The sequence below is a fragment of the Gossypium hirsutum genome, chromosome A10 (assembly GCF_007990345.1).
Source record: "Gossypium hirsutum isolate 1008001.06 chromosome A10, Gossypium_hirsutum_v2.1, whole genome shotgun sequence".
NCBI classification, from domain to species: Eukaryota; Viridiplantae; Streptophyta; class Magnoliopsida; order Malvales; family Malvaceae; genus Gossypium; species Gossypium hirsutum.
The window spans coordinates 80,237,386-80,309,474 of record NC_053433.1 but is presented as its reverse complement, the minus strand read 5'-3'; the positions used below and the strand labels follow the sequence as shown (position 1 = coordinate 80,309,474).

General features: G+C 30.8%; 4 protein-coding genes across 12 annotated transcripts; all 4 read left to right on the top strand.

The window, feature by feature from the left end:
- The first annotated feature begins 38,104 nt into the window (after nucleotides 1-38,104).
- On the top strand, nucleotides 38,105-47,107 carry LOC107896909 (rab GTPase-activating protein 22). 7 transcript variants are annotated; one of them, XM_041078868.1, is made up of 11 exons: nucleotides 38,105-38,732; nucleotides 39,586-39,684; nucleotides 40,654-40,757; nucleotides 41,712-42,508; nucleotides 42,617-42,739; nucleotides 42,887-42,975; nucleotides 43,055-43,255; nucleotides 44,071-44,457; nucleotides 45,192-45,275; nucleotides 45,948-46,192; nucleotides 46,738-47,107. In XM_041078868.1, exons 1-10 carry the CDS (start codon nucleotides 38,595-38,597, stop codon nucleotides 45,987-45,989), a joined length of 2,064 nt encoding a protein of 687 aa, XP_040934802.1. In that variant the 5' UTR covers nucleotides 38,105-38,594; the 3' UTR covers nucleotides 45,990-46,192; nucleotides 46,738-47,107. The 7 variants fall into 7 exon arrangements, with proteins under 7 accessions (XP_040934802.1, XP_040934801.1, XP_040934803.1 ...); XM_041078867.1 differs by having other exon boundaries at nucleotides 38,145-38,745; nucleotides 39,590-39,684; XM_041078869.1 differs by having other exon boundaries at nucleotides 38,146-38,732; nucleotides 39,590-39,684.
- A 3,965-nt stretch (nucleotides 47,108-51,072) lies between these two features.
- Nucleotides 51,073-56,543, top strand: LOC107896910 (uncharacterized). The gene is made up of 7 exons (XM_016822211.2): nucleotides 51,073-51,721; nucleotides 52,145-52,244; nucleotides 52,521-52,586; nucleotides 53,148-53,262; nucleotides 53,898-53,980; nucleotides 55,504-55,565; nucleotides 55,959-56,543. Exons 1-7 carry the CDS (start codon nucleotides 51,540-51,542, stop codon nucleotides 56,068-56,070), a joined length of 720 nt encoding a protein of 239 aa, XP_016677700.1. The 5' UTR covers nucleotides 51,073-51,539; the 3' UTR covers nucleotides 56,071-56,543.
- Nucleotides 56,544-61,193: 4,650 nt separating this feature from the next.
- LOC107896911 (uncharacterized) lies at nucleotides 61,194-65,994 on the top strand. Of its 3 annotated transcripts, none has more exons than XM_016822212.2 (11): nucleotides 61,194-61,699; nucleotides 62,481-62,590; nucleotides 63,357-63,460; nucleotides 63,536-63,732; nucleotides 63,862-64,143; nucleotides 64,243-64,301; nucleotides 64,386-64,422; nucleotides 64,509-64,580; nucleotides 64,696-64,846; nucleotides 64,977-65,120; nucleotides 65,240-65,994. In XM_016822212.2, the coding sequence occupies exons 2-11, from the start codon at nucleotides 62,488-62,490 to the stop codon at nucleotides 65,645-65,647; spliced, it is 1,557 nt and encodes a 518-aa protein (XP_016677701.1). In that variant the 5' UTR covers nucleotides 61,194-61,699; nucleotides 62,481-62,487; the 3' UTR covers nucleotides 65,648-65,994. The 3 variants fall into 3 exon arrangements, with proteins under 3 accessions (XP_016677701.1, XP_016677702.1, XP_040934800.1); XM_016822213.2 differs by lacking the exon at nucleotides 61,194-61,699 and adding an exon at nucleotides 61,974-62,131; XM_041078866.1 differs by lacking the exon at nucleotides 61,194-61,699 and adding an exon at nucleotides 62,150-62,195.
- Nucleotides 65,995-68,422: 2,428 nt separating this feature from the next.
- LOC107896012 (probable plastidic glucose transporter 2) lies at nucleotides 68,423-69,975 on the top strand. Its single transcript, XM_016821178.2, has 3 exons — nucleotides 68,423-68,816; nucleotides 69,340-69,454; nucleotides 69,637-69,975. Coding segments are annotated over exons 1-3 (315 nt in total). The 5' UTR covers nucleotides 68,423-68,814; the 3' UTR covers nucleotides 69,835-69,975.
- Nucleotides 69,976-72,089: the final 2,114 nt, after the last annotated feature.

Below are 72,089 nucleotides of genomic sequence, written 5' to 3'. Positions count from 1 at the left end.
ATCAAATTAAGCACTCAAACAATAAAATCTCTTAACGAAATTTTCACACAATCATATTATCATGCTGTAGACATTAAAATAATAATAAAATAATTATTTTTACTTTATATTTGTGGTCCCAAAACCATTATTTCGATTTGACTAAAAACGGGTTGTTACAACTTATACATGCCTAAGGCTATGAGAATTCAAGAACATGTACAAGTATAATCTTTGGTCTATATGATAGAATAAGTATGTAGAGTACTTCATAATATAGTGGTACTGATTGTAATGATGTGTATATTATGCCTGACTATTAAATGGGAGTACGGAGGGAAAAAAATGGCGAGGTATTTTAAGATAGGAAATCGAGCGTAATGGAGGAATGGCCGGAGTGAAAGGGGAATTTGATAAAGTTGGCGGCATTATGGAAATGGTTATCTACAAGCTCTACGGAGCAATACATTGGAAGAGGTTTGTTGAATCATCAAAGTCAAAAGTCCATGGTTATTCATGACACGATCCAGTAGTGATCAGGGACACCCTATGGCGAATTAAGTCTACCAAGATGGCATACAAGGAAGCCGTCAGGGCATATAGATGAAAGTTGAAGTACGAATAACATGGTGATGAGTCTAACATATCGATTATGGGTGTGTAGAAGTGTTTAAAAACATGTTGATAAGAAGCCTAGCCAAAACGCGATGGCATGAGAAATTATGATAGCATCTTGCACGAGGGTATACGTGGAATCAGGGAATTTCTTTTAAAACTTTTATTAATAAACATCCGTAAATAAGGGTCTATTAGAGGAGATAGACATGCCAATATAGATTATAAGACGATCTTTAGATCTTATCCCTAAGTGTGTATTAACAACGAGGTCACCAATGAAAAAGAAAATTACACCACGGACTATCATGTGGACCACCAAGGAATATCTCTGGTGGAATATCCACTAGGGAATTACAAAAGGAAGAGGATGCCTATAGGACCACCTAGTGTTGGGATGTCCATAAAGGACTATCTAATATGAAAGTTAGCCGAGGATAATATAAGGAAGAAATATCCCGATGGGGGACCATCTGTCGCTAGGAACAAATAGTCAAGCGATTCAAAGTGGAAAACCAGTGAGACTATCCTACAAGTACCACATCGTAAGAGAAAAGTAGATCTACCAATAAAGTATTATATTCATGAGCCACATCGAGGATGGGACTCACTTCAAAGGAGGGTAAGTACACAAGTTGAGCTATAAAAGAAAAAATACAGGGTTAATATGGTAAGTAGAATATGGTTTTAATGAAAGATGAATGAAGCAATGTAAGAATCCGTCATTTGATGAAACATCAGAAAGTCTGCCAAAACCAATTGAAGATCTGCGCATTTGTTTACATGACTATCTTGGGATAAATCAAACCAGTAAGTTAAAATAGAAGCCTAAGCAAAGCTTGACAGGACAGGCTTAAAAATGGGGCTTTTGTGTTATACAAGGAGATTAATTATGAACATAAATTCTCATCTACCCAAAAATTTTGGGAGTCTTTAATGAATACTATTGCACAGGATCTCACTAAGTTCAAATGGGACTTACGAGTGATTTACCTTGAATGCAGGGTCAAAGAATGACTCTAGAATGGTATAAAAGGACCAAGCCAAACACCGCTAAGCCTACGCGGATGGCATTGTAACTGTACTAGCAATAGAGGGGCGCCCTTCAAGGCTACGCCTTAGAGGTTGGATTGGCTAAATTATACCAAATTTTTCTTAGTTTCATGGCAGAGTGAGTACAGATGTATATAGGTCAAACTGTTGGAAGATCTTTTATACTTGTATTATAGAGAATTTATTTGATGTTTAAATTTTGAATCATATTTTCAATTTAGATAAAGTTGTATGTTAAATGAAGGTTTAAAATTTTGGCATGGATTAGATTCATAAATAAATTAAGTTAGAAAGGTTGTTAAGTTATGCAGTTTAATTGTGACATTCGGTACCTGGACCCGGCAGTCGAGTCAAGTATAGGGTGTTACAAAATCACATACCAAGACCAACATCCAAATATCATAAACCAAGTTCAATACCATTTTCAACTCATAAAGACTTATATACATCAACGATTACATCAAAACACTTATATACATGCCATAATCCTTGACTCAAGATGACCAAATAGCTACCGAATTGAGGATAGTGTGAGCTTTGAGACGATCTGAATTGACATATTTCATAAGGTGACAATCTACAAGGTAAGGCAAAACAAACTAGGTAAACATATAGAATTTTTAGTAAGTTCATATGAAATTTACATTACTTACCTTAATCAATTCAACAAGCTAAATTATCAATCACAGTGGCCTTCAATATGGCTTTCCTTGACATACATCGATGCAACTAATACATATCATTATATACAACCAAATAGGTAAGTCAATTTGCATATCAAGAAAATTAAGCAAAATCTCTTATAACACATCTCAAATTGAATGCATATGCAATCTATTTTTAAATCATTTCAAGTTTCCACTTCCATTAGATTAAAATTTCACCCAAGGAAACTATAGTAAAATGAACTCGGATACCCAGGGAATATTTTGCTCACACAAGCTAACATATATCAAGGTTGCTCACACAAGCTGATATTTTAATGAAATTGCCTACACAAGTTAACATTGTATCGAGGTTACCCATCTGCGTTGGAAAAAATCTGGTTTGAAAACGGTTCTTGCATAGTGAAAAATTAAAAATTTGGAAACTGACCTAGTTTGTAATATTTATAGTAATAAACCTTCAATCGAAATCATAGTGTTTTCAAATAAACAAATCCTTGACATTTTTCGACTTTAAACCAAATAATCTTCTCTACTATTTTCGTGCCACGAACTACTTCAAGTGTGAGCTTGAACCAATAGAATCAAAACACCGAACTAGAAAAAGTTTTCTTTACTTTTGGGGTGAAAACAAAAATTCTCTCTTCTTTAATAGAAACCGGTAGAATTTTTATTCTGGAAATTCTTTCTATTTTTTAGCAGAGTAACAATCTCTCAAAGTTGTGTCAATAGCTCTATCGGTGCCATCTATTTATAAGAAGAGAAGGTAGAACCCTTGTTGAGTTGTAGTGGTTTATTTCAAATAGAAAAACAACTTCCTACTTAGAGTGAAAGTATGGTAGACAGCACACCCCAGTATTCCTACTAGGGTTGTGGCGCCTACTTCATGTTACATGAGGGGATTTTTGGCCTCTCTCATATCGGGTCCAATTATGAGTACTTCTCGAACTTTTCGACCCAATACTTTGTAATTTGATCCAACCCGATTTTTTTATATATTTCCCAAAATAAACTTCAATATTTTATAATAAATAATTTTCTCATCCCAATTTTACTCGCTAGTAAAATTATGACGATTTTACCTTTGGTAAGATTTCGATAAAATATGTTTAAATTTCACTACTCAACATGTTCATTATGACCGAATGATTTTTATTTTATTTTTAGGATTTAAAATTGCACAAAAATATAGACTCGTTTTTCCGATCATTTCTAAGTAATCCATGTACATTTGCAAATATATCACTTCTCATTTTCATTTCCATTTTGAAAAACCTACATTCATTTCCAAATGATTCCATTTCTCCATTTCGAGAAAAACATAATCATTCCTAAATGTTTCCTATTTCTCTATTTCTATTCATTTCGTTCATTTCAATTCAAACACACAATTCATTTCTAGTTTCAACGAGCTAGTAGAAGGACTGATTGAACATATGCAATTAGGGCTCAAATGATTTATAATTAAGCTTTGACTTTTTACTTATTAATTATAAACTCATTTAGCCACGAATTCATCCCACTATAGTGTTGGAAAAAAATTCGGTTTGAAGACAGTTTTCTTGCACAGCGAAAAATTAAAATTTTGAAAATCGACCCGATTTGTGATATTTATAACAATAAACCTTAATCGAAATTGTATCTGTGTTTTTGGATAAGCGGGTCCTTAATGTTTTTCGAATTTCAACCAAACGATCTTCTCCGCTATTCTCGTACCACGAACTGCTTCGAGTGTGTGCTCGAACCAATTAAATCTAAACATAGAACTAGAAAAAGTTTTCCTCTTAGGGTGAGAACAAAATTCTCCCTTTTTTAATAGAAACAAATAAAATTTTTATTCTGAAAAATATGTTTATAAGTTGAGAATAAATTCTCTCTATTTTTCAATAGAATACAATCTCTCAAAAGTTATGTTAATAACTCTACCGGTGCCATCTATTTATAAAAAGAGAAGGTAGAACCCTTGTAGAGTTGTAGAGTCTTATTTTAAATAGAAAAACAACATCCTAGTTAAAATAGGAGAGGGGTGAATGGCTCACCCTTGTATTTCTACTAGGCTTGTCGCCTCCTTCATATTATATGAGGGGTTTTGGGCCTCTATCACATCGGGTCCAGTTATGAGTACTTCCCAGGCCTTTTTTACCAAGTACTTTGTAATATGATCCAACCCGATTCAGTTTTTCTATTTCGCAAAATAAACTTCAATATTTACATATTTAATAATTTTCTCATCCTAGTTTTACCAGTAAAATTTTAACAATTTTATCCTAGTAAATTTTCGAGAAAATTTGTTCAATATGTCACAACTCAACATGTTCACTATGACCGAATGGTTTGTTTTCATTATCAGGCTTTAAAACAGTCCAAAAACATAAACTTATTCTTCCATCATTTTTAAGTAGTCCTATATAGGATTGCAAGTTTACATTTTCATTTCCATTTTTGTAAACCTACATTTATTTCCAAATGACCATTTCTCTATTCTGGAGAAAACCATAATCATTCTTAAGTTTTTCTCATTTCTCTTTTCCTATTCACCCCGTTCATTTCTATTCAAAACACGCAATTCATTTATGGTTTCAACGAGCTAGTGGAGAGACTGATTGGACATATGTAGTTTAGGCTCAAATGATTTATAATTATTTTTCGACTTTTCGCCTATTAATTATAAATTTATTTAGTAATGAAGTCATTCCACTATAGTATCGTGACTGATTTTTCCCCAATGACATACCATTACGAAAGTAACTATTCAATGCTCATCAATGACCTTGTCATAAGTGTGTTACCCTCATAGGATATCCTTGATCTCTTTGGGATAATATCCGTTCTCCTAATATGATCCTATTTTATCTTATGGTAATGTTACATATTCCTTCATGAAAAGTCATTTACTATCAAATAGTGATCGAGTTATCTATCATAAAGACGAATGATCCATGGCCACGTATACTTTTTATCAACCATGTAATGCCAATGAGAGGATATCATTTACCCATGTTTTGGGCTATGAATTCCATTATTATGAATGATGCTACATACTACAAAAGTCGTACATCCAATACACCAATTTTTGGTTCCTTATCTATTTGAACTCAAGTTTTTACTTACATCAAAGTGTACAAGTCACGCATACAGAGTCTACTATCCACTCAAGATTTAAGTATGCCACACTATGAACGTCACAAATGAATGAATCCATAAATAGATCCAAGATCTATTCTGCTTAGGTTTTATTTGATGTACTGTCAGTCTAGTCAGTCACATCTATATCTCTATCTTCTGAGAGTCACCCGCTTTGATGCCCAAGATAAGGCATCTTCCCAATTGGACTTGATAGATGACATATTAGTCTTTCAATCAGTTTGCTCATTTTCGATTAGACTAAGGACATATTTAGGTTCATCTACTAATATAAGTTGTCTTTTTGTATTACGATTTGACCACGTAATACTACTTAGTATTAGTTAAATATTAGACAACCAATAAGCAACATTTACTTCCTTTTTGCTTTATGTGCCAAAATCATGTGAGGACAATATACAAAATAATAATGGAATTCATGAATAATTTTATTAGCCAATATGTTCAAAAAATTACAAGTGTGCTTAGACAAAAATACTACACTTAGGGTACCAGATCTAATAGTCTGGGCTAAACCAATAATACATATAACTTGAGAATCTGGAAAAAAAATGCTAGATCTTCTAACATGTAAATCTCTGATCAAGTATGTATATAACTCTAATAGCATATCATACGTATCTTAATCTTTTATTAAGTTCACACGGACACCGTTGTCATATACATATCATTAACAAACCCTGTACCAATTTAAATATTTCATTACAAATCTTGTAAACATTCAACATTCATATTGGTACTCTGTAGATTTTCGTAATAGCCAATATTTTCATGATTTTCAATTCAATCCATTTTAAGCCAAATATGTCAAATTCACTTCAATCTAAACACATAAATGAAATAAAACACAATTCAACATAACATTAAATAAAGTAGTAAGATCCATATGAACTTACCTGACCAAAACACCAAACAAGCAGAACCTTTAGGGACTAATTAACAATTTTGGTTTTTTTATTATATCCAATTTGATCCAATTCTTGATCCATTCAATTATTTCATTCAATCCATCAATATTAGACATTTATTCATTATATCATGATATGAATGAACCTATGAAACTTTATTTTTTGATACCAAGTTTTACATTTTATTCAATTTAATCCCTAAAACCAAAATAGCCAAACTTTCAATTTTGAGCTTTAGCTTGAAAATCGACCTCAATTAGATTCATTATAGACCCTCTGTTATATATTATTACAAAAATTTCACATCAATTTCACACTTTATTCACTTTAGTTCTTATGTACAAAACTAACAACCAAACATTACAATTTATTCCTTTTTCATAATCTAAACTTAAAAATCTATCAATTTAACACTAATTTTTTCAAGAAATCAACAATAAAAACTTTCAAAAACTTCAACAATTTTGAAAATATCTAAATGGGCTAGCTAAATCAATCTCCTATAATCTCAAAAACATAAAAATTACAAGAAAATGACTTGAAATCACATACCAACCAAGGGTCGAATGTTAAGGTTTTGAAAGTTTTCTTTAAGCTACAACAATTGTGGTAGAAGGTTCTTTGTGGAAGAAAAAGAGAAATATTCTCTTTCATTCCACCAACTTTAATTTATACCAAAATTAAGGTAATTAATTTAATTAAATAAACATAAGATTAATATTAATCATACTTAAGAAATATAAACACTACCGCCCACTTTAAATTATCCAAAATGGTTTATTTGCAATTTTAGATCCTTAGTTAATTGTAATTTAAATCTCTAAACCTTTGGCAAATTAAAAACCTATAGCGATAAGACTTTTACAATTTAATCCATGTACCCTAATTAAGCAATTAATAGAAACAATTGGAGGACCAAACATTTATATTTTTTATACTAACTCTGTAAATATTCATATTTAATATTTATAGACCAGGTTTGCGAAACTGGGGTTCCGAAACCGCCTTTTCTGACACAACTAAAAATCGAGTTGTTACAAGCCCACCACTTTTACTTGTCCACATTGTGACTTGCCTCGATTGGGATCTCCTTGACCAACACAACTGGGCTTCGACATGCCCACATTGAAAATCAAGTTAAACTTGGGTAGTCTCGCCAATTCAAATCTGTAAGCTACTCAGCTTACTCGCTTCAAAACTCCAAAATGGCCTTGTGTCCTTGCCAAGCCAACAATAAGTCAAAATGAAAAACACTAGACAAGTGTTTAAGATGTACCTCGCTCATTGCATTTACTCGTTTTAACTACTCAGCTTACATCACTACTTTACCCACAAAGTTTAATGCACAACCCACCTCTTTCATAGGTAGTAGCGCCACTAATGACTCAACAGACTTCATATAGGTTTTTTGTGCCTCTATCATTTTTAAGGGGGTCTTTGTAGCACACAAATCCATCAAGTCAATATTCCTACCACACAAAAGATCCTTGGCTAGTTGGATCGCTGACAATACCTTGGTTCCACCCTTCTTATCACAACTTACCGACACCACACATTGTTGTTGACGAGTATCCAAAATGCATATGCAATCAAAAAAAGGAACCAACAGAGTATTAATCCGACCAACAAAATTCAAGCCAAGAACAAAGTCGTAATCATTTAAATGAATTACCTCAAAGTCTTCATTGCCTTGCCACCTTTATTGCCTTTCCACTCGCCTATTTGTAGCTCAACTCTTTATGTCACTCCTACAGTTGGGACCTCTTTGGAATTTATTATCTTGGTCTTCTTGGTCAATTTGCTAACTGAGAGACCAAGTTTACCCATGGCTTTCTCTGATATAAATAAATCAGATGCCCCCATATCAACAAAAGCACTCCTCATTTGGTTTGCGATGTTGATGTCCAAAAATATCAATCCTTTCTACTTGTGATCCTTCTTCGCCTTGGAAGAATTGAGTATCATTGATCCAAGCTTCAATACCTTATTCTCAATAAGCTCCGCATCTTTTTTATTACTTGTGGATATATTGGATCGCTCTAGGCTGTGATAGAATGCACTCTCCCTGATCTTCTTGGCTTCGAAAAAATGCTATATATGTCTCATCATCCCCTTTTATGACAGAAAACACAAATAATTTCAAACAATTTCTCACAATATGCGAACTTTCACAAAAGAAGCATCTTACTGGCTCATTTAGTTTGTTTTTGGCTTCCACGTCCCATTGTGTAGTTTTCCATTACCACTACTGTCGTTGCCATTTTTAACTTGTCCTTCTTCATCTCTCCCACCATTTCCCTCCTCCTTAGGATCTAACAGCTCGAACCTGTTTTTCCTCAAAACAAGCTCAAATAAAGATTCCACTACAGTCATTACTTTAGAAAGTTCCTTGACTCCTTGACGTTGCAACTCTTGCTTTGCCCAAGGCTTTAGCTTATCCATGAATGAGAAAAATGTCCCATTCTCACCTAAATTGGAAATCTAAAGCATGAGTTTTTTGAACTCCTTCACATACTCCCTAACTATATGTTGTTGTGTAAGTCGGTGCAACTTAGCTCGAACCTTATCATCGGCATACTCTGGGTAAAATTGCCCCTCAAATTCTCTATGGAACTCCTCTTAAGTCCCAATAGCTGTGCCACCTCATCTTTCATCTGTGGACTTACGACACCACTATAACAAAGTGACATCAGTAAAATACATGACATCAATATTTACTTTGGTAGCATCATTCATGATGCCTTTGACATGAAAGTATTACTTTATTCCCCACAAGAAATTATCCATATCCTTTGTGGACCTCTTCCCGTTAAACTCTTTTAGCTTCAGGACATCTACATTAGGTTTAGGTGCCACAATCAACACCTCATTGCCCAAAGTAGCTTTATAAATTTTGAGCTCCTCAATATATTCCTTCAATGCCAACACTATAGCCTCGAGAGCATCATCATCCTCAATTAGCTCACCCACAACGACATTAAAGACTTTTTGCATCGCATCCACATTATCACTGAGGACTTCTACTATTTGATCCTTAAGCTGATCTTGCCCCGATTCTAGCTTATGGTACACCCAACAACTTTCTCGAAGGTCTTTTTCACATCATCCATAGAGCCCTTAAGTTTGGCCACTAACAACATATCCTTTGATCAGCTAGTTTTTCTGGCTTTCCTACGGGTCTCTACTGGCTCAACCTACTTATCTACTTCTTTCGACATCTCAATTAGCACCTTCGAAACATTATATTTGATACTATTTTTCATGGGGCTAGAACTTAAGTCTAACAAACTACACGACCTTAGGCAATTTCTTTGTTTCAAATTTGCCTAAGTCAGCCTAACACTCGAAAAGTGAGAATTCTCCTGAAAATTCTCTAAGACACCAAAAATTATAGCAAAAGTGGACTCAAAACGAAAGAACAATGAGAGAATTGAAAAAACCATAAGAAAGCAATGCATATCAAGTGTTTGAGAAAATGTTTTCAAATAGATTCTCTAACTGTCAATTGGATGAACACAAATGAAAGGGAGGCCTCTGTTTATAGTTGAGTTGCCCCAGATCCAACGGCGTGATTGAGATACATCGATGGTCAAGATTAGAGCCTATCTATAATTGAAAGTCCTAAGGGATTTAAACTTTATACATATTTATCTGTTAGGACTTACATTAATTATCCTGGTAACTCTAGTTTTACACTGGGCTACTAAGGCTTCAAATAATTGGGCTTTTCCATGAGTTCCATGAATGGGTTAGTTCATGTGGGTCAAATGAGCCTCATTTAATAATTTAACCTCTGTGGGACATTCTGTACAGTATGATCATGGGCTTTGATCCGTGGCCCATGACATAAGTGTTATCTTATATCCCCTAGTGTAACTCAACATGTGAGGACTTGGTGAATTCTTTCGATAAAAGAAATAAACTTGGTGAGTTCGTAAAGTTATACACGTAAATTGCTCAAAGTATGAAAATTAAATTGACTTATATGATTAAATTTGATATGAAAATATTTTATAAGGAAAAAGTGTATTGCTTTATGTATTTGTTATACCATCTTCGTAGACACCCATCAAAAAAGTATCTTTGTTAAACGACGTGCCTCCACCCAGGTACTATTCACCTACTACCATTGCCAAAGATCTTATATTGACAAGACAACTATTATCTATCACTAGTCCAACTTATAGCATCACATCACTCTCCTACAAAATCATGTCGTCACCTTTATATAACAAGGTGGCTAGTCTACCATCTCTCTCTTCTCTCTCTTAAATTATTTTTCATTGGTGACTAAAGCAATTAAATGGCTGGAATTTGTGATATTAAATTTTCTCAAATGGTTAGCTTTGATTTGATAACATTGTAAACTAATGCTTTATGTATTTTTTTTTACTTGATAAAAGGCAAAATCGTAAAAAGAATCATTCATAAATTATGCACTTCAGTAGCTTAAGTGTGATACCAAAATTGATCAAATTGTAAAAGGGTTAATTGCAAAATTGACTCCCCAATTATACTTTTTTCCACTTAGATATTTAAAGTTTTTTTTTGTCAAAAATGATATCCAAAGTATAATTCCATTGCACAAATTACCCTAACTATTAGCTCTATTAAAATATTCTGTTAATAGATTTATTATGATATGTGGTAACTTTTTTTACCTAAAAGGATCTAATGTTTTTAACTTTGTATTCAATATATATAATTACAATTAATTATAACAAATTATAATAAGTCTCTCTGAATTTTCTTTTCTTTTTTCTTAAGAATGACTCCTTGCTTCCTTCATTTTTCTTTATTTTCTTATTTATTTTTTCCTTTTTTCGTCTTTCACATCTTTTTTTCAATTTTATTTTCACATTTTTCCGTATTTGTTAAATTTTTTTCTTCTTATTTTTCTTTCGTCTTCTCTTTTTTTCCACAACTCTAGACGTAAAATATCTCTTCTCCACAAGCAATCTCAACAAGCTTTCCATTTGCCACTATTTTCTTCCATTCAACATGTATTTTTTGTTACCTTGTTATTATTTTTTTATCCTTATATCAAAATATGTATGTCAGAAATTTAATTTCCAAAATAATATTTTAGATTATCTCGATGCTCATGGATGTTGAGTTCTCTTATTGTTTACAACAATTATTGTATGATTTGTTTTTCTAAGCATTTGTCCATGATGAAACAACCATATTTTAACTTTGATATCCTTTGATGTCGAGGTCCATTTGAGTATTTATTTTAGGATTCCCTCAAGAATCTTGTACTTAGTTGTTACAAAATTTGATTTGATGTAACAGGATCTCAACACCCATAGGTATCAAGTTCAAGCTTTATTTTAAAAATTGACCTCAACATTTATAGGCATTGAATTCATGTTATTTGAACTTGCTTATTCCCCTTTCCTTTATTATAAGTTCTACATAACTAAAATTCAAAATTACTTTTAATTTTTTTTTAAAATCTATAAACCCTAAATCATTTTAATTATTTTTAAAATTTACCAACAAATCATTTTATTATGTAAGTTTTTATTTTCTTCCTTTTTTGCTATTAGTGTTATGAAAGTTTTTGTAAGGTATTTTAGCCAATATGATGTTATTATTGTGTTTACCACTTGCTAATAATAAATTTTGGTACTTGTTATAACTGTTATCTTATTATTTTAGTTCTCATAGTTGAATTATGTTATATGTATGTCCTAAGGAAGTTGTGTTATTGCTTTTTATTGCTATTGTTGTAAGTTAGCATTCATATTTGTTGGATATATTATTTTCACTAAGGATAGCGTCGTGTTTCAACTAGAAGCTACTTTTAACATGACGTTCAACATTGATGTTATTGGGGAGAACATGAAAATGGAGGATTTTTAAAAAAAATTCAAGTTGAGGTTACTACATGAATATCCAATTTGAAGTACAGATTTTTGAGATGTAGTAGAAAAAATTGTATGTACTATGCAATTGATTGTAATGATGATAAAGATGTGGAAATAATAGCCCTAAGATACTGAAAAGTAGCTATGTTGTAGTGGGTCTATTAGTGGAGCTCGAAGATCTTCCTGGTAGTGGTTATAGTATTTCAAATTATGTAGGCACATCATTAGTCCCAATGCCAACATAGTACTAAGATATTTCCACAATTACAAAGTGATGGTGGTGATTTTATCGAAATCAAAGTCTTAGCCCAAGCCGAAGCTATTGAAGACAATATTACAATAATCCCAACCTAGAAGACAATCCAACAAATCCTATCCTAGTGTGTCGCAATCTTCCTACATATTAGCCACCAAGCTATTACCGAACCCTCAATCTCGACATTCATAGGCATAAATTTCTTTAATATGCCGATGAAATGTTCAATTTAAATTTTCCTTTAGTAGAAGAGCTTGGCGAGCTCGCTACTGACCAACTATTTCTATCTAAAGAAGTTATAGTTAGAAGAATAAAATACTACAACATTAGAAAATGGGATTAAAATATTAATTGAGTTGTCAAACTAGATTAAAGAAGGAAAATGAGTGATCAATGCCTATTAACAATCGATCAACATCAATCAATGACTAGTCAACAATAAATCAATGGTCAATGAACGATCAACAATCAATTACCTCATCAACTTAACATTGAAAAAGGCAAACACGTGACGTTTCTTCATTGGTTGCATGTGCCACTTTTTTTAATATAGTTAGCTTTTAGACTAAAATCTATAACAAAAAAAATAATTTAGGTACCAAAATGAGACCAAAAAAAATTTTAAGTACCAAAATAAAAAAAATTACAATTCAAGGACCAAAATGTGATATAAACCTTCTTAAAACACTATGATATTGCTTTAAAAAAAAGTTCAATTACAATTCAATTCTAAACAAAAAAATTTCATTTTACATAACCATAAAAACTTTAAGAATATTAATTCTATTAAATAGTAGATGATAATTTTTAAAAAATAAATTCAAATTAGTTTTATTTGTTTTTTTAATACTACATGGGTTAAATTAATTAATTAAAGTATAAATGGAGTTATTTAATCAGATGGAACTCTTCACCTATTTTTTGTGGTCTTCTTACATGAAAGGATTGCAATCCGTCAAAAAGTGATGACCCCCCCCCCCCTCTTCTTTTCTTGGTTTTTCTCCTTTGTGGTTAGAAATAATTTGTATTTTAATCGCAAAAAGAGTTTGGAAAATAAGTGGGAACCATTATCCGTTCCTTTGTGGAGCCTCCTACGCTTTCAATCTAACCTCTTATATAACTTCAGAGATGTATTTTAGTAATTTTATAGTTTAAATTTTGACAATAATTCCATCATTTTTTAAAGTTAATTTATGACACTAATTACACGAAGGTCTATATATATTAAATTAATGCAATAATATATGGGGTAATTTATATTAATAGTCACTTAATTATAGTTCTTTTTGTCACTAAATTATAAAAAGTTATAAAATGATCACTTAAATATTTAATTTTATCGTTTTTGGTCACTAGCGGGCTAACGTAAAATTAGAAACACCCAAAAATCTACAATAGTTGAGTGACCAAAAAAGATAAAATTGAATAGTTAAGTGATCATTTTATAACATTTCATAGTTAAGTGACCAAAAAAAGAAAATTACTAATACTAGGGTGACTATTTTATAACTTTTCATATTTATATAACAAAAAAAAAACATAATTGGGTAACTATTATTGTAGTTTACCCTAATATATATTAAAAATTAGAAGAATAATTAATGTTAAATATATTTAAAAATTATTAATTGGAATAAAATTTTCATAAAATGAGAAATAAACAAAATATATACTTACTACTAATATACAGGAGCGAGGAAAAGTTGGTGTACTTACGATCCCTTTAGATGAACAATGAAATTAGATACTACAGTACTGACAATGAAGCTAGAGAAATTGTTGGGAGGGTCAGATTTTAGTTATTTATTTGTATAAGAACTAAAATAAAATTTAACTATTTTAATTATTTATATCTTCGGTATTTTTTAAAAGACCAATGCCCAAAATTCAACTTTTTCATTTTAGATGGCAAGTCTTCTGCCTGGCATCATTCTTGGATATAATAGCAGGGAAATCAAAATCAATGTTGAAATGTGTTTAAATGTAAACACAATGATGACAGAATGGTGTAAGTAAAAAATGACCATTAAATTCATCGTATTAAATTATTTATATATGAAAATTTTTAATTATTGTTACTTATAAAATTAATAAAAATAGAACTAAAAAAAATTATGTAAAATAATAATTTTATTACTAAAATGATAATAATATATCATAATATTTTTATTATTGATGTTTTATTTGATGATTATTTACATAATCTAAGAGTCAATTAATAATATTTACAATGTAAAATTTCAATAATGCTATTTTATAAATATTTTAGTTAAATAAATAATTGTTTTATAATTATTTAAAATTATTCATTTAAATGAAATTGGTAATGATTAGAGCTCCATGGGCTGGGTGGCTTACCCGGCAAAGCCCAACTTAGTTTGGGTCGACTTGGAGAAGCTAATTTTTAAATATTTTATTTAATTTTTAATTTTAAAATTATATAAATATTAATATCAATATCAATATATATTATTATTATTTTTAAATAGTAATATAAGTTTTTTGTGCCGATCGTATGGTGCCATATCAGGGTTTGAAAAATTTTTAATGAAAAAGCCATAAAAATATATTAAGATTATTAAAAGGATATTTTAGAAAATAAAATGAGGACGTTAATGTCAAAAAGGAAATTTCAGGGATCGCTCAAGCCACTTCTAACCAAATTTTAGGACATCAGTTGCCTAAACTCACCACAATCGTGTTATCCAAATTCCTTATACCAGATAAAGTATGTTTGATTGTTGAAAAGCTCTTAAACACACTCAACTAATTTTGGTATTCTTAATTCATTTGGTTCCGTTAATAAAATCTTAATTGGATTGGTTTTAATATATTTTTTTATTTATTTTAAATATATTTATATTATTATAAACTAAGAGAATTATAGAATGAATATCATAAAAGAATAAAAGAAAATTAAAAAATATTTAGCTTTCACTTTAGATACAGAAAGTTTAAATATATTTATATTATTATAAGGTCTCAATTACCGTAAATTACAAAAAGAGAATTACTGACACCTTATAAATTTTTTAGAGGTTACAAGAGTTATAAGAGTTACAAGAGAATGGTTTTTGGGGCTTTCGAAGTCATATGGACATCCATTTATCAATGGATTTATAACATCTCTCTTGGATGTCCTTTAACGAAAATGTGTCTTGTTAAAACCTTATAAGAAAAAACCCCACGGGATAAAAACCTAATGAAGGAAAATGAATACACAACCTTCTATTACAAGTTGTCTCATTATAAACATTTACTAGGAAAATTCAGTGGGACAAAACCTTAATTAAAGAAAAAGAGTACAACGTGTTTTAGACTCTTTGTAGCCTCCTTATCCCGGCCTAGACGTTAGACCCAAATTCGAAAGGTTACATTAGCCACCGAAGCAGCCTAGTGAGTTGTCGAAGTGTAACAGCCCGATTTAGACCCTAATCGGAACGGTGATTTTTGGGACCACGAATCCGAGTTAGAAAAATATTTTAAAATTATTTTCTGTGTTTATTATGTATGAATTCATATCTGTAAAATTTTTGTGATTTAATTTTATCGTTTGGTGTCTGATTAAATAAAAGGACTTAATCACGTAAAAAGAAAATTTGATGGTTTATAGTGTAAGGGCCGAATTGTTAGTGGCTTTTTAAATTGAAGTATTCAAGTTGTAATTAGCCATTTGATTACTAGTGGGACGGTGGTGAGTATATACCATATGGTTTTATAATATTTTATTAAAGACATATATATGTGTGTAAATTAAATATTATTTTATATTAAGGTATAATATATATTATAAGGCATAACCGTGAAAGTCATATCATGTGCATTAGCTTATTGTTTGGATGGTAAAGGATATATATATTATATGATTTTATTATTATTTCAGTAAGGGCATATGTGAAAACTAATAATTATAAGCTTTATAATATAAAATATATTATAAAGTAAAATATGAGTGCGCATATGTTTTATTTCACCTATGACGAAACAAAAGAAAAGAAAAAGAAATAAGGGAAGCTTAGGTTCGGCCAACTCCCAAGTTCAAATTCAAGGTTCGTTCTTTGTCAGTTTTTGCTAATTTTTACGTTTTTGAGATCGTTGCTTCGAGTACTTCAAAATTCATGCTTAAATTTTAAATTTTGATGAATATTTTGAGTTATGCCATTGATGGAAGCTTGAGATTTTTATGGTTTGATGGTGAAATATGAAAGATAGGTGTTGGGTTAACATATTTTGTATTAGAATTTTTTATGGTTTTGAGTAATTAAGACTTAATTGCAAAAATAAAAATTTGAGGGACTAAAATATGAAATTGATGAAATATATGGACTTTCACTTTAGATATAGAAAGTTTAAGAATATTTATATTATTATAAGGTCTCAATCACCGTAAATTACAAAAAGAGAATTACTGACACCTTATAAATTTTTTAGAGGTTACAAGAGTTATAAGAGTTACAAGAGAATGGTTTTTGGGGTTTTTGAAGTCATATGGACATCCATTTATCAATAGATTTATAACATTCCCTCTTGGATGTCCTTTAACGAAAATATATCTTGTTAAAACCTTATAAGAAAAAAACCTCGTGGGATAAAAACCTAATGAAGGAAAATGAATACACAACCTTCTATTACAAGTTGTCTCATTATAAACATTTACTAGGAAAACTCAGTGGGACAAAACCTTAATTAAAGAAAAAAAGTACAATGTGTTTTAGACTCTTTGTAGCCTCCTTATCCCGGCCTAGACGTTAGACTCAAATTCGGAAGGTTACATTAGCCACCAAAGCAGCCTAGTGAGTTGTCGAAGTTTTGAAAACATTCATTTTTAAGATATTTAATTTAATATACTTTAGCAAAGGAAAAGTGATGTATGCTTATTATTTTAATAAAAACTGTGGTTCGTGTATACTATACTATTTAGTAATCATAATTAGATATCCTAAAATTAAATCAAATGTCATGCAAGCTATAAATAAAAACAACCATCCTAATGCCTATTGCCACTGTTTGAAATAAAATAATACAATTTCTGAATGATAAAATATCAAATAATAAGTAAAAATATTATAGTAAATAAGCCAAGCCCAAACCCTTTGGATGTCGCGTCTGCGTCCTAACCTGGTGAGTTACCTGTAATGATGAAAATATAAGGGGGAGTGAGTTATGACGCTCAGTGTGAGTTAAATCATAAGAAAATTAGTACAAACAGTCGGTAGGACATATTAAATAATATCACATAAAATAATCACAATCAAACAATAGTTCAGAGTATCAATTTTTCAATTTAACCATCGTTAAGATCAAAAAACTCACAATAGAAATTTCAAAATGTTGATTCCTCAACCATATATATATATATGTATATAAGTCATCTCAGAATTTCCAGTTTTGTATGCATATGTTTTCATAGATGTCATACAATTTCTGTTTTAATAGAAAATATCCTACCCAATCGCTAGACACCACAATAGGAGTTCCCCCAAACTCCAACCTCCAACACATCGGGTTGTGTCTTAGCCACTACTGGTTTGCATATAAACTGTCAATGGTTGTTGACACACAACAAAGATCCCCACAGATGGAACCTGCCTCTAGTTGGGGGTACAGAACAAATGTCTCACAGATGAAATCTGCCTATGACTGTGATTTACACAGCAAAAAATCCACAGATAGAATTTGCCTCTAGCTGTGAATACACAACAAGTACTCGTAGATGGAATCTGCCTTTAGCTATGAATACACAACAAATATTTCAGCAGATAAACTGTCAAACTTCCTCCGTTCACATCGTCTCACCCCATGCAATGCAATGTGGCATACTTAATACAAATCATTATGGTAGCAATTAATATGCTTATAACATAGCAATTTAGAAGCAATAGTCATGTTTTTCATGAGTTTGATTTAACGACAACATAAGGCATGTTTTACGATCAATAAAAAAATAGATAAATAAACATATGTATTTTTCACTATTTATGCAAATATATAAATATTATAGTAATTCAATTAATCAGATTATGGGTTCTAATTATCAGGGACTTAATTAAATAAAATAAATTATTAAAATAGTTTGGAAACCATTCAGTGACTAAATTGAACAAATCATAAAATTTTGGGGTAAAATTGTAAAATATGATAAACAAGAGACACGTGGCTGTGTGACCGGACCGTGTGAAACACCCTAAACCATGTGGAGGGGTTACACGGCTGTGTGGCTAGGTCATGTGACAGACTGTGGCCGTGTGGAAAATGCAAAATTAAGCTTCAAGGGAGACACAACTATGTAGCAAGTCGTGTGGAGAGGTCTTGGCCGTGTGGTTCAAGAACTAGCCTAAGGTTTCAAAGGAGACATGGTCGTGTGGTCCACACGTGTGGCCCAAATGCCCGTTGGCCCTACCCTAAGCACGATTTTGCCCCGATTTACTTGTAAAAGAACATACACATGTCTTCGAGATCTCGACCGACGTTCCTTGCATTCAAGTCTAGTCCGGGGTACCTAAATTAGGGGTACCTAAATTAGGTCCATCAAACAATATTTATGCAATAATTAATAATGGATTTTATGATTTTAACAAGATTAATGGAAGATTCGATAAAAAATTGAGGAAGATTTTTTTATCGATTGTAAGATTATCAATAGGCAGAAATTTTGTAGAATTTCAAGATAAGTATTGAGATTGAAGCTTAGTTACCGATTCTTAGTTAGGATTAAGAACGTTTCTAATGGCGATTATGAAATCGGTTGAAAAACGACTTAAACCAAGAATAGATTTTGATTCGGAAAGAAATAATAGTTTCAGCAATGAAAAGAAAATAATTTGCAAAGAAATATATGAAGAAGAAAAGGAAGAAGAAATAGGGAAAATAGGGCTAAAATTCAGTTTAATTTGGAAAAAAAAAACTATAGTTCAATTGCAATTAGGACATAATTTCCAACTAATAGCACATAATTCTTCCAATATATCGACCTCGTAGTTCCTTAATAAATCAATGAAATAGTTCAGATAAGAACCTAATGTAATACTCCATAGCTTCCCCCATAAACACCAAACAGCAGCAGCCTTAACACATCTTAAAAGAGCATGCGTTTTATTTCTGAACAAGATTGCAGGCCAAGCTACATTGAACCCCCTGATCCAAGAGCCAAGTATTAGTTGGAATATTTTGGGGCAAGGAGGATGATACTCAGGTTGTCTGGGAGTAGGCGAGAACTTTGGGGGATGATTTCAGGATCCATAATTTATCGCATGCCCCGATGAACCCTAGGCCCTTAGGTCCCATAGGTGGACCAAGCCTCCGAATGAAGTCATTAAGATTAATGTCGATGCGGCGGTTTTTGACTCAGTTGTAGGCATTGGGATTATTGCGAGGGATCATGATGGTTTTGTGTTAGGGGGTCGTGCAATCTTTTTGGACCATAAGATGGATATTGAATGGGTTGAGGCGAAAGCCTTAAGGGAAAGTATCATGTGGGCTTGAAACAACAACGTTACAAGGGCTGTGTTCGAGACCATTGTGCGAGTTTGGTTGTGCGAGTTTGGTTAATTGGTTTAAGTCTCGATGGGAGGACATTTTAATCTTTAGATTGTTAGTCTTTCATCGAGTGAGTCACTCATTCGAGTGATAGAGTGGCTGATAGTCTTTGTAAACTTGCTATTAATAAACTATGTATCTTTCCTTTTAATATTGAGTATCCAAGCAATATCCATGGGTTTATACTTGCTAATGCTTGTTAATTTGAGGTAGCGACCTTTGAGCCCATTTCCCGTCCCATTTCCCATTTTTATATAGAAAAAATATTTGTCGGCAAAAGTTTCCACAACGCCCTCCAAATAAACTCCTTCACTTTGGGAGGAATAGAAAGCTTCCACACTGACTTCCAATTCACCTCTATCAAACAATCTTGACTATTCACATATAAGTTACATGCAACGAGGTAACCTGACTCTGCTGTATGCCCTCCCTTCCTAGCAAAGTTCCAAATTAGCTTATCTCTTACCCCCATAAATAGGAACAGGGATTGAAGCTATAGCTTTTACCTCGTGCACATAAAACAAATCAAAAAGCTTCTGCATATCCCACCCCTCGCCATTTGGAAGCATTAGATCCCTAACTTCCCTCCTCTACTCTAGCGCCTCACCACTCCAGCCGGTATTTGTAGTCCCTCGGCAACCACAGATTAGACCAAACCAGAATATTATCACCTGTCCCTACTCTCCACCTAACCCCCGCTTCAAGAACTTGTCTCGCTTAAAGCTCGGGTTAGACCCCCATCGAGTCGATAAAAAATCCACATTCGGAAAGTATCGAGCCTTGAAAATGCTATAAAACAAAGTATCCATAGCGAACAACAAGCGCCAACCTTGCTTAGAGAGAAGCGCAAGATTAAAACAATGTAGGTGACGAAAACCCATACCTCCTTCCGCATTTTTTCCACACATTCGATCCCAGCTAAGCCAATGGATTCCCTCCCGTCGTTGTACCCCACCAAAAGAAATTCAACATTCTTTGCAACTCCTTGCAAAGAGATGAAAGGGATAGCTTGGGCCACCGATTTTCAAATTAGTGGAAAAAAGTGTAGTCACTGATTTTATTTTATATTAAAAAAGATGTATAGAATAAGTTGGCATTGAATGCTTTGTTTGAAAATTAACATTCCATGTGTTAGCTTAATATTAAGACAAATTTCATGCAACCATCTTATCCACATAATGCATCATTTTTATTTATGGTACGAAAATAATATTTAAAACTTAATTATAAAAGTGAGATTCACTTTAAATATAACTAAAATGGAAATATTTTGAAATTCAAAGAACTATTTTAAAACTCAATGTTTCCATATATGCTACCATTATATTAGATTTATATGTATCAAATAACTTAGTATTTTTTGTAAAGGTTAAAATATATCATAAGTCTATATACTTGTTATAAATTTAAAACTTAGTCCTTGTAATTTTATTTTTAAGAATTTAGTCTCTTTACTTTTCAGATTTTAAAATACAAGTCCAACTGCTAACACTTCTAAAATTATTTTGTTAAATTCGAGTTCATTAAAATGCCAATTTTTTAGTTACATTGTTATAAAGTGAGTATTTTTTTTTCAATTTCAAAATGTCACACCAACAAATTTAACAAAAAAAATTCAGTGTGTTGAACCTAAATTTTGAAATCTGAAAAGTAGAGTGACTAAATTCTTGAAAATAAAGCACAAGGACTAAATTTCAAATTTATGAAAAATATAGAGACTTATGGCATATTTTTACTTTTTATAAATTTTATTAGCAATTTGGTAGTACATGTAAACATGTTATTTCATATAAAAATTTTAAAATAAAAAAAACTAAATTATTGTGCAAAAATTGAAATAGACATAGTCTAAGATTATAATAAAAGATACTTTTATGTTATTTTATTTGTTAAATAGATAAAACATGAGCAAATTATATAGAAACGTAATATTGAATAATTATAATTTATATTTCAAATACTTTTTCAGTGAAAAATAATAATAATCTATCATAGTATTTTCATTCAAAGTTTAAAAAGAACAAAATTAACGTTTATTTATTGAAAATAATAATTTTATTATTACATTATTAATGTAAAAAAATTAATTTTATTATGCTGAAAAATTGTTTTTTTAACTAGATTTGTTAGTTCAAAAAATGCCCTCAATAAAAAAATCAATTAAGCCCTCAACAAATTTTAGCACGCATTTGAGTCCTTAAAAAATGAAAAATTAACCAATCAAGCCCTCAATTAACGTTGAACATAATTGACCATTATGTTTCTCTGATGTGGCTGACAGACCAATTGTACGATAAGATGTGACAGCCACATGCATATCATGTTGACATGGCATTTTGCCATGTCAATAATTATCTTTTAAAAAATAAAAATCATAAAAAAACATTTTTTTAAAATTTATTTTAAAAATCACATTTAGAATGAACTTGGACAAATTTGAATATGGAGAACTATTTGTCAAGGTTCATCTTTTAAATAATTACTATAAAATTAAAAAATATATAATAAATTATGGAAAACTTATTAAAATTAAAATTAATAAAAAAATAATCATAAGAAGTTATAAAAACTAATTAACATTAATAAAAATGTTTAAAAATTATTAAAAATCAAGCTTGGAACGAATCTAGATAATTATTTGTCTGGACAGCTGCTAGTCCAAGTTCATTCCAAGCATGGTTTTTAATAATTTTTAAATAAAATTTTTTATTTTAAAAATAAATTTGATATTTCTTATAATTTTTTATAATTATTAATAATTTTTAAATAATTTTGTACCAAAAATACTTTTTTATAATATTTTAGTAATTATTTAAAAAATCACATCTAGGATGAACTTGGACAAAACTTGTCCAAGTTGAAATGAATCTTGACAACTGTTTATCTAGGTTCATCCTAAATGTGATTTTTTTTAAAAAATTATTTTAAAGTTTTTTTATTTTTTTAAAAAATATTTGTTGATGTGGCAAAACATAATGTACACGTTGTTGCCACGTGTCATTGTCCGATTGATCTGTTAGCCATATTAGTGAAACTTAATGACCAAACTTGGTCAACATTAAAAGTGGGATTTGATTGATTAATTTTTTATCCTTTAAGGGTTCAATTGAGTGCTAAATTTTGTTGAGGGCTTGATTGATTTTTTGATTTTTCACTGAGGTCTTTTTTACTAATAAGCCTTATAATTATAATACGTTAAATACTTATATTGGTCTTTAAGTGTTTTATTGAATTAATGTCACGAGTCAACTGAATAACTATTTAATTATAAAATTATTAAAATATTCTCTCGTACATAAAATAAATTATATTTTTATGACGGTGTTTTTATATTTTATATAAATTGAACCTAAAACATTGTGTATGATAAGTATGAATTGATTTTTAAGTGAATTTTTAATAAAAAATATTTTTATAGAATATTTTTCATTGTATATTATTGTAAGCTTGTTGTACAGGCTAATTTTGGGCCCAATTTCAGACCTACTAACCTAATACCAACAGAAGCCCAAACCCCTAAACTAACCCACTTTTACATTTTTACAAACCATACCCACTACCCAGAAACATTAAAGCCCAAACCCGTTAAACCAAAACAATCCGTAAAACCTAACAGCCCAAATTACCCCTAACCCTAACCATACCTAACCCCAAACCCTAGCCCCACTTTCGGCACCCACTTGTGCCGCCACTGTCACCAAAGTCTGACCAGCGCCGCACCAACCCCTGGCCACTGCTCAGCACCGCCACAATACCTGCAAGCATTAAAACAAGACAAGACAGAAAGTAGAAAAACAGAAAGCAACTTGTAAAAGTAAGGGATATAAAAACCCAAATGAAAATTGTAAGAGGGTCGGCACTTTTCAAAATACGAAAAAAAATCAATAGAAACAGTGATTTTTCCAGCAATAGCAGAGCAAATCAAAAGCAGAGAATAACAGTAAAACAGAAGATAATCAAAAATCAGAGAATCAAAAAAATGAAAATCAAAACAGAAGGTGATTTTTTTTTTCATTTGTGAATCGATTTTTCTTTCTTTTTTCTTCTCTTTTTTCTTCCTTTTTCCTATTCGAAAACATTTATAAATATATATATTTTAAAGCCTAAAAAAAATTTACCTTTTCCAGCCACCGCACGCGGTGGCCGGCGCCGGCGATAGATGGCGGCCGACGGTCGGCCGGTGACCGGCCCCTGGCCGGATTCCCCTTCCCCCTCCCTTCTTTCTCCCTTCTCTCTTCCCTCTCTTTTTTTTTCTTTCCCTCTCACCAAATGATTTTTTTTTGGTTATTTTAGGCCTTATATAGCCCTCCAAAACGACGTCGTTTTGGAGGCTACACTTAAGCCCCAAAACGACGTCGTTTTGGCCATGCCCGACCCATCCGACCCGACCCACCAGGAGGATCCGCGTGTTTTGTTTGAATGGGTTATTTGTGTGCGCGGTCCTTCCGCTTTTTCAAGGCTTTGCAATTAAGTCATGTTTTTCTGTTTTCAATTTGGCCCCATAATTTTTCGCGCTTTTCGATTTAGTCCCCGTTAATGTGCTGCGTTTTAATGGGAAGGAATAATTGCTGTTTCGGTTCCCCTATGTTTTGTGCGCGCTCAAATAAACCCTTTTCTCTTTATTTCCTTTCACATTTGCCCCAAAACTTTGTTATTACTTCAATTTTAGTCCTTTTTTATTTGTTTTTTGTTTCTTTATTAAATATTACATTTTTTTGTATTTCAATATTATTATTATTATTATTATTGTACATTAGTGTATATCTTCATGTATGTATATATATATGTAGTAATATTTTTATTACTTTATTTTAATATTTTTATTATAATAGCTTTTGTATTTCAATATTATTATTATTATTATCATTAACATTATTATATATTCTTATTAGATGTATATATATATATATTACTGTTTTTAATGACTTTATTTTAATATCATTTTATTATATTTACTTTTTTGTATTGTATTACATGGTTATTATTATTATATTTATTAGTGTATGCCTCTTACCTCGTATATATTTTTAGTACGTATTAATAGTCAATTTTTTTTAATATATATTATATGAATAATTTATATATAATATTATGTATATACTTTAATATTATCAGTTATATATCTTTATACTATATTATTTCTAATACTATTATTTATATATATGTATAAGTATGTGTGTAGTGTACAAAATAGTTTTATTATTATTATTATCATTTCTAAGGTATGTATGTATTGTATATGTTCTATATATGTTATATATTTTTAATATTACTAGTTATATATAGTTCTTATACATTTCCATGTACATATTTTTATATCATCTTATGTATATATTTTTAAATACTATATTGTATATATATATATTCTTAGTACCACATTACGTATATATCATGTATATATTTATTTTTACCCATATCGTATTTATTTTGTACTATTTGTGTATGTCGTATTATTGATTTTGTATTTATTATTTTCCCTATTGCTACTTATTATATTATTATTTGGTGTACATACATCTTTTACTATTATTAGTATAAATGTATTTTCCTTGTCCATAGTATTCCTAATATTATTGCATATGTTCAATTATACTATGTGTACTTGTATCTAGTACATATATATTTAGTAATATTGCACATATATGTCTATTAGGCATTATATTTTCATACATCATGTATATATGTCATATATTATATTTTTGTATATTATCTTATGTATATATTACCTTATATTATTATTACTAAATGTACTTTATATTTGTTCATGTTTGGTTTTCTCTTTTAAATATTATTATTATTGTTTTGCTACTGCTCTAGTATTATGTTAACATTTTTCATTGATAATGTCATTGTTTGCATCTTTGATTTATTTTAAATTCTTATTTCATGAATATTTTTTATGTTTAGTTACTAATCGAGGCAATATATCGATTTAACATTAAGTCGTAAATTTCATCGCTATGTTGGATGGAATTTGTCGGCTCATGTTAAAACGGTATATCCTTCTCAAAAATCAAAGAGTGAAAGTTCTTGTTTTCTAAATCGGATCACGATTGGAATTTAAATTGAACTCGTATTTTTGAAAATCAAGACAACACATGTTTATAAGATACCAATTTTGGGCGTCGCGAGGGTGCTAATACCTTCCTCGTGCGTAACCGACTCCCGGACCCTACTTTACTCTGATTTTAACGTAGACCTAAACTCGGCCTTTTTTTGTTTTAAAAATAAATTTGTTAGGTGTCCGATCATACCTATAAAAAGGACCGGTGGCGACTCCCCTCTTTATTTTAAAATCAAACTTCAATTTTCAAGCTCTCAATAGATCGCCACAATTAGCGATCGAAAGCAATTTTTACGTCGCTACACCTGTAATGTATAAAAGATGGAAATTTGGTTGGTTTGGGTGTGAACTTGCTTCGGAGAGTCATATATTATTTGAACGAATTCTAAGGACATATATATAATTTTGTAGTTATTGAACGTGGAAGTTAAGAAATTTAAGACATGAGAAGACTTGGTTTTTAAGAAATTTAAAATTCAATTTATTTTTAATTTAGTACTAACAAATTTAAAAGAATTGATGACACAGAAACAAAAAAAAAAATGAATGAACATAGAAACTTATTTGGTCCTTTAATTTTACAATATATATATATATATAATTTTAGCTATTTATTTAATTTTTCATCATTAATTTTTAGTCAATCATACATGTGAATTGCCACATAAACACCCTTCACGTTAACAATTAATAAATTTTTAAAAAAAAATTAAATTAAAAGAAACTATTAAAATTATTTAAAAAGTATAAAATAATATTTTTAAAATTTTAAAATTAATTACTAATATGGTGACATACACATAGACTGTCATGTGGATGTCACATATGCAAAGTTAGAAGACATTAATTTTTCCATCCATTTAGGGTGATATTACACACATAAGTCTAAGAGCCAAAAAAGATGAAAAATTAAATGGATAGTTAAAATGGTTTTTGTAAAATTAGAAAGCTAAATAAGTTCTTATGCCTTAAATATATTATATAAGATATATACTAGTTTTTGTGTTATTAGACTTTAATATAATAAATTAATTTAATAATTTACATACAAATATTGATATAAAAAGTTTATAAGTTTTTAATGTTAAATTAAAAATATAATTATATAAAAATAATGAAATAAAATATAATTCAAATGTAAATATAGTAATATTAAAAACAAATAAAATACTAATAGAAAATAAAAATCTAATAATTCTATATCTTAATTTTTATATTTAGAATTTTTTTCTAAAGTCGTTGTTATTAAATCATAATATACATATTTAATAATTTCTTATAAAAATATAATTAAAATAATTATCATTAATTACATCAATATTAAATTTAAATTTAATGTCAAATATAAATAAACATAATAAAAATTTAAAGCGAAAATAAACATGTTATCATTCTCTATTTTAATTTTTAAAATAAATATATTTTTCAATTATGTATTATAAATATTATGATTCTTGATAAATTCAATGGTTGAATTGTTAAAACATTAATCGTATAAAAAGTTACGAAATGGTGCAAAACTTTACAATTAATATTTTAACAATCTAATTGTCATATTATACTCCATTCATGTAGGTCATGGAAGTTAAGTTTAAAATTTTTAACTATTTATTTTATATAAAAAAAGTTCAACAGTTAAAGGTATATTAATTTAGACAATATTTTAGATCAATATGATAGAGATATCATATTGATTCAAAAATTTACTACAAGTACAAATATCTTGATAAATTTAATGGTTGAATTGTTAAAATATTAATCGTATAAAAAATTACGAAAAGGTGTAAAACCACTTTAATTTTACGCTGGTGTAAATAAACCCCTCCCTTTATATAAATATAATAAGTTATTCAAAATTTGAGAATTGTAATTATAAAATTTGCAATTACCCTTATCAACCATTTTTATTTTTATGTTATATATCATTTATTATTTTAGCCATAAAATTTTTCACTTGTAATACAAATTATGTATTGCTACTTTTATCCTTGTGTTATTAATTGATTATAAAGTGTTATTATTGATATGTTAAAAATAAATTATTACTAAACATATTAATAAAATTTTTAATCTAAAGCATGCTAGTTAATGATTTAACCTACTAAATGTTGCATTAAAAAGCTTTAAAGTACAATTTTACTTAGACATTATAAAATAATTTATGGTACATCTTATTATAGTATATTTTCGACAATTCTATTAAAAGAAGATACATGCAATTGTACGTGGTGGCCTCTAATAACCATGAATATTTCATTCTATTCGCATAAAATACATTCCCACTCTTAGATGCCATCTCCAACCATTAGTATTTCATTCAATTCCCATCTAATTTGTTATCATTCTTAGATGGCATTAGAATATCATCACAATCAACAATTGATCACACTCGTACTCACGTCAATAATACTTGTTTTTTTTTTTGTTCATGGAAAGATCAATTATTAAAATAATATCTTTTAGTGTTATAGTCGTTTTCCCATATGAAAAAGTAATTATATGAATTTATTGCCTTAATCTTTCTAGCAAAGCAAAAAAGAACTCTAATATCTTAATAAACTTTATCATTGTAGATGCTAAATATAGACCAACACTGTTTAGGCAGTTTATGATTTATTCAAAATACTACAAAAATAATATTTAGTTTTGCTAAATTTAAAAAATTGCAAAAAATATATAATAAAAAAAATGAATTGGAAAATTTACCATATTACTAACATAGTTTGCTGCACATTCTTTCTAAACACCTTAATGCTTGCATTTTCCTCCAAATAAATAAGTTATTAATAACAAAGTTTTTTTGAGAGTTTGAAAGGATTTTTTTTGAAATGAGTGGGATATTCATAGGAGAGAAAGTAAATTTCAATGACTGTAGTTTTTTGTATTATATGGGTTAATTGGGTGAACCAATAAATAATTTTTTTAATCAAATTTCATAATCATAAAATCGATATCCATAAGAGTTGAGATTTTGTTAATTTTGTTAATTGTGCTTTGTAGTCCTACCCTCCTAATATTCAAAACATCTACTCCAATAATGATTTGTCAAACTTGACACTTATGAATATTATCCTAAAAAAAGTATTTTAAAAAATAATTTTTACAAATTTTTATTTAAATAAATAATAATTAATTACAATATTTAAGTAAAAAATTGTTAATTAGGAGTAAATTTTATCGATTTTGAAAATTTTCCTATTATATATTATTTAATTAATTCATGATATTAATGAAAATAGAAATTTTATTATTGCTATTGGAGTCAAATCATAAAATATGAATATTTATAGATTTTCTTTACTTTCTATGTTATATTTTAAAAGAATTTTTTTATTAAAATAATCTCATTTTTAATATTAGCATATGTGTTAATGGTGTTATTAGGGTAGAGGCTTGAGTCTAAAATTAAAGGTTGGGGGGTCTGTCTTGTTTAGTTTGATTCGATTTAGGTCGGACTTGAATAAGAAGATTTTATCAACAAACCAGCTTATCTCGAATATAAATAAAATGATTTTTAAAATTTTTACTTAGAACAAATTATAAAATATATTTTATTATTTTTAAATAATAATATGAGCTTTTGGATGCGTTGGGCTGTCCCAAGCTTTGAATTTTTTTTTTAAAATCTGACTTCATCAACTTGACCCATGAACACCTTTAAAGGGGCATTTGGTTGGCCAAATCTTATATTACAGCCTATAATATTACATACTGGAATGGGATTACGATGTTTAAATTCTCAATATTCTAGTCATCCTGTAATCTCACATTCTTAAATAGTGTCAATATGTCATAATATAAGGTGTCAAGTTACCTATATTTAAGACAAAATTACTTATTAATACAATTTTGTGATTTATTGCATTGATTGTTAAGGATATGTTATTACTTAAAAAAAATTGTTTGTTGAGTGCTATAAGAAAATGAATTTTTTCATAAATTTTGAATTTTGATGTTAAGTTAAACCTTTTCCTTTTAAGAAATTTATTCTATTCAATATATTATTTTTACCTTATAAATAAACCCAATATTAGGTTAAGACTTAGAAGTAGCCACTCTTAGTTTTATTTTAATTTTGTGTTTTATTTTCTTTATAGCTTTCTAAACTCCCTTTTCCTAGTCAAAGTAAGTTTTGAAGTTTGATTTTATAAAGTTTGCGAGATCTAAGTATTCTTAATCTTTTCTTTTTTTCTTTAGTATTTGTATGTCTTTTGGTTTAATTATAATTATTCAAGTTCGTTCGATATGTGACCAATATTTGACAGTTTAGAATAATCACCTTGTCAATTAGAAATTTAATCAATTGATTGATTCTAATATTTGTGACAAATTGTATAATTGTTTGTGCAGTGTTGGCATGCGATCTAATTTAAATAAACTCTAATTGTGTGTTTGTTAGTTAGAGTTGGGTCTCTTTCGTTCTTAATGCTATTAATAGATTAAATCCTAAACTATCGTTATAAGATTATTTGTTAATAAGGGAATTAATTAATGATGATTGTCTTGATTATCGAGAATATAATAAGAGAGATTAAGTTGCTAGGTGATCGTCGATAACTATAAACAATTTATTAAAAAACATTGAAAATTATCTTTGCATCAATGATTAAACCTATGAATAAAATGGAGATTTTGCTGTTACTAGAGTTTTTTCATATTGATTTTTTCTCAACTTTTAATTATCACTTTTTTTTACTAAGTTTTAAATTTAGTCTTCTTCAAATCTTAGTTTTAATTTTAAGTTAAAAAAAACAAAAAAAAAATCTCCTTCTATTTATTTTATTTGTTTTACTTAAAGAAATACAATTATTACCAACCTCTATAGATTTGGACCTATTCACCATTAATTGCAAATTTTCATTTATTTGAGTAGGTTTTATTTTTATAAGTATAGATATCCTATCAAATTTTGGCGTCACTGCTAGAGATTGATGTTGATAATTTTAATTTTCTCTTTTTATTTCTTATTTCTATTTTTAATTATAATTTTTATTTCTTTTTAGCACCCTTAACCTTTGATCATGGTTGTATATTCACAACACTTCAGATTCACACAAGAGTTTCCAAGCAGAGTGAATGAGGTGAATTTGTTCTCTTGAAAATCGTCTCGATAGATTAACTGCAATTGTTCAACATATGGCATTAAGAAATATCCAACATGTTACGGCGTTGTATATGCGCTAATTATGGCCACCAAACCAATTCATGCCCTATACTTCTTGAAGATACAAACAAATATGTCACATCCCAAAAACTAGGTTAGAAGGAATTGGGTTAGTGAAACTTAGAGTGGTCACGTTCTTAATTTTTAGTTAAGATTGTGAAACAATATCAAGTGAATTAATTTGGTTTAGAGGTTAAGAGTGTTGCTTGTGTGTGTGAGCTTCTGGGTTTCAATCATTTCCCTTGGATTTTTGTGATTTGTGTCTTAAACTCTATTATTGATCATATGGCATACATAATATTTCTGCTCAATTATGATAAGAATGAACCTGTCGGTTTAGTAGTAAGGCTTTAGTTTTACCTTTTGGTCTTGTGTTCGAATTTTTGTGTGTGCAAATAGGAATAATTTTTGCTAATTCTCTTTTATATCGCCTTTATGTCAGTGTTTGAGTTGTGTTTGAATTCTGAAACCTAATAAGGTGGTTAATGGAGGGATTTAGTGGGAGTGTGGGTGGTTAATATCTATTTTTTTAAAAAAAATCGTTTTCGAAAAAAATTTCCTAAGTTACTCTCTACTTTCGCTCAAGTTTCTCTCTCAAATTTTCGTATCCACTTTTCCTTTCTTTCCCAATTTCTCTGTTATCTTTTCAATTTTTCTTTGTTTTTAGGGCTAGACTTTAATGATCTGCCTTATCTAGCGGTTTATCTACATTTCTGTCTGGTAGCTTAATTGAATTATAGTGGCTAGACCTCATATATCTATTCTGGTAGCTTAGCTGCAATACAGTGGTTTGACCCCACATATATTCTGATCCAAAAATTTTAACTACAACTCTGGTGGCATTGTCCACAATTATTTGTTTGGGTAGGAAGTTCTCTGAAAAATCTGCATTATGTTTTCTGAAAAATTCTGCATTGGCATGAGCATGCATTTTTAGTTTTGTTCAATTGATTATTATAAAGTTCTCTCTGATACTTTGATCTGCTTATTATGATATTTGTGTTCTTTGTTCGAGTTTGGTTATATATTTGGTTTGTTAGCCCACTCTTATCTAATTGACCATTTTAGGTAATCTGCAAGTTTAGGACTGGACGGCATACGGGAGCTCGAGTTGTTTCTCGGTTAATAAAAGAAGATAGTTTACATTTCTAACCATTTTGGACTATAGATTTGTTTTTAGACTTTGTTTTTTTGGGGGGTCTTGTTCTATTTGTCAGTTTTTGAGTATGTTAACGTGAAACTCACATAGGTTAATAATTTAAAATTCAGTTTTTAAAATTAAAACTCTAAAAATTTTCCACTGCAAAATTAAGTAACCTCTTAAGTGTTTTTTTTTGTAAATAAATAAATAATTTTAACGAATGTTTGCCTTAAAGCTGGAAATGATTTATGATTTGCAAAAATTAGTACTTTCAAAAACACAATTTTGAATTCAAATTCTGGGTTTGAAATAAGTGATTTCGGACTTAAGTTCTTCTAAGCAATTGTGAAAGTTTTGTCAAATTTTATATTTTCGAAAAGCACACTTGGTCTGGTTAAGTCAAAAGTTTTAAAATAGATTAATGTAAGTCCTTAAAATCCAGTCATAATGTTTACGCCAGGTTTGGGGTGTTACAGAACATGCCATATAGTTGCAGGATTTCTCGGTTGGCCACAATGGAGATATAATCCTTATGCCAATATTTACAATCATGAATGGAAGGATTATTCAAATTTTGGCTATGAATCGAGGCCACATGCTCTGATGCAACTGTTGTCTTTAAGGCAAGGTAAGTCTCTTAAGGATATAGTCAAATCTCTTGCTAATACTGTTCAACTACTTCAATAGGAAACAAGGACAAGCACTCAAAAACTCACTTAGTTTCAACAAGAAACGAATTTGCGCTTTTAGAATCTGGAAAATAAAATTAGTCAACTAGCGACTTTGAGTAGATTAGAATATAAAGAAAAAGAAGCTAAACAAGAGGTGGTTTCTCTCAAGAAGTCAATTGGTCAGCCTAATAGCGAAGAACCAAAGTCTTTCATGATAAAGCTTTCTTTCGCAAAAAGTTTTGCCAAATTCAGAGAGGACAATAAGGGGATTTTCAAAACTTTCAATAAAGTCAAAGAGAAAATAAAAGATGAAGTCACGAAGGAAGAGGTTAAGGATGACATAATAGTGCAAGATGATAGCTATTTTGTTGAGGTTGTGCACTATAATTTTATCTTTACTTCAAATAACTTTAAGCCTCACGGAAAATTGAGAGTTCTAGAATTTCTTCGACGAACTTTTAGTTTTAGTGCTCAATTTACTTTTAACTATTTTGCATTTTTTGCAAGTTATGTTAAACAACAATCAACCTTTCAACCCCATCATGCACTTTTATTGTATTGGAATTATAATTGAGTGTGAGAATGGTTGGTTAAAGAAAGGAATGGAATCAACACTCCAAAGTTGTTATTTTTAGTTTTATTTCTATTTATTTTATTGTTCGTTTTCATTCCATTGCATGTAGATTGTATCCTTAGGTTGCTAGGTGATCGTCGTCAACTATAACCAATTTATTAAAAAATAATGAAGATGATCTTTATATTAATGATCACATCTTTGAACTCAAACAGAGATTTTGCTTTGACTAGAGCTTCGTCATATTAATTTTCTCTAAACTTTTAATTATTGCTTTTTTTTACTAAGTTTTGAATTTATTTTCTTCAAATCTCGATTTTAATTTTAGGTTTTCTTTAAAATCAAAACCCCTTTTTATTTATTTTATTTGTTTTAGTTAAAGGAATAAAATTATTATTAATCTATGTGGATTTGATCCTACTCACCGTTATCTATAAATTTCATTTATTTAAGTAGATTTTATTTTTGTAAGTTCCGACAATCTATCAACAATTTAGTAAAGTTTGCTTTTGGGTAATCTTACATTTTATGAACCGATCACAAGAGTTTTACATTCAAACCAAATAAACCAAACAATAAGTGAATAGCATAGGTTCAAATCCCATAACAACTTCTACTCAAAAAATCAAATAAGGTAATCTTATATTCCATCCATAATCAACACAATCTAAGATTTGGCGAAGCAAATGCACCCTAAGTCTATCCATGCACAAGTGCTAGGTGAGAGTACTTTCTCATATTACTTGAGTTTAAGTCATTATGAGTGTATTTCAATTTATTTTGATTTAGGTCTAAATATATTTTAATTTTCAATTCATTATGCATTAATTCAAATTTTAGTTTATCAATGGATAGTTATTTGTAATTTGTATTGTACTCATGGTAGCTGATATCGTATCGACTGGTATGTACCGTTTTGGTCCTAAATCAATACCAAGTAGTCTGTAACACCCTTAACCCGTATCCATCACCGGAATAGGGTTACAAGGCATTACTGATCAATACATATCATTCACAAACATTTATGTATTTCAATAACAAAATACATTCATCTCAATCATATTGTCTCTTCTAAGGTCTTACGAGACCTTAAAACATGCTTAGGAGTGGTTCGGGACTAAACCGATAACATTAACAAACTTTGAGAAACTTATAAAATTTTTAAACTTTAAAAGGTCACACGCCCGTGTGAACAAGCTGTGTGCCTCACACGATTATCAGACACGCCCGTGCCACAGGCCATGTGAAAACATGACATACATACTGACTTCTACTACATGGCTGAAGACATGCCCGTATACCAAACCGTGTGAAATCTAAGGGGGGTTGGGTCACACGGCCGACCACATGCCCATATGCCAGCCCGTGTGCCACACACGGCCAGTAGGCACGCCCGTGTGTCTAAGCTGTGTCAAAATTGTAGGGTATACTGACTTCAATTCGAAGGGTACCCTAGGAGACACACGACCGTGTAACATGACCGTGTGTCACGTACGGCTGAGACACACGCCCGTGTCTCTACCCGTGTGGACAAAAATAGGCCATTTGCAAGGCCAATTTGCCACCCTTTTCTCATGCTCACCTAGCCATCAAAATGGTATCATTTCATCACAAATATGGACAGTCAAAACATGCCAATTCACAACATTTCATGCCATTTCATAATCAACCATTTCACTACTTAAATTCTCAACCAAATTCATAACAAAACAATATACCAAAATCATTAATCTTGCAAAACTTCTAAATACATTTCATCATCACCTTATCATCTATTTCATGCCACAAAACTTACCATTTCAACATCACATAATCAAGTCACAGCATGTCATTGTTCCAATCTTAATAGTCCAATTTACAACTAACCATAATAGCAACCACATACTAAACCAAAACAAGCCAACACATAAGACATTATATACATATTATGTATCACATATTAAACCCATAATTCAAGCCAACTTAAATGGCCTTACATATCAACATTTACAAGCCAAATCTCATGGCTAATATCATAACTCAAAACATACCAAAATGACACTAGCCTATACATGTCATATACCATATATACAAAGCTCCAAAAGTACTAACAAGTAGTCGATAGTGTGATTATGGTTCCCGATGATCCTTGATGTTCGAGCTAGCTTCGGTAATCTATAAAACATGGAAAGAACACACAAAGTAAGCTTTAAAAGCTTAGTAAGCCATATACAAATAAAGTCATCAAATGAACATTTACATATCAATTCAAGTATGTGATGATAGTTCCTGATGATCCCTGATGTCCAAGCTAGCTTTGATAATCTATAAAACATGGAAAGAACACACAAAGTAAGCTTTAAAAGCTTAGTAAGCCATATACAAATAAAGTCATCACATGAACATTTACATAACAATTCAAGTATGTTTAACATGGTCAATCTCATTCAAATTCACAAACCTTTCTCATTGAACATATATTCAATGTTTTAATCGAGTTCATCAATATTTCCTCTTTTCAATACTTGTATGAATTTCATACGTACCTGAGTCACTTAGCTCATTCACATATTCATTCTTGACTTGACTTTGCCCATTGAACCGTTCGGAATCATTAAGGATACTCGAAAATTACATAAGCTCGTACAATGCCATATCTTAGATATGGTCTTACATGTTATTACATATCGATGACACTGTCCCAAACAGGGTCTTACATGAAATCGGTTAACGATGCAGATGTCCTAGACATGGCCTTACATGTAATCTCAATACAATGCCAATGTCCCAGACATGGTCATATATGTAATCACATCTCGGTAACCTAATGTCATGATATTAGTATCCTATACTATTCTTAGGGTTCGTACAGGACTTTCAAATGTTGTAACTTCATTGATCCATGCTCGTTTGATATTCATAGCAATTCAATGATAATAAAACATATATAATTCAATTCAAATACATTTATTTGCATATGAACTTACCTTGTAGTCGAAATAGACAAATCGGATCGATTATTTGATAACTTTCGATTTCCTCGATCCAAGTCCGATTTCTTTCCTTCAGGATCTATGTAAATTCAAAATTAACTCTTTTATTCCTCAATTTATTCAATTTCATCCAAAGCACACAATTTGAGACATTTTACACATTAACCCCTATAATTTCACATTTTCTCAATTTAGTTTCTATTTCATAAAAACACAAAATTCAAGAAATTAAATATAGCCTAAGCTAGCCGAATATCTATAGGCTCCATAACAGCCCATATTTACCAATATTTCACACATTTAAACACACATTTTACACTTTTCACAAATTAGTTCCTTTTATGCAATTTCACTAAAAATCACTTTACAAAACTTCAATATCTATCATCAAGCTTTCAAAATTCATCAACAATCATTCAAAAGCTCAAGCATTCATCAATGGCAACTCACAAATTCATCAAAAATTTCAGAAATTAGGATACGGGCTAGCTAGATTACTAAGCAACGATCACAAAAACATAAAAATCATCAAAAACTGAGTTAAAACTGTACCTTAATCAAGCTTGTAAGTGTCGAACCCTAAAATGAGTGTAAAAGCTTTATTTTCTCTTATGGAAAGAAAGATGAACACCATTTTCTATTTTGTTATTATTTATCTTATGTTATTCAACATTTTATAAATTTAACCTTAATAAAAAGCATTATGAAACATATAATATAAGGCCATTAATGTCCATTAACCTTATCAATGGCATAATAACATCATAAGGACCTTTCAGTTAATAAGCCATAAGTACTTTTAACTTATAACATGCTACTTTTGCATTTTAGGCGATTAAGTCCTTTTATCAAATTGAGCTATTAAACGATAAAATTAGCTCACGAAATTTTCACATACATATTCACATGCTATAAACACTGAAAATAATATTAAAATAATTTTACGACCTCGGATTCGTAGTCCCGAAACCACTGTTCCGATTTAGCTAAAACCAGGCTGTTACATAGTCTATGTTTCATTTGGGTAAAACATTTGGTGCGTTTTGACCATTTTCATGTACTCCGGCTCGTTTAAGTCAATATCAACTTGTACTAGTGCGTACCAATTGGTGTAAAATTTTGGCATTTTAAACTAATTTTCAATTTTTTATCAACCTAATTAATTATTTTAAAAATTATCTTTAGAGATAAATATATTTATATGGATATAATTAAAATATATTTACATGTATATGTAATATATAATTTAATTTTTACCAAAATAATATAGAATTTATGAAGAAACTAAAAACTAAACTATAAATATATATAAAAAATATTTAAATATATAATGTCAAAAAAAGCAAATATTAGATACATACAAAAATTATTAAAAAATTTAATAAATTTGGATCGAAACATGCTGATGGGGTTGGTACGTTATTGACTACCTTACGTATTATGAAATTAAAAAATATATATCCTAGATTTTGAATAGCCATTTTTTTTTATTAGAAAAAAGGAAAACAAACAAAAATAAACTTAAAATAAGAAATCAAACCTGAGGAAAGACCCGAAAGGGAAAAAAATGGAAAAGAGAAAACCGAAAATGGAGAAACATCAGAGAAATGAATTAATAAATTAAAAGAAAAAAAGAAAGAGAAACGAGAACGGTCTTGGTGTTTGTAAAAATGGCGACGGAGGAGAAGCTCCTCCTTCTCTTTCACAAATATCTTTTCTCTTCTTCTCTTGTTTTTTTCACATCTTTATAACGGATTTCAAATGCGTTTTGGAATCGATCAACAATCAAACAAGAGGGATCCAGATCAATCGAACGAAAACGGTTTTGAAAACCCAAAATTTATATATGATTTTTATGTGATATTATATCGTCATTGCTTAGAAGTTACTATAAAGAAAGAGGGAGGTTGAATGGTGGTTTAGAAAGAGAAAAGGAAAAAGAAAAGGAAGCGGAGGTGGTAGTTGTTTTTCTAAGTTTAATGTCTTGTAGGGATAAGGAAAATCAATGGAGTTTTGGAAAAGCTGCCGCCGCCGCTGCCGGAGCCGTCAATATTCAAAAAGTTGGTTCTGTTGTTCGCGACATTGGAGATCCTTGCGTTTCCCACTCTTCCATCAAGGTTGTTTTTAGCTGTAAGATTATTCCTTTAACATTCTTTGTATACATATCTATATTCTATGAGTTAAATAACAATCAATCGATTTTGTTTCTCATAGAATCGAAATTTAATTCCTATATATTGTTTGTTTCTCATTGAATTATAACTTTAAAAAAAAAAACTTTATTAGGTCTTAGATGCAAACGTTTGGTCAAATGAGATCCTTGGTCAGGAGCTAGGGTTTTCTTTTGTTTATTGTTTTTCCTTTTTTTTTTGAAATGAGAATGGATGTTATTACAATAGTGAAGTATTAAGTGGTTAAATGTTCAGCTTCAATAGTTCAAGGCATTGAGCAAGCGCGAAATAAATAATTAGTGATTGGACCCTTTGTTGAATGGTTAGACCTTTCATAGTTGAATTGTATGTAAGGCAAAAGTTTGAATTGCAAGGGAAGGGCAGATGCCGGTCAAATGCAACTAAGCATAGATTATAAAGGAGATTAGCAACTTGGCGTGTCCAAACATTGAATTTTGTGCTCTCAATGACATAGAGATATATTTAGAATTCATGGTCTCTGAAAATATGAGTTGAGACCACAAAATGTGATTTCAAAGGCATTGCAGTGTTAGGGTCTTAGCAGTGGAAGACCATGAATAACGATTGTTGTCCATGTATTGAAATGTTTCTTTACTGGCTCTTCGCCTTTTCTATTTTAATAATTTCAATAATTAAAGAAGAGAGTGGCTTCATTGGTTATTCAAAATTTGGTTTCCACAAAAATGTACCTTCGTTGGTTTCCCTTTTCTGATTATGGTGTGGCTATGGTAATTTCCCCCCTTTTTCCTTGTTGATAAACTAGGTGCTTATGATTTAGGTAGGCAAGATGCTTAAGCCGGAGAAGTGGCAGGCAACTTTTGATAATGAAGGGAAGGTTTCTGGTTTTCAGAAAGTACTCAAGTTGATTATTTTGGGGGTATGTCTTAGTTTCTCTTCTCCTTTTCTTTTTTCCAACATTGTTTTGAACTAGATTGTATATAATTTTTGTGCTTTCTTATTGCATTTTTCTGGAATCTGTTGGTATTGCTATTGTACCTGTGGACATGGAATTTCGATTGTGTCCATGGTGAGATCTGATCTGCTCAAGGATTTTCTTTTTGTCTCTGAAATAAATAATACCAATGTTAAGAGTCTGTCAATCATTATTCTTCATTTCCTGCCAAATTGTTTTTTTTTTTTAAATCTTGTCATGCTTATATGCAAATTCTTTTTATTTATTCCCCCAACCTATGAAAATACCTATACTTAATGCCTTTCTGAACTATATGGCATTATAATTTTATCAGGGCTTTACCATATGGGATGGTTTTAGAGGGGGTATTAACCTGTCCCAACTCTAATAGGATGTGTCAATTAGTACCTTGTATGATATGGTAATTATATGCATTTGTATTTTTATGTTACTAGTTTCTTGAAGTTTTCCAAGTTTTTGAGTTCTAAAATGTGAAGAGACTAATATGTCTCGAATTAATTTTTGGCTTGGTCAGATGCTTTCTTTAACCTGCTTCATTTCAAATTCTTGTGTGCTTTAATTGTAAACACATTTGGGTTTGGATTCGAGACATTGTATGGTTTACAACCTGCAGAGACCTCTAGGCTTGATGACACTTCTCCCTTGTTTTGTTTACATCCATGATGCTTGCCGTACATATTTCTATCTTTTCATCCACTCTGGGTATATTTCTGAACCTTAGTGGTTCTTAGGTAGTCTGATATATTCTCCAGTGCTTCTTTAATTAGCCATATTTCTTATATGACATTAACAGCTGGGAGATGAAATGTGGCTTTCCACATATCTCCTTTCCCCTTCAAATTTGTATGCATATGCCTGCATTTTTTGCAGTTGGTGCAAAACTTTAACTGCAATTTATCTCGATGATGTTAGGGGGTTGATCCATCTATAAGACCAGAAGTTTGGGAATTTCTTCTTGGTTGCTATGCATTGGGGAGCACTGCAGATCACCGAAGGCAATTAAGGATAGCCCGGAGGTCTAGTCCTGTTCTTTTCCACTTTATATTCTAATAGTCTTTTCCTTGTAAGTGCCTATCTTAGGCTGTTCTGCTTGCAAGTCAAAGTAACTGAATATCATTTTCAGTTAAATATTCTTATGTAATCATACTCCATTTTCAACCATGTTAGCTTTTGATCATCATTATTTTTGATGATTATCTGTACTGTCCATTGTTTCTCCTTTTTCTTTTGTTAGCTGATAGATAAATATGCTCAGTCATATGTAGGAAATAGCTATCCAAGCAAATTGAAAGGTGTCGTTTGTTAGAGAAGTGTTATTTTTTATGCTATGATTTATTCCATTTAGATAAACTTTTACAGGCTCTTTTTAGAAAGGATTGCAATTTTGCCCATATTGGCCTTTATTATTTAAGGATAATGAAGTTTGTATCCTTATCCACTTCATTGGCTATTGCAAGCTACAAATTCCTTCAAATGCCAATAACTTTACACAGAGAAACATACTTTGGTTTTAAGTGCAGAGAAAAGTGCTCAAATAGCAGTGCATTGAGAATACAACAAGAAAGCAGAAAATTAAAGGACAGTACCCTTTTCCTGGATAAAATTACATTAAGGCCATCTATAATTCACTTCAAATTTCTTTACAATCTAAATAAGTTTAGGACCTATCTACAGGTTTGATTAGAACTTTTAGTTCTATGCTTTGGTTAGAAAAATCATATATGTTAGTCTATTTAAGAAATATATCCATAATATGTATTCATTTGGAAAAGTTGATTAAGAATTTTTAGAGATGCGTGCCGTCTATGCATCCAGAGTTCATGACTTGTTTATTTTAATAGTTGAAATTTTCTTTTCAGAAAATTTCTCAATGGTGCTGGGAATTTTGTGTATACAACTATCCTTTGTTCAGCTCAAGGCTCAGTTTTGCTTCATTCTGAATATTTAATAGCTTTATGGAAATTATGCAGGGAACGTTACAAGGACCTTATAAAGCAATGCCAGACAATGCATTCAAGCATGGGAACTGGTTCACTTGCCTATCCTGTAGGTTCAAAAGTTATGGATATGAGGACACCCTCCAAAGAAGCAAAAGTAGAGTGTAGAGAAGCTTCCACTGATGATACTGATAAAAGAGAGAAATATTCTGATCTCGGCAATAACTGTTCTGATAGCTCGTATATTGACCAAAGAGTGAATGTTAGTAATTCTGGTGACCTTACAAGTGTCAGGAGAAACGCTGACAGTGCTGCATACTATTCTTGTTCTTCATCGACTTCTGTTCCATGTGGTCCTTGTTCCTCAAAAAGAGGGGTAGACTGTAATGGGTCAGATTTCATAACTGAATGTGATTTTGATTTCCCCCCCTTACCAGTAACAGATTTGTTTGAGAAGAGTGAAGATGAGAAAGAATTTGATGCAAATGAGGAAGTGTTTTCTGCTCAATATAAATTGATGTTTGAGGATGATAATATGCATAGTTTTCAAATCAATAACAATGCTGATTTAATTATGGAATCAAATGTTTCATCCTCACTATCTAAAAATGTCTCATGTCGATATAACTCTGAAATTGAGTTGGTGACCTATTCTGATGACTATGAGCCAGTCCTCAGACCCAACAGTGTAAGTTATAAAACGGAAACAGTGAACAGATTAAGCATATCAAGTGTCCCAGAAACACCATTTGTAAATGCAACCAGATCACAAGAAGGGGCTGCCCAAGAAGAAAGAGTAAGTGAATGGCTTTGGACTCTGCACCGAATAGGTAACTTACATTATTTACGGCTCAAACCATTTTCCCCTTTCCTTATTCCATTGAATGGATTTTGTTTATTTGTTTTCTTCTTAGCTGACAGGATTCTTATTTTGTCAGTTGTTGATGTGGTGAGAACGGATAGTCATCTCGATTTCTACAAGGATACAAGAAACTTAGCTAGAATGTCTGATATTCTCGCTGTTTATGCATGGGTTGATCCTACAACTGGTTATTGTCAAGGTTTTTGTCTTCTGCTCATAACATGTTTTGCCGGACCTTTCTCTTATTGAATTGCTATTTATCTGGTCCAAAGGTGTGAAGATGCAACTTTAGGTTTTGAGTTTTAAAAATCTAATGCTAACTTTTTTACTTGAATTTTGATCATAGGTATGAGTGACTTGCTGTCTCCTTTTGTTGTGCTCTTTGAGGATAATGCAGATGCATTTTGGTGCTTTGAGATGCTCATTAGGAGAATGGTAATTTAAACTTGGTGAATATGTTTCTCTTGATCATTTAGGTTTTTAATACTTGCACCTCTTTTCCATATGCCTCCAGCGTGAAAATTTTGAGGTTGATGGACCAACTGGAGTGATGAAGCAGCTGCAAGCACTGTGGCATATTTTGGAGTTTACAGACAGGGAAATTTTCGCACATCTCTCAAATATAGGTGCTGAAAGCCTTCATTTTGCATTTCCAATGCTGCTTGTTCTATTTCGGCGAGAGTTATCATTCAATGAGTCTCTTCGTATGTGGGAGGTCCGTGCACTTAGTCTCATTTAATGCTATCATGATGTTGCAATCTATGGTACTACTATGCTATAATATATCTAGGAAAAAAAGAAGCATTGTGTTAAAATTTGAAGTGGCATGACTGTTGCCTGATTGAGCACAAAGCTAACAATAGTGAGGTTGAAAGCTTCTAGCACTGATTTTGTTGCCTATTTAGAGCATCGCTGCTGCTATTTATCTTTATTTCACTCTTGATTGGGCCCCATATTTCTGGAAATTTTTTACCCCCTTCTTCTTTTGCACCTCTGCAGTTTTCATGAGCCTGCCTATTGTGATATGTCATGGTTGTCTTACCTAGACAACTCCTTCTTTGGACTGATGGTATTTTTAGATGCAGGTCCTGAGTTCAACTTTTGGGGTTTGACTTTTGAGTACTGCATCTATTAGGGTGCTTTTACATTATAAAGTTAAAAGAATAGGGCAACAGGAAATTACTTAAAATTTCCAACAGATTTCCCTTAGCCCTGTAAAATGAGAGATCACTGCGAAGCTGTTTGTATAGCATGTAAGACGTGTTATTGGCTTGCATTTTAATTGAATCTCAAAATCTTGAATAACTCCATCTTTTTTTATTGTGAAGTTCAAATTCAATGTCTGAGGTGCAGTTAATGAGCATGGTTTCTTTTAAATGGAGCATAAGCCTATTAGAAGTTAAGAAAATAAATTGTATATCTCAAGAGCTTCTCATGATAAGCATGAATTATATTTAGCTTTTCATTTTCTTCCCCCCCCCCCTTTTTATTTTTTTGAGATTTATACTGAGAATATCAACCTCAATATAGATGATGTGGGCAGCTGATTTTGACGAATCTGCCTCCTGCGATTTAGAGGACATTTGTCTAGAAGCATTGGTTGTACAACTTCCTAGGGATTTGGGGGAAGAAATTAGAGAAGAAAACCCAGAAAGTGGAGATGATGGCATAAAGGGCAGCCTACAATCAAAGCATTCTTTGTCTGAGAATGCTGGATTTAAATCAGCAGCAGCTCATCGTTTTTGTGGTTTGACAAGGAATTTTTTGTCTAAAAATAATCTCCTCCAAATTTGCGGTCTTGTCTCATCAACTAGGAAAGGAGATGACAATTTGCCTGTATTTTGTGTAGCTGCTATTCTTATCATGAACCGTCAAAAAATTATCAAGGAAACCCATTCAATAGATGACATGATAAAGGTAAGTCCCTTAAAATTATTAAGTTATACTATCATCCTGTCTGTCTTTCCACTTACATCACATGATCAGCGTTGAATATCCATTCTATTCACAACCCCTCTCAAGTTGGATTTATTAAATTTACCTAAAGTTGAAAACGTTCTTGTTATGATGCATTGTTTTTATTTTACCCATCTGTAACTTCTACAAGTTGGAAAGAAATTTGAAAACATGCCCGATGGATTTGGTGCTGATCAAAGTGATACCTCAGCTTGGACATGATGATTTAACTTTCACTATGTTGCAGCCCTACAAGTAAAATTTGGTGGAGCTCACTCATTTTGCTTGATTGATTTCCAAGTTGGTTCCATACTGAATTTTTTTAGAAACTACTTTTTGTGCTTAAGTGAAATTTAACTTACCACAGAACTCAGGTTTTTAGTGTAGTGACTGCATACACTTCCATGTTTATGGCCCTTTTATTTCCTGTATTATCTGTTATTTTTCAAGGCTTTCTCTCTGCTAAGCATAGGCCATTAAATTCCAGATGTGTGACGATTTTTTATGGAAGGGTTAATTTCTATGTACAACTTCTCTAAAGTGGAAATGACTGCTATCAATCCGTTTTTTTTTTGTATTGTTCTGTTGTAGAAAGAACTTAAAAATGAAAAAGGGGAAGATTTCCCTTTGTTTATTTCAATGGCTGGGATGCTTGTTTTAATTTCAAGTATTCTTCTTTTTCTTATCTATTGCAGATTTTCAATGATAAGCTTCTGAAAATCCATGTGAAAAGATGTGTAGGTTCTGCAATCAAACTCAGAAAGAAATATTTATACAAGGTTAGTAATTTACGGAATTATGAGTAGTGGCTATGTATGAATTCAACTCACTACTTTCCAATGAATCCTCAAAACTCTTTTTCTTTCTTTGGTCTCTTTTTCTAATGACAAAATGAAGGTGTTCTATATTGGAAAGGCTAATACAGTTATCATGCTTGGACATGTGAAAATGAGTACCCAATTGCCAATGTGACAAGATGCGAGTTAATGCATGATATGTATAACCCATGTCAAGAGAGGGAACAGAAGACTAAAAGGAAGAGGATTGATAGACCTTGCCTTTTACTTGGTTGCCGAGATATAGTCTTTAATGGAGCACAGTGGTTCAATATGACCCATATAGCAAATGCCATAGGGGGAAATGTGTAGTGTGTTTTTGGCAATGATTTTTCTTGACCATCACATTGCTTGCATTAGATAGTTTTCTGACAGGATTAATTCTCTTGTTTTAAATCGATTTATCCTTTTGAATGGATTGGATGAGAATGTTAACATGTTTAACTAACATAATGAATTATCTCCATTGCTAAGTTACATTAACCAGGCGGCATATAAAATGTACAAAACTGTAGTAGGCCAAAGGACATGCATGGAATCTATTGTTTTGTTGCTCCATTAACTGTTTCACCTTCACAGTAACCTTTAGTAAATCTAATGTTTTGTTTTAATCAGCTAATCAAGAGCAAAAGTCACGCAGATCGGAAGATTGAGTAAGTCTGCAACATTTCTTACTGACTTTCATGGGGGGAAAAGGCGACAGCACTTTGAGCTGGTATTTTCTATCCGGGTTTCTTAGTTTGGACATGGCATGGAAGTTTATGGTGGGTTTTCTATGTTGGCATATAAAGCAAAGTGCTTTTGCTATCCAAAGACTCGTCCAATTTTTTCACCGCCATCATCGTCATGTCCGTTCCAAGGTAACTACTGTCCAGTTTCCATTTTGCAGCAGTAGTGTATTTGATGCAAAAAGAACCTATAATATTCTTGTAGAAATTGAGTCTAGCGGACTCAGTATTACAAGCTGGAACAACTTTTTCCCCTATCCTTCAGGTGACAGTTATTTAAGTCATATATAGTATTTTGGTTTTGTAAATTAATATATATATAGTAAATTTATGTATTACTAGGTGAAATCTGGACCTAGTTTTAATTTTATCAAAGACTTGAACTGTTGGTTGTCATTGATAGTTTCAGGGAACATCATCCTGTATCTGAGGCACATTGGGAGATGGGTGTAAAGTATCACCCTCCAAAAACCATCTAAATACATAAAAAAGAAAATAAACTTTTTAAAAAATTGAATATACCCATATCTGATTTCACACCCGTTTGAGTAATTTAGGTGTTTGCTAACAGTGCAATGCACATATGACATACTATTGATTCTCTTTTTGAACTATCAGTGGAATCAATTTATTTTGCTTCATTTTTTGACACCTTGTTTGTGGTGTAACTTGCACAGTTTTCCTCCTTTTTGGCCCCTCGTGTTGAAGGCACCTAAAAAGAAAAAAAAGGAAGATTGAAAGTGGCTAAGAAGTCCCCATTTTATCGAGGTTCATACAGATATAGCAATTACAGGGAAATCTCTCCCAGGTTTGGCCAGCATGATCTGTTGGCTTCTTTTTACCATTATAGAGTTTAAATACTTTTTTTGTAAATTTAAATGTTAAGTTGTGCCTCAAAAGTATTTTATTTTCATTTTTATTTTTACACAGAAGGAAAAATATATGCTATGTAGTTAGAAAATGGTTGAACTTTTAGCTTTTCTATAGGATAATTTAGGGTAGGATTGAAGATATACAATTTATTTGTGGAAAGAAGAGATTTCTCCATTATGATGTTATTGTTTCTAATATTTATAGTTATACCGGAACAAGCTGACAAGTGAGGGTAACACAATAGAGTTTAAAGAAGTATTATATGGGCCAATTCCATTTGCTTCTATGGGGCTTGTTTCTCCTTTCTCAAAACATTTATTGTTCCTATTGATCCAAATACTCCATTATTTTAAGTTACTTTATGGTTTAGGGTGTGGAGTAGGTTGCAACCAATGTATTGGGTATCTGAGACTCTAAATCCCAATTCCGACCCCAACCATATCGCTTTAGCAAACGAGCATTAAAGAAAGAGATGATCCAGAGAATTACACACGGGGCAAGATTTATCCAAGTTTGGGTCTCTTTTATCAATAAATGGCTGGTTGGAAGAAGTGGAAGTGTTTGAGTATTTGAATACAGTTCAAATTTATTGGGAGGGTTTTACTTGAACGAATTTGAACTCTTTTCCTCTCTTGGCAGCCCATTATTAGTAAACCTATCTAAAAGTTGGGCCTTGGACAATATATTTTCATATTAGATTATTAGTAGGCCTATCTAAAAGTTGGGCTTTGGACAAGGTATTTTCATATTGGATTATTAGTAAACTTATCTAAAAGTTGGGCCTTGAACAAGATATTTTCATATTAGGGTTGGCTGCAAGTTGATACCTCAAGTATATCATTTATTTATATTTAGTTATAAATATTAGGATAGTTTTTTGATATGTTAAACTTTCTGTTATAGTAAATTAGGATGTTGGGTTGGTTCAGCTTGGCCCAGTTTGGGATTGGAGTAAATTTTTGAAAATTTTCTTACCAGATATCATTTAGAATGTTTGTTTTATGCTTCATAAAAATTAATGTTTTTCAAGACTACTTATTAGATGAATAAATTTTACTTTATTCAATTAATGGTATCAGTTGCTATAATTTTAGTAAAATTTTAATTTAGTATTTTTTTTATATAATGTTTACTTTAAACATGTTTGAATCAACATCTTCCTAAATGTTACAGTCATAACAACATCAATTGATATAAAACTCAATAGACAATAAATTCAATACTTGAATTTTCATTTCATCATACACGAGTTGTTTTTGCATTTTGTTTTAAAAAAAAAAACTGATGTCACAATAAACAATCAATATTTCAGGAACATCTCTAGCTCTATTAATTAATCGATTAAATTTCATAATACATTCATCATAACAACATTTATAAATTAATTAATTTTTATATTTTGGACTTCTATAATGTATTGGGCTGATATCTAATATATTTGACCTATCTATATTAGGTGATTTAGGTCTATAATATATTACTACTAATTTCAATTAACAGGTTAATTACGCAGTTTTATATCGAAGTAATTGATAATTAAAATTTTCAAAAACTTTTAACGAATCCTCTTTGATCAGTTAATTTGAATAGAACCAAAGAAAGCACACCCCTAGCTATGGCCATCAAACGACTTCAACCACCAAAAACAATAGATCTGGTGTGGAGGGTCCAAAACCCAATGAGATTCAACTAGGCGGCAACAACATTTTCTCCGCACACTAAAGGCCAATGGAGGAAGTGGTTCCTTTCCCCCTGAATACAATGATTGGAAGCCAAAGAAAAGGAAAAGGGTCGAAAATTGAAATTATTGTGCCGAGGGAGGAGAAGAAGAGAAGTCGGATCATGACAGCTAACACAAAGGCCGAATCACATTGTTGATGGTGAATAAAGGGAACTTTTCTCTTAAACTAAGAGAAAATGCCCTAGACAGATATGACAGAATAGTTTACTTTTAACCATTTTGATCGGTGGGAAAATCAAATGTATATTTTGATTAGAGGTGACAATTAGTCGGGTTTGGGTGGGTTATTTTGGGTTTGAGTTTTTTCGAGTTCTGATTTTTTTAGGTTTAAATTTTTTTAAGTTCATATCTTTTTGCGTTTAGGTTTAATTTTAGTTTGTTTTACTACTGCTAATACCCCGTAGGTTGAGGAGCAAAAGGAGGAATCACCTCGATGAGGGGCTCAAGTTTGATTAGCTAGTTGGTGAGACAATAGCTTACCAAGGCGATGATCAGTAGTTGGTCCGAGAGGATGATCAGCCACATTGGGACTGAGACATGACCCAGACTCCTACAGGAGGCAGCAGTGAGAATTTTTTGCAATGGGCGAAAGCTTGGCGGAGCAATGCCGCGTGGAGGTAAAAGGCCCATGGGTTGTGAACTTCTTTTCCCGAAAAAGAAGCAATGATGGTATTTGGGAAATAAGCATCGGCTAACTCTGTGCCAGCAGCCATGATAATACAAAGGATGCAAGCGTTATCTAGAATGATTGGGCGTAAAGCGTTTGTAGGTGGCTTCAATGTAACATAATTTAAATGTTTACATCGCCATATAGGTTATTACTTTGTTATATTTTAAGTAAACTTTTATTGTAATATAATTTTTTAATTAAAATTAAAATTTGTTATTGTTACTTTTTACATAAAAATTGTATAAAATTATTTATTTTATAAAATCAATTATGTCAAATAAATTCATTATAAAAATATGACATGGTATGAGTTAATTATATTGTAAAATATTTAATTAGGTGAACTTGATTATTAAATAATACATTATAATTTATATTATTATTCACTATGAAATAAGAAACTTTTAACAAATGAAATGAGTTTATTTGCATAATGGAAAGATTTTATGTTTTAAAAAAAATATAACTTGATATTCTATTTTTATTAGTAAAGGCATTATCATTTTAGTTCATATAAAATCTTGAAAAGATATAATACTAAATAATAAAATATAATAATTAAGTAAAAATATATATTACTTAAAATTATAAAATACATTATACTCTCATGTATTAATATTTAATCACATAAATTATGTTTTTTAAGTATAAAAACTTAAAATTAAACTTTTGTTTGAGTTTAAAAATTATTTGCCCCAACTGATAAAAGTTTAAACCATACTTTATTATTATTATTATTATTATTATTATAACTTTTGGTTTTTATAATTTCTCTACTTATTTTAAAATAAATAATGAATTAAATTATCTAATATAAATTTATTCCAAAAATCAAAAGCTAAATTCAATGAAAAATAATTAAAGAAAAAAACTTGAAAATTAGGTATTAATACCATAGAGATTTTGGTGTTTGTATAATAGTAGTTGTTAGGATAATTCACATCACCGATCCAAAGCTCGAATGAATTTTGGCCGGATTACAATAAGCTCGCAGGACATGCTTGCTTTCCCGCGAGGTTATATGTACATGTGTTTAATTTAAAGAAAGATACATGTCAATATAGATGAGGCGTATCTATCAAGTTATATAAATAAACAATACATATACTACTAGTTGAAGAATATAAAGAAAAACATTTAAAAGTAGTAATGTTATTTTTCTGAAAAATTAATTAAGAAAAAGATTTGAATAAAAGTAATAATTGAAGGTTGTATAAAAATGTTGGAAGTAGGGGTTGGGTTATTAAGTTGAGCACCTCCAATTGGGAATCTGACAACTACGGTATGGAACCTCATTTTCTATGTCATTTCCCAATCCCTGCTTTGTGGAGACTCGAAAGTGCTCTTTCCTAATTTATATATTTATTTTTTAAAATATTTTTAATTAGTAATTGTTACCTCAACTTCAACATGTAAATATAATAAACAAAATATCAAGATATTGAAAAATCTGAACTCAATCAACACCCGTTTCATTTCCCTAATAAACAATCAACTTTTACTACACATTTTATTACATAAGGGTTTTAGTTTTCATTAACAGTAGTAATGTTTTCATTAAAAGGTATTAGTATTGTTATTACAAATGATTGTTGTAGTATTAGTGAATATTTTCCATTTTCTATAAAAACTCACTCCTTATTGGAAGCTTGAAAAAGGGCAAGATTGTCATTTAATAAAAGATAATATATTTCCCCTCAAATTCCGGTAATACAAAGAATGGAACTCGCAAATAATAATTTTAAAAATCTAAAAAACACAAGTTAATTCCGGTAATACTTTTAGAGTTTTTTTTTTTTTTTTTTTAACTTCAAATCAACACAGATTCCCATTTCCCAAATTGATTTTGATTGATTTTTCCACTTCCTTGTACTTTATCCATCCCATCTTCAATTTCCCTTTCTTATACAATTCTAACTAAAACCACAATTACAGCTCCCTTCACTCTAATCTAATCATACCCCTACTCTTTTCCTTCTCCATCTTTGAATTTTTCTCTCTTCGTTTTCGCAATTCCTTACCAATCTGGGTTTTGCTTCTTTTCTGGCGGGAACTCTTCAGCTGGCTGGATGGAACCAACTTTCACTTAAAACATTTCTTTTTCTTTTAAATAAAAAATTCCTTTTGTGTTTCCATTATATTCTGTAGGAACCAAAGAAAGGTGTGAAAATCGGAAACTTTTTATTTTAAAATTGATGGCGAACCCACCGGGGAACCATCAACAAGAAGCGAATCAAGCGTCATCTTTTAATGGAGCTCACTTGAACAACGGGAATCCTGTACCAGAGACCTCAGGTTCGGGTATGAAGCATAACCCTGGTATTTCCTTGGATTGGACCTTGGAAGAGCAAGCTATCCTCGACGACGGCTTAAAAAAGTGAGTCTTCTTTGCTCTTTTGGTTGCATGGGATTTTGGGGTTTTGGTGAAATTCTATTTTTGTGAAATTTCAATTTATAGTTCTAGAAATGTGAACTTTGTTGTTGTGTCATTCTTGATTGAATTTATCGTTTCTTTGAACTGGTTGGGAGTGTTTAAATTTATAAAATGGAAGGGAATGGAATAGTTCAGCAGCTAATACGCATGGTTACAACTTCCTTGTAAGAGTTTTGATGGGGATTGAGGTCTTTTGAATGTCGGAAATCTCTGTCGGTTGTTCTGGATAATCCAATTGATTTTTTTCCACATTTTACCGAATGAGCTGGTTATTAGCCTAATTTATTTTTAGCTTTCTTCCCTTTGTTGGGATTGGGAGGATTCAAGTTCTAATTCTGATTCTCTTTGTGTGGCATCTCCTTGCAGATATGCGTCAGAGCCAAGCATAATTCGTTATGCAAAAATCGCCCTGCAGTTACAAAATAAGACAGTCCGGGATGTGGCTTTGCGGTGCAGATGGATGACGGTAAGCGTTACTGTTCTCAAAAGTTGATCTAAACTCATCACTTAACTGTTTGCCTGAGTTCTAGAATATATAGACTCATATATGTAGAACATATTTCTCAAGTGGCTTAAAATGCTGCTGCAACGAGGCAAGCTGTAATCATTGGAGTCAATTTATATTTTGCTGGCTTGATTCCATAATTCTACTCTGTGTTTTATATATAGAGTATATGTGTTTGTGTGTGCGCCTGCATGCACATGTGTGATAAGAGAACAATCCGATTTATGCTTTATGCAGAAAAAGGAAAATAGCAAGAGAAGGAAGGAAGAACATAATATAGCCAGGAAAAGTAAAGACAAAAAGGTGAGATTTATGGTTTTCTTTCTTCTGTGTGCTAAACTGTAATTATATCTGTTTTCTTTACTCCTATGAGCATGCTCAGTTGTTTAACTCTTAGAACGCAAGATATTAGATATCCTTTAAAGGTAAAATATTCTCCCTGTGATACTGACTCGCAGAGAGCATATCTTTATTTAATTTTCTATTTCCTCTTTCACACGGGCACATCTGGAGAGACGTGAATGACTGCTTCCATTCACAACGGAAACCTCTCTTGTATATGAAAGGTAGTGGAGCAGGGCTCATTGAGCATAGGGAGGTCATTGAGTTGAACATAGTATTTTATATTTTTGTGGTACAGATGTTAGATGGAGATATTTTTTTGATGAATATGTTAGATGGAGATTTAATTGATCTTTAGACTTGTAATATATTAGATTCAAGCAAAATAATTTCTTTCAAAGTTGCCAATTCATGATAATATTTTGTTGACATAATAATAAATAGGGAAATATTTGTAGTTTATGATTTATGACTGTTTTGTGGACCAAAAGATGCTTAGGAATAGCTTTGATTTGTTTTCAGGAAAGAGTTGCTGATCCCACGGCAAAGCCTACTCAGTTTGCAGCTCGACCTAGTCTTCCTCCTTATGCACCCCCAATGATTCCTATGGACTATGATGATGGTATTCCATACAGGGGTGGGTGTTATCTTTGACTATTTTTAAGTTGCTCTTAGTAGTTCAAAGTTTAGAGATGTGCTCTATTGGTTTAGATTTGATCTTTGAATCATTTTGATGCTTTCTTGGGGTTTTTTATTTACTTGATCCCTGCTATGCATATTGTTCTGATTTTAGATGTTCATAGCCTAAGCTATCTGTCAATGCTTTTGTAATTTATGTTGACAAAAGACGTCGAAACTTTGAAGGATTTGGACAGTGGGGGTGAAGCATTATTTCTGCCTTTTTCCTAGCCTGTGGGGCTTTAGTTGGCAGGTCTTATTTGATTCCCGTTTTATGTTCTGTTATGAGCTTTGTTAAACTACCAATTTCTAATAAAGACAAGAAAGTGAGAAAAGTGAAGAGGAAAATTTGATGTTCTTCCATAGATACATTTTTTGTCACAGAATGCAAGTAACAGAAGAAAGGGTCCAAGTCATGGCTAAAAATAGTCTATAAGAGAAGTAAGAAGTAGCCGTAATTTTTTATTGTATATGTTCTCTTCTTGATCATTGCAACAAATAAAGCTTGAATTTAGATTTATGGTGCTTGATTAAAATATTTTATGATGTTAAAATTGGAAATTTAATGGAAAGCTGCTTTATGCTATTTTACAGCTATTGGTGGGGTGACAGGAGAACTTCTAGAGCAGAATGCTCATGCCTTCAATCAAATATCTGCAAATCTTGCAGCTTTTCAGGTGAACTACCGATGTTATGAGTAGATTGTTTTATGTTATCCTTCTATATTTTTGGTGAAAATGATTGGTATTGAGAGGTCCCTTAACCCTATCTTTGGGACATCTTGATTTCTCACTTCTATGAAGTCTGGTATAAAGTATTTTACTAAAGCACATTAGAAGGAAAAAAATCATCTCTGTTACATACTCTTCCCTGCATATGAAAGCACTCAGAAAGCAGTGCTGGAAAAAGAACTATTTGGTTGGATTCAACCTGGCTCAGTCTTCTACCTATGACTTCTCATTGTTGTCCAACTTTCGTAAGATTAGACGAAATTGAAAGGAGTGCATGATTTCTATTTGGCTAATACAAGTGTCTTGACTGATTCATTTATTTGTTCAACCAGTTTGTGCTTCTGATGTATTTAAATAAAAGCTTTCGTAATTCTACAGTGAATGGGTCTGCATCATTATTTTCAAATATTTATGTTATTATTTAAACTCTGAGTCAATCGGACTCCAATTCAGTTAGAGAAATTATTAAAATGTTATTCCTTAATTAAAATAAATTATATTATTTGGAGGTATTTTGGTCTTTTTATTTTTAAAAAATAATAATAAGTTTACATGTGGTGGGATTTTAATATTATATTTACATTTTAATTGTATTATGCATACTTTATTGCTTCAATGAATTGTATATCTATACTTAAAATAAACCCTTGACTAGGGAAATATAAAAAAATTGCATGTGGCAGGATATAAACTCGTGTCTTTACATTAATATGTTCATTTACCACTAAATTAAAATTTTATTTTAATATATTGTTTATATTTTAATTTTATTATGCATACTTTATTAATTGCATCAGTTGTATATTTATATTTATTATTATTTAAGCTTTTGAATGAGTTGGTGTCACGAGTCAATTGGAAACCAGCTCGATTAGAGAAATTATAGAATTGTCTTTTAGTAATTAAAATAAGTTATATTATTTGAGGGTGTTTTAGTTTTTTTATTTTAAAACTAATAAAGAATTTGCATGTGGTTGGGTTTAAACAAATGCTATTTACATTAACAAAGCATTAATTTTACCACTAAACTAAATCTTTATTTTAATATAATATTAACATTTTAATTTTATTATGCATACTTCATTATCTCTATTGATTATATATATTAATAATGTTGTTGATTGAGCTGGTGTCACAAGTCAACTCTATAATAACTCAAGATTAATAACAACATCATGATAAACAATTATAGTGTATTTAGTATTCTTAATATGATTTATGTGTTTAAATTTTATTTTACTTCCAATTAAAGTTTTTATTTTATTTCAATATCTTACATATTTCATGTGTTCTAAATACGTACGTAGCTTCTTCATATGATAGAATTTAGATATTTGTGTATAGCCATTATTTAAAAAGTATCTTCATTTAATATCAGCTGTGAGTAGGAGTTTGATATAAAAGTGAACAGCATTTTGTCTGATTGCTTGCTTCAGCTTTATGGGATTCTTGTTTTTATCTATTTTCAGATACAGGAAAATATTGGTCTTCTCTGCCAAACTCGTGACAACATTCTCAAAATCATGAACGAGTAAGTTTCGGCTTTCTATAAATGTTACTTGCTTTCTCTTGTCACATGATCTGCTAAACACTCCATTTACTTGATTAAAATATAATCCAGTTGCTTGAATTGTTATTCAGAAACTTCACTTTGGCAGTTTGCTTGATCATATTCATGCCCCATTTCCCAAATCCGAATAGAATTGTACTTGCTGCTACCGTCTTATTGTTCACTTTCAAACTTTTAATGAAACAATTAAAGGTGGTTATATGAACCAAGATATTTAAATACATATAAATTATGAATTTTCTAACGAATCTACTCCTGTTAATTATGCTATTGAATTTTTCTCATTGCTTGGTTAGCATTATGGATTCCCAAACTTGGTTATCATATCATACAAGTGATATATATATATTGCAGGTTGAATGACATACCAGATATAATGAAGCAGATGCAAGTACTTCCAGTGAAACTGAACGACGAGCTAGCTAACACAATACTTCCCCCATCATCCCATCCCATGCTTTCATGATGCTCTGCCTCCTGCTTAGTTTCCGATAAACGAGCAGGGGGTTGTGGTTGAGAAAATAACCGCCGATAAGGTCGACCCTCATTCCATTAAATTTTAAGAATAAACTGTGTTCCCCTCCCTTTTCTTGCATGTGGAAGGCTTAGTATTTTCTTACTTTTGCTTTTGTACTCTCTATAGTTTGTTTGTTAGTTCATGCAGGAGAAGGTGATTTAGGTTGCATTGGGGGGGGGGGGGGAGGGGTTATATTACATACAGAAGTAGAGTTCAAATCTTATATTTTATTTCTCTCCGTTTGTATAGTTTTTTTTTCTTTTCTATTTTGAAGTTTACAAGTGAATTTTTAAGAGGTTGACATTTATTTTAAATTTATTTTTTAATAACCACTTAAATTAACATTGTACAAATGTATTATTTACAATTATTAGAATTTTATTTTATTTTTGCAATTAAAAAGATTTGATTTCGGTGAGTCTTTCTAACTTCCTAACTACTGTATAATGATAATTTGATTCAGTAATTCATGTATGTTTCTTTTTCAAAAGTCATTTTCGTCATGCAAAAATTGTTTGCGATATCCTCACTTAAATTTTAAGATATTTTCATTTTAGTTACCTAAGACGGTTAATTGTACATTTCATATCATGTTTATACATTTATTTTGATCACTCAATTTTTAGATTGTTTTCAATTTGGTTGTTGAATTTTTTTTAAAGTCTTGATGTTGGTAAAAAAGATTTACAGATTAAAATTAAAAAATTGTGGAAACTAAAATAAAACAATGAACTAAAAATTTTCAAATTGTACTTGTCTATTCCATTGTAGAGAATTTTAATTTTTTTTAGTTTTTAGTTTTGAAATTTTAAATTTTAAAAAATCAAAATCAATTAAAAATTTGTTGAAATATTTTTATCTCTTGATAAAGTCAAGCAATTTGTTACCATAATATTAAAATTAATTTTATTTTTAAGTTTTAAAATTTTATTCTATGTTTCAAATTATCCTTAACAAAATCAATTCAAAATACTCCTATTTAATAATTATTTATGAAATTTTATTTTATTTTGATTTTATAATCTCAAATCTTCGGCAAAAAAAAAATTCTTGCAATTAACTAAATTAATTACTTGTTTTTCGTTTAGGTAAAGAAGTGATGAAAATAATTTTTGGTATTGTTGATTGGCATGGAAGATGAAATTAATTAATTAAATTAATTGCAATGATTTCTTTGTTTTTTTTTCTTTTTTTAAGGGTGAAATCTTTGCTTTTAGTTAAGTAGGGATGACCCATGATCATGTAATCAAAAGAAATTTGGATCTCATAAATAATTATTAAAATTGAGTTACTTGATTTGATTTAATATGAAAACATAAAATTTAAAATTTAAAATCAAAATTTTGGAAGGAGATGAAATTAATTAATTTTAATATTAAAATAACAAATTGACTGAAACTATTAAAGGATAAAAAAATTTCACCAAATTATTTAATTGATTTTGATGTTTTAAAATTTAAAATTTTAATATCTACGAAAAAGAAGAACTTTTGGCAAAAGAATAAACAAGTACAAGACAAATCTTTAATACATTATTTTAGTTATTATCTTTTTTTTATTAACAAAAATATTTTATTAATAATTAAAATAAAAATGTAAACATAATATGGCGAATTAACTGTGGTTAAAAAAAAACTTTTGGAATTAAAATGTAAAATTGATTAAAAGGATTTGGTGTTGGAGATATTGTTTTCCATTGGCAGTCGGTTTTGAATGACGTTATCCTTATGCAATGATGTCAAAGGGCAGCCGTTTGATTTAAAATAAAAAAAATTTGACCGTAGTTAGTAAATACTGAATTTCCTTCCTTCAATCAATGTCTACATATGAATTATACGTTTTAGAAAAATGGGACCCACGTGTGGATGTTTATGTCTATGCAAATCACTTAAAAATGGAATATGATCTTAAACAACTTGAAGGCCGAAAGTGATTTTCACGCCTCCATTTCTACGTTAAAGTCACTTGAATTTTATATTTTAGCTTTTTAAGAAGATAATTTTGTTTGAATACAATTAAATATAATAAATAGGGGAAAGATACACTATTAATATTTTAATAATCATTTAATTAATTACTATATTTATATTTTCTAAATTCAAAGTAATACTAGCATTTTTATTATTTTACTATGTATATATACTAACATAATCTCAAAAATATGTGAAAAGTAAGTATAATATATATATTGTTGATATAATGATACAACAGGGAGAGGTTGCCATGAAGGTCGGTTCACTCAATCAAGATAAAGAGTCAGAGTTGATAAAGACTGAAGGTAAGGAGAGTGCTAAGGCTGAGAGTTGGGAGTTGAAGATATGCTAACAGAGTATTGGCTTGATATTTAAGAGGAGTCCCTCCTTTTTTCATCGTTCCAGGATGTATTTATAGGTGAAGGTCCGTGATTACGGAACACGTATTGGACTTGTCATTTAGTCATCATTATGAAACACATGAGGTAGATGTTTTTGATGAGACAAAGATGTATGTGATGGGATAGATCTTGTCATTTATTCTGACTTGATGGTATGAGGCAAGTGAACCCATATGATGGTTGATGACCAATAACTTTATGTTCTTAATGAAAGCTTAGGGACTTGGACGACGGATGATTTACACTTGTTTAGATGGTCGTTCCAATTTACTGTCAATTGACTTATTATTTGAAAACTTTTCTAGCTTGTCACATTCCTCGTGTGAATAGGAATATAAGATATATTAAGAAGGATTGATCATGTATAATCGGAAAAAAGAGGGATTCTAGTTGTAAGATATCTAATGAAACCGTCGCTAGAATTGAGATCTCATTCAAAGAGAAAAATATCAAATATTTGGAGTTTCTTTTTGTATATTATATGGATGATTCGATCCGTAAGGACCATTATTGAGAATTGTTTGATCGTCTTTCTCCGAGTAAGAGGCAAAACATAATCAACTTGAACTCAGGATAGCTATTTGAAATCTTAGTGAAAGACTGGATTTGTTGTCTCATGTTTGCTTTTCGTGAAAAAAAAATCAATTGAAATGGAGGATTTCTTCAAACAAAAAGGAGCTGGGTCAACTATTCAATCAAATGATATTGAGCATGTTTCCCATCTCTTCTCGAAAGGCAAGTGGGTTATTTCTTTGCAAAATTATGCTCAATTTCATATGTGGCAATTCCGCCAAGATCTCTTCGTTAGTTGTGGGAAGAATCCACATGAATCGAATTTTTTGAGGAATATATCGAGAGAGAATTGGAGTTGGTTAGACAATATGTATGGTTTGATAAATAAGGAAACAAAGGTGGATTTAAGGAGGATATATTATAATTAATATTTGCTTTAATTTGAGGCATGACTATACATGATATAAAAATAATATAGAAACAAAGGAGAGTGGCAACGTGATTATAAAGTAAAAGATGTGAAACGAATTTTCATCCTTGTTCACGAACAAGACTAGTGATGTGTTTTTTTCAATCATAGAGGAAGGAGAAACAGCTTACGGTATTGGTAGAGTTCCCTCTACGAAGGTGTGGTGAGTCATAATCATAGTTAAAAATGAACATCAGGAGCATCTCAAAACTACTTACTTTGGCTAGAGTTATCTGAGTTACCTAACTACCTCCCATCTAAACAAGTGCCTTTGAATGTATTTCAACTTTAATGGCGGTTTACATATTACAGTGAAGTCTGAATTGAAGACATGCTTTTTACACTATTAGGCATATGTCTTTATCTTTTCTTTTATACACCACTTTTCAAACAACTCAACTTCACCACACCAACATTTTAAATTAATTATTAATTTAGTATTTATGTTATTAGTAAGGTTTAATTCTGCTTTCAGTCCATGTGTTCTACACATAATTAATATTTAGTTTTTTTTTTAAATCTCACAAATTTACTTCTTTTTTTCTATTGATTTAATAAGGTTAAAATATATATATATGAAAAAGCTTTCAAATTACTATGTTTAAACAAGTTCTTATACTTATTTTGTAGTTAAATAAACCCCTAATCTATTTTTTTCCTTTTAAGACTCTTAGAAATTATATATATATATATGTATATATGTTATTTTTACACATGTCATAAGTTTATTAGTTACAAAGATTTATTTACTAAACACTCAAAAGTATGGGATTAAAATTCTTTTAATCCACTAAAAAACAGCTATATATATATATTAAAACTCTTTCTTTGAAATTTTTTCATACCCAATAGTTTGTTTTAACTAAGAAAAAAAATTCAAACTCATTTACCTGAATTAATTAAACAAGCAAGCTTAAAACAACAAAGGTGTATTTTTTGACAATATTTAAAATTAATTTATTTCAATATGAATCTTAGATGGAAAAGGTCTAAAAAGATAATAATTAATAATTAAAATACTAGTATTTTGCATGGGAATTCAAACTTTTTTTGGTTGAAAAATATGAATTTCATTAAAACTTAAAAAGCAGTTATTTTTTAGATTAATTCCATATATTTGAGTGCTTAATTAAGGAATTTTTGTACATGTGTTAAAATAAAAGTAAAAGACAAAATTTCCCTAAATTAAAATCAGGAGAAAAAATTAATAGATTAAGAGTTTATTTAATTACAAAATAAGTATAAGGGCATGTTTAAACATAGCATAGTAGTTTGAACTTTTTTGATATGTTAATCATTTAATATTTGAAATCTAATTGATACCACTATTAAATCACTTCCGACATTTATAAAAATAAAAGAAAATTGCTCATATGACCAATTATTATATGTGAAAGTAAATAAGAAAATACAAATGTTGAATATGAGGTTGTAAGAATTTTCAAATTTAAATTTAAATTGTAAAATTCTTCAACACTGTTACATAAAACTAAAGTCTTTTGCTCGCATGGCCCCCATGTGACATTCAATTAGCAACACGAACAATAACAAAATTAAATATTGAAATTATTAATGAATATAAGTTTGGGAATTTAAATATAAGTAAAATTTATAAAAGGAGATATTTAATTGAAGAAAAAAGGGACCAATTGGGGGGGGGGGCAATAAAGGCTAAGAAGTTAGATAAATTAATAAGCCATCGTTTTAGATTGAGATATGGACTTTGGTGCACCCGCATACGTTTTCTTTTCAAAAAGGAGAAAAGGAATTGCAGACGAATGACCACAATCTTGACGGAAAGGCAACCATTTTGACCATTTAATAATAAACTAAACTTGGTTTTTTCTTGACTTTGGCAAAAGACACAGACAAACCAAATTGTTTTGGTTAATATCAGTTCCATTTATTTATATATTTGGTACACCCGAGGAGGAGTTGTTTCAGAAGTGGGTTCAGTAATAAAGAACCTTCAAACTCCATGTTTTATTGGAGATTTTAATCAAGCTGTCTCATCTGACTTTGGGATATCTCTGTTCTTGAAGCTTACAAAATCTGCAGAATCATTGATGACCTCATTCTAGAAGAGTCCAAGACTGGGCAAGTTGTGTGTCAAACCAGAAGATTGAATTTTGAAGACTTCCAAATCATAAGCACCCATTCAAGCATTTATAGCAGAAAATTGTTGTTAAGGAGAGCTTTGAAGATTCATCATATTAACTTCTGTAAGTACTTTGAATGAAGTTTTAGCTTTTCTTTTGCCATTGTTACAAGTTGCAGATTGGTATTTGAAACTGCAACTTCAAGTTTCCATCGTATCTTCTAAACCAATCTTCTGTTTTACTGATTCTTTGATGTTAATTCAACTCTTTTACTAAAGGGAGAGTGCAGAGTCTAGAATTGTTCTTTGCTTGCTCATAAGTCATTGCTTTTACAAAAGTTTTGCATACACTTTATTAGTCTTATACATAACATGACGATGTATCATCATATATTAACCCATTTTTATAAATGAGAAAAGATATCTTTCTCTTTTCACACTTAAACTAGATGCCCTTTTTTGCTTTTCTTTTGCCAATACCTTGTTATTAAGTGCTTCAAGTTCCCTAGTTTTCAAACTAAACCTCAATGCTCCTTGCTATAAATCTTTGAAAAAGGTTATCATGTACCTTCTTGCTAGTTTCCATTTCTCTTTTCTAATATCTAATATTGCACTCTATGGTAGATAATTCTAGTCATCAATTTTGAAATTTAAACTCAAAATTTTCAAAAACAAGTCTTGTTATTAGGAACTTAATTTCAAGTGTTTTAGCTGTGCTTTAAACTTATCTGAAGGGTTTAGTTCATAGTTCCCTAGAATTTGGTTCATAAGTCATATTGACTTAATGGGTTAGTTAACATACCAAAAAAATTGGTTCGTTCCAGTTTGGTAGAAAAAAACAATGGCATTAAATTCTTGGATCAAATTTCCAGTCTAAATTCATAACATGTTTGCTTGTTTGACAGGTTGAAAATGGGCTTCACAAATGGCACAAGATTAATGGTGCCTTTATCGTTGATGGTGCTGATTTTAGCGTTAAATTTCGTAGAAATTGGTGGTAGTGCTTCTTCTCCAGGTCAGGCCTAATTAACTGACTTCTCTAATTTCCTTTTAAATTTCATCATATACAACTCAGTCACTCACTATAAACGGATGCAAACTTTAAACTTTTTTGGCATTGTGGTTTTTTAATTTCATCATCTCTTGTGTTATACTATCTGTTGTATAAAAATGCATAATCATTAATTTAATCCTCAATCTTTATATCATTTTTTAATTTAGCTCTTATTTTTTAGTTAAATTAGGCTAATAATTTTTCACAGAGTGAAACTGCTTTTTCTAAATGAAAATGTTGACTACAATATTAATTTTTTAATAATGTTGGCCTATGTCACTTCAATAAATAAATAAAAATTTAAAAAATTTAATATATATAAATAGTTCATAAAAATTTTAAAAAAAATAGCACAAAGTTTACTGTGTTTAAAAATTTAACGTTTTAGTCAGTATTTACATTTAAAAAAACAATTCAATTTCTTTTTTGAAATATTAGATGGTCAAATTTGACTCTTTTAAAGATATTGAGGGTCAAATTTAACTAAAAAAATTAAATTAAATTGACAAAATATATAGATATTAAAGACTAAAATTATGATTATGCCTAAAAAAAAACATATTTGATACAAGCCCAAAAATTTATAAGGGCCTGGTCTTTGTTATATAAGAAGTTTGTTAAGCTGAAGCAGTTAAATAATTGTTTAATATTTATCATAAATTTAAAATGAAAATAAATCTATAATTTTTTTTAATTTTTTTGTTGTTGTTGTTTTATTTTTAATTAGATACAAATTCAAGCAATGAAGATGATACAGTAAGAGTGGATCCATTGGACAATTTCAACAAGTATAGAGGAGGATTTGATATCACTAACAAGCATTATTGGAGTGTAATTCTCTATACCAACCTCCCTTACAATTTCACTTTATTACATTAAATTTTTTATTTATTTTATTTTTTGCAGTCAGTTGTATTTACAGGGATCTATGGATATGCAATCGGACTCTTATGGCTTTTATGTGGAATATTGTGCGGCAGCTATCTCTTGGCAACTACTTACTGTTGCAAAAGAAACAGAAAACCCGACACAAAATCTGTCTGTCACAAGCAATGTTACTTATGGCCTATTCTCCTAGCCATAATCTTCACAATCCTGGCAGTGTAAGCTCTTCAACTCTCCAAAATGTTCATCACTTTGATTGAATAATGTCATGTTTTTCTAGCTTCAAAGATTGAAACCAATTCTGGGTTTTGTTTCCACCATTGATGAAAGCATTGTTTTTTCTTCAGAGCTGCTTCAGGTTTAGTTCTTGGAGGGACCGTTAGGTTCCATTCTGAAGCAAAAACAGTGGTGGACATTATTATTAGAACAGCAAATGAGGCATCAGACACTATATACAACACTACGGGCGCCATGAAAGAAATGAGGGATAGCTTGGGTGACACTAATGGAACTGGTGAGGCTTCTAGTTTTCTTACAACTACATCTCGGAGATTGGATGTTGAAGCTGACGATATTGCAAGACAGGCTAGAAAAAACAGACGAATGATCGATAGGGGTCTCCAGATAGTGTAATAAATCTCTCTCAAACTTCCCCGACATCTTTGCATTTTTTTTTACTCAGACTCGAATGTTGATTATTGACCCTTTGTATCTATTTGTTCTTACAGGTTTATAGTAACCACAGTGACTATTTCCTTGAATCTGGTAGCAGTTATTGCTTTGTCTGGTATGTTCACCAATATTTTTGTATCTATGTATTTACTCATGCCATTGTTCTTCTGAAAGTTGAATTTTTTTTTCCCTTCTGCAGTGACTGGAATTCTGAGAATTCGACGACCACTTTACTGGTAAGAAACTTAAGCATTCATGAATTTAACTCAATTTGTTGTGAATCACTCTGAGCTGAAGATTTTCATTTTTGATCAATTTTCAGGCTAATTGGATTATGTTGGATCTTGACAATTCTATGCTGGTTGTTCTTTGGGATATATTTCGTGTTGGAAAAGTGAGTTCAAGTTTTACTTTGATCTGATTTCCTCAATCTATATGTTATTTTTTCTCGAGTTTTTCCAGGTTGGAATTGAATTGAAAAACTCAAAAGGTAAATGTTTGAATTACAGTTTTTCAGGTGATACATGTACAGCTCTGGAAAATTTCCAAGAAAATCCATACAACAATACTTTGAGTTCGATTCTTCCTTGTGATGAGTTGCTGTCTGCAGAATCAGTCCTGTCTGATGTTAGTGCTGGAATTTATAACCTTGTTAATGCGGTAATTCAATGTCTTTTGTTCTTTTTAGTTCATATGTTAGCTGACTTGACACCAAATAACTTAAACTCCGAATAAAAAAAATGGTCCGAACCCAAATCCATGGAACAATTTAACTGACTTATGATTTCAGGTGAATGCGAACATAACGGAGCTGCGAGCAACAACATATCCGAATCTTGCTCATGTTTGCAACCCTTTCACCGCACCACCGGCATATACATATCAGCCAAATAACTGCCCCGCTAATACGATCAGGATCGGCGACATACCAAAGGTATGCAAAATCCAACATGTTCATTTCCTAGTCTCAGGTTCCATTTGTTGTTCTTATATGTTACTCTTTTCGAGTTCTCATGTGATAAACATCTGTAACGGATTTGCATGACTATGTAGATATTGGAAGTATTTACATGTTCGGATGCCAACAATGGAAGCTGTGGAGAGGGACAATTCATATCCAGCAACGATTACAAAACAGTGGAGGCTTACACAAGTTCAGTTCAAAACCTGCTAAATGTATATCCAGGCATGGAAAATCTAGTCCAATGCCAGTCCGTGAAGGACGCATTTTCCGAGATCCTCGGCCACCACTGCAAGCCGTGGAAGCGAGCCGCCCGCATGGCGTGGGGGGCAATGGTGTTTCTCTCAATCATCATGGTAATTTTGGTTCTCATATGGACGGCGCAAGCTCACCATGATCGACGACTTCATTCCTCAGACATTTCAACCAAACCCCAATCTCAAACAATGGATTCATTGGGATTAGAAGCAGTGAAAATCAAACATCATGATTCAGTTTAAAAGAAAAAAAAGAAATGCAGATTTGAAGATTGTTACTTTGGAAGACAAAGCCGGCAGCAGCTTCCAAGAAACACTAGTTTTGTACAGGTGAGAGAGATACAACAAAATTAATTAAATTGAAATAAAGATAGATAGAGATAAATTATCAGAAATAGGTAAAGGAAAATAGAATACAGGGACCATTTTTTATGGTCTTAGATTGAAGTTTAGATTTTTTATTTATTTATAATATTACAAGAATTACAGTTTTTTGCTTCTTTAATTTGATAGTCAAATCTGGGGATCAACCCCTTAAATATAATGTAATATTTACTCGTTGACCTATAAAAAGAACATTTATTCATCTATATTTCTGGGTCAGTATCCTCAATTTTTATTTTATATAGGTTTAAAGAATAATACTTTCCTAACCATATTCAAAGCATCATATGAGTCCAAACAAACAATACTGAATAAACTTTCCTTAAAGTGGTGCATCGTCAAGTTTCAAGGAACACTTAATGAGAATAAAGAGTTCCAATTGTTGTTGAGTTTAAACAATAAATGAAAAAACAATGAGAGTTGCTAATAGTAGCCAGCTGCCAGACTTCACAAGTAAAGCGACATCTCAAAAAAGAGCCCCAAATCCTCAAGTTGGCCGCAGTGAACACAGTCAGTTGGCAAGTTAATCCTTTTATTTAACAAGGTCGCCTTATAAGGAGCAAAACATCGTAAGCAACGAGGGGTATCGAGCTGCCCTACAAACGCGCGCAAGGACCATCCATGCTACCATGAAAAATGCTCGTAAAGGATTTAATCGCAAGTTTATAGCTAGAGCTCACCTTATACTGGCCACTCATATCAAAATGCCATATCTGACTCTATGGTTGCTGACTAAAACAAATTCGCATGCTCAGAATCCACTGAGCATCACAAGAAGTTAAAATTTGTCATGACTATATTTATTGATTTTTTAGAATTTGAATTAAAATTATAAATTTTGTAAATATTAAAGGCTAACGTTATTATTGGACCAATAAAAAAAATCATGTCAACACTTTCGTCAAATTTCAAATGGCTGTTAATATTGGATGACTAAAAAAATTTATTTTCGAATAGTTTAGTGACTAAAATAAAAATACGAGCAATATTTTAGTAACCATTTCTATGCTTTCCCTCAATTATTTTCATTGAAAATGTTGCCGTCATAGACGAGAAATTCTTTAAATTAAAAATTAAAGATTTTTCAAAATACATCATTTTAAAAAATGTTAATGTTTATAACTATTTTGTTTAGAAAATTATTTTTCAGAATTATTGAACGAGAGAAAATAAATTCGGAAAAAAAATGAAGAAAGATATTGAAATTTGTGAAAAGTGACAAAGTAGATATAGATAGAAAAGAAATACATTGACCAATGAATAAGATTTTACTTTAAAACACTATAATGATCAAATAAAGGTATTTTTATTTTTATTTCTAAAAACAGGGTTATTTATCTAAATAAACATACAGAAAGCCAATCCAACCCTTAATTTCAACTCTCTTCTAATTGTCTCTTACATTTTTTTTTCGAAATCTCTTTTACCTTTTATTATACAAATAGTATGGGCAAAAAATTAAATTGAAATTTTTTGTAATGAAAGATATTGTAACATCATCTGTCTTTTTAAATTTAAAAACAAAATATTGTACACGAAATTATCATAAATAAATATGTTTTATTATCAGAATGATACAATATCTTTCACCCAAAAAAATTTTAAAGCCACCAAAATTTAATAATAAGTTATGAGTTTACATCACACTATTAATTCAAAATGTTTGGGTGGGTGTGTCTTGTAATTATCAGATTTCAGTATCGCAACATCAAAGTCAGTTGGCGATGTCACGATGAGAATCTTCCCAACGTTGCGACGTGGCGACGTGTTTCCCACATAATCGGGTTTCTTCTCTCAGTTAAACCCTGCTATCTTTTCTAGTTAAATTCTGATTACTTTAGAGATATTTTAGTATGATTAGACTTCTAATCTTAGCCTCTTTAAAGGGACCTTATATCCCTGTTTTGAGAGACAAATTTATAGGCAATTAAAGATGTAGTACTATAGAGCTTTTCTTTTGGGGACGACAAGAAGTAGTTGCAGATGAGTTTTGTTGAGAGTTTTCGTAGTAACTATGAAGAGAATTTTGTACCCCTTTTGAGAGAACTCTATGAGAGTTAGGGTTTTGTTTTCGGGATTGCTTTATGAGAGTTAAAACTTTGTTTTTGGGGTTTGGGTTTATACATTTAGTACATTTAGGTTTATTTTCTCTATATTGTGCTCTCGTTTTTTACTCATTTGGTGAAAAGCCGAAACCTCCTTTGCCTGTGATTTTTATCTTCCTCGGAGGAGTTTTCCAAGTAAAATTTGTGTTCGATCTTCTCTACCTTTTCTATTTCGTTGTTTATACGGGTCGATCCCCAATAGTTAGCATTATTTAAATGAAAAAATTACTAACTTTAATTGGAGTAAAACAAAAATTTAACAATATTATAAGGGATTTCCTAGCCAATTTTGAGTAAAAATGATATTGTATCATGGGGAAAGGAGTGTATGAAACAGTTATGCCACGTCATTCATGTCCCTTCCCAATCAAGTAATGACATGTCAGCTAATTTTTACATGTCATTTACACCTCATTTAATTAGATTTTTTAATCATCATTTAATGACATATCTCATTTACACCTTATTTAATTAGACTTTTTAATCACAAATCCCTAAAACCCCAATTAAAAATTACTCAACCCCAATAAAAATTCTATCTTTCCTAATAAAAATTCTATCTTCACGTCTCTGCCCTGCTGCCCTGCTGCTATTATTTTTTTTGGCAACTGCTTTGTTGCTTCACGTCTCTGCTCTGTTGTTATTTTTTTCCAGCAACTACTTTGCTGCTTCAATTACTCTACTTCACATCTCTGCCCTACTGTTATTTTTTTTCCAGCAACTGCTTTGCTGCTGATTTGCTTTGGTTTCTATATTCTCTAATAAAAATTCTATCTTCACGTCTTTGCCCTGCTGCTATTAATTTTTTTCGGCAACTGCTTTACTGCTTCACGTCTCTGCCCTACTGTTATTTTTTTCCAGCAACTGCTTCACAACTGATTTGCTTTGGTTTTTCGGCGTGGCTGCTGCAATTTATTTTACATGTGAGTTTTTTTTTCTATTATGCTAAAATAGATAGGAGAGCAAGAAAGTCAATGCTAGTTCCTAATAATTAAATGAATAGTTTAAACTATTCTTGAGCAGAAAACAAAGATCTAATCTTTAGGCAGCTTTTCATGTAATACAATATAATTAAATAGTTTTAGATAAAATTAGTGAATTCTAGCATTATGCTCAATTGGATCAACATGTTAGGTTATTTTGTATAAGTTGGAAATATTGGTTGTAAGTTTATTGTGTTTGGGTTCTCGAACTTGAGATCCTGACCATTGGAATAAGCAACAACCTAGAAGTGGAATTGATGGCTTGAAAATGATGAAAAGATTACCAATATATCTAATATTAGTCGTTGCTATATCTGTTCACTATCAACCACTGAGGCGGAACTTTTAGTAATTGATCATGCTATTCATTGTGGAAAACTATAAATTGCCTACGACAAATGTCAGCATTGATTGCTGGAAGGTAATAGAGATTTGACTTTTTGATATGGATTACAACATGCAGGTTTGTCTTAACATTTGCACTGGGAGCTAGTCCTGGTCTAGGTCTCTTCTTACCTGAAAGTTTCCCAAATCGAATCTGCGCAAAAGCTATGGCATTCTGTATGTCAATGCACTGGGTAATTTTCTCCTCTTTTCTTTTTCTCTTTCTCTTCCATATCATTTTTCCGAAGAGATTGTGACAGCTTTCGCAGCTCTGCAAGCTAGGATATGAAATTATTAGGAAACAAAATAGAAATAGAGAATCTTATTACTATCTTCTGATGTTCTTTTTCTTGGTTACTTTTACATTACTCTTCAGGTAATCAATTTCTTCGTTGGTTTGCTCTTCTTGTGCTTGCTAGAGCAACTCGGTCCACAGCTCTTATACTCGATTTTTGCCAGCATTTGCATGATGGAAGAATTTGGCAATAAAGTCACCAAACTCCAGCAAACTCCAGCAAGGAACCAAACTCCAGCAAGGAGCAACAAAATGCTACAGCTAAGCAAGTGCCTGTAATAACTATTACTCTGCCTTTGTTCTCTTCAAGTTTCTGGTGATGTTTCAATGAAATTGCAGGTTCTAGAAAGGCAACCTTCAAAAACAAACTGTTGTAATGTTTATCATTGTGATTCAATTTACAAACAAATTACGTGTTGATATTGTGCATATTTAGTTGAGCTTCGATTTTGGCTATTCTGTTCAGCAATCGATTTAATATAGCAACTAATTGGTTATTGTGGATGTTTCACTTGCTCAGCGATAAATTTGTGCGGATTTTAAGTTGATTGAGATGAGGTTCAAGGTTAAATCTCTATATTTGTAAATCTTTCCTCCTTTCCTCATTACAATTTACTTATTCAATTGTATAAAAAAAATTAATTGGTTATTGTCGAAGTAACATGATCTTTGTTTAGATAACCGATTGAAAATAGAACAAATAATCTAAAATTAATATTTTAAATGATTTATAAGGGCCTTTGGTAATCCAACATACAAAACAAATAATAGAATAAAAAATACATTGAATTACCAAAACAATATACTTACAAAAATATTAATTGAACTTATTCCATATTAAATAATAACTAAAACAAAATAAAAGATAACACTATAAAAACCATATAATAGTATTATTCTCAAAACATTATAAAAGAATTACAAATAATAATAAAATTGAAGTCTTTCTCATGAATTATCATCAGTCTTTTTGAGATTCTAAACCATTTAAGAAATGTTCCTACATTAAAAGTTTTATATTGTTAGATAAACCCTTGAATTATATATATAATAATTTGTGGCAATATAAGTAAAAACATATTACTTGAGTTTTGAATAGCGATGGATCATTCTCTTCCAGCAATTTAGTATAACTCGTGTTAGATGAAGAATTGAACCTCCCATTTGAAGAAAAATGCTACATAAAAATATTTTTACAATACATGTACTTAAATATTTACGAATTTTGACATTTAAAAAGAATAATGCATTCAATCAATACCTATAGAGGATGAAAAAAGTGATTATGGTAGTTTGGAGTCATTAACATTGGGATTCGATGATAGGAAGAATAACCATGAGTTTGAGACTCCATTGGGAGAGGCACTACTGAAGAACCTTCGTGCATAAGTGATTTGTTTGTTTCCCTTGGTCAAAATAAAAATTATTTGTTAAATTCAAGATATAAATTAATTAAATAACATAACAAACAGATGCAAATATAATAATAAAGGAAAGCATACTCACTTGATATTTTCTTCTTATCTTTTGAAACTTGAGAGAGTATTGCCTTCTTTGTTTTTTTTCTTTTGATTTTTCTCGAATTGGCTTTTCATTAGAGAATTTCTTGAGCCCTTTTTTTTTACACATACAGGATCAAACATTAATTTTCACTTGATCATCTCCCATTTCCATTGATAGCATCTTGAAAAGATGTATGCTTTGAAATTTTCGAATCATTAACTTCTTGCATAGTTGCCATCTCCTTTTCAACTAAGTGCAATGCCTTAAATAGTTTTTCTTTGACAATTTGAGAGTCAATGAACCTTTTTCAAAAAGGTTGTAACTGATATGATTCAACTCACTGAGGCGCAATAAACAACTAGATTTTTCTTCATGTGCTGATGAGGCTCTAAAATCACTTGCCAGTAATGACTTTGCTTTTTTTGTCGATCTCCTAAGTATATATTTTTCGGGTATCTCTTTAATGTTATTCATAAGAAAAACCCGTAAAGCATGACGACAAAGTAATCCAAGACTTTCAAACATATTACAACTACATGAGGCAATGCTATTTGGAACATCAAACTCCATACAGTAAATTCTTTCACGTCCATCTTCAGTCACATGATATAAAGAAATATTTTCGATGTTACTAAATTCAACACAATTCAAGCCTATGCAATCCATCAACACCTCTTCAAACCTTTTAAACATAGTAAGAGTGTAAACATTGGATGCATGCTTCAAATCCCATGTCCATTAATTTTGTTTGGTGCTCCATTTTTACAACGAAAATCTTGGTTTAACTCTATCTGGTGAAATTCTTTTGCCTTTTCCTCATAATATTGTATAACCTGAATAAGAGATAAAGAACAATTCATAATATGATGTAATATGCTATTCATACTCTCACTTCTTTGAGTGGATCTAATTCGAGCCGAAAAAATATCTATGCTAAAGGCAGGGCACCATTTTACGCGAAGCTCATATAGTCTCTTAAGCCAAGCATGATCTTGAAGTTCAAAATTTTCAATCATGGTAGCCCGACTTGA

Coding starts and splice junctions, on each gene's coding strand:
- LOC107896909 (XM_041078867.1), top strand. CDS start 38,595: ATGTCTTGTAGGGATAAGGAAAATCAATGGAGTTTTGGAAAAGCTGCC. Junction 38,746..39,589: donor CATCAAGGTTGTTTTTAGCT/GTAAGATTATTC, acceptor TGATTTAGGTAG/GCAAGATGCTTAAGCCGGAG. Junction 43,256..44,070: donor AGTCTCTTCGTATGTGGGAG/GTCCGTGCACTT, acceptor ACCTCAATATAG/ATGATGTGGGCAGCTGATTT.
- LOC107896910 (XM_016822211.2), top strand. CDS start 51,540: ATGGCGAACCCACCGGGGAACCATCAACAAGAAGCGAATCAAGCGTCA. Junction 52,587..53,147: donor GGAAAAGTAAAGACAAAAAG/GTGAGATTTATG, acceptor ATTTGTTTTCAG/GAAAGAGTTGCTGATCCCAC. Junction 53,981..55,503: donor CAAATCTTGCAGCTTTTCAG/GTGAACTACCGA, acceptor ATCTATTTTCAG/ATACAGGAAAATATTGGTCT.
- LOC107896911 (XM_016822212.2), top strand. CDS start 62,488: ATGGGCTTCACAAATGGCACAAGATTAATGGTGCCTTTATCGTTGATG. Junction 64,144..64,242: donor GATAGGGGTCTCCAGATAGT/GTAATAAATCTC, acceptor TTGTTCTTACAG/GTTTATAGTAACCACAGTGA. Junction 64,847..64,976: donor TTTATAACCTTGTTAATGCG/GTAATTCAATGT, acceptor TTATGATTTCAG/GTGAATGCGAACATAACGGA.
- LOC107896012 (XM_016821178.2), top strand. Junction 69,455..69,636: donor TCTGTATGTCAATGCACTGG/GTAATTTTCTCC, acceptor ATTACTCTTCAG/GTAATCAATTTCTTCGTTGG.